At 41.1% G+C, this 72,089-nt stretch overlaps 2 protein-coding genes across 7 annotated transcripts; one reads left to right on the forward strand and one right to left on the reverse strand.

Moving 5' to 3' along the window:
* Positions 1 to 16,172: 16,172 nt before the first annotated feature.
* CYLD (CYLD lysine 63 deubiquitinase) lies at positions 16,173 to 36,892 on the reverse strand. 4 transcript variants are annotated; one of them, XM_087971473.1, is made up of 18 exons: positions 36,723 to 36,861; positions 34,897 to 34,993; positions 31,573 to 32,246; positions 30,787 to 31,089; positions 29,621 to 29,726; positions 27,698 to 27,793; positions 26,369 to 26,485; positions 24,444 to 24,826; positions 23,435 to 23,600; positions 22,940 to 23,081; positions 22,156 to 22,278; positions 21,739 to 21,830; positions 21,269 to 21,335; positions 20,350 to 20,482; positions 19,413 to 19,521; positions 18,534 to 18,652; positions 18,166 to 18,382; positions 16,173 to 16,647 (listed from the first exon to the last, which is right to left on the reverse strand). In XM_087971473.1, exons 3-18 carry the CDS (start codon positions 32,080 to 32,082, stop codon positions 16,463 to 16,465), a joined length of 2,868 nt encoding a protein of 955 aa, XP_087827599.1. In that variant the 5' UTR covers positions 32,083 to 32,246; positions 34,897 to 34,993; positions 36,723 to 36,861; the 3' UTR covers positions 16,173 to 16,462. The 4 variants fall into 4 exon arrangements, with proteins under 4 accessions (XP_087827599.1, XP_026531667.2, XP_026531669.2 ...); XM_026675882.2 differs by lacking the exon at positions 34,897 to 34,993 and having other exon boundaries at positions 36,723 to 36,892; XM_026675884.2 differs by lacking the exon at positions 34,897 to 34,993 and having other exon boundaries at positions 30,922 to 31,089; positions 36,723 to 36,890.
* Positions 36,893 to 44,285: 7,393 nt separating this feature from the next.
* SNX20 (sorting nexin 20) lies at positions 44,286 to 50,588 on the forward strand. 3 transcript variants are annotated; one of them, XM_087971301.1, is made up of 4 exons: positions 44,286 to 44,417; positions 44,828 to 45,043; positions 47,618 to 47,760; positions 48,923 to 50,588. In XM_087971301.1, the coding sequence occupies exons 2-4, from the start codon at positions 44,884 to 44,886 to the stop codon at positions 49,586 to 49,588; spliced, it is 969 nt and encodes a 322-aa protein (XP_087827427.1). In that variant the 5' UTR covers positions 44,286 to 44,417; positions 44,828 to 44,883; the 3' UTR covers positions 49,589 to 50,588. The 3 variants fall into 3 exon arrangements, with proteins under 3 accessions (XP_087827427.1, XP_087827426.1, XP_087827425.1); XM_087971300.1 differs by having other exon boundaries at positions 44,298 to 44,417; positions 44,800 to 45,043; XM_087971299.1 differs by having other exon boundaries at positions 44,300 to 44,417; positions 44,877 to 45,043.
* The last annotated feature ends 21,501 nt before the right edge of the window (positions 50,589 to 72,089 follow it).

Raw genomic sequence — 72,089 nt, forward strand, 5'->3', positions numbered from 1 at the left:
AAACTCAGAGAGCACCAATGACCCCACAGTCCTCTTCCTCTTCCTCCTCCTCCTTTCCTTCCTTCCTTCCCCCTCCTCCTCCTCCTCCTTTGCTTCCTTCCTTCCTTCTTTCCTTCCTCCTCCTCCTATCCTTCCTTTCTTCCTTCCTTCCTCCTCCTCCTCCTCCTCCTCCTCCTCCTCCTCCTCCTCCTCCTCCCTCCTCCTCCTCCTCCTCCTCCTCCCTTCCTTTCCTTCCTTCCTTCCTCCTCCTCCTCCTCCTCCTTTGCTTCCTTCCTTCCTTCTTTCCTTCCTCCTCCTCCGATCCTTCCTTCCTTCCTCCTCCTCCTCCTCCTCCCTCCTCCTCCTCCTCCTCCTCCTCCCTCTCCTCCTCCTCCTCCTCCTCCTCCTCCTCCTCCTCCTCCTTTAACTTCCAAGAGCAGTTTTTTTCTTAATTATAGTCCCTCCACTGCGTTCGATTCTCAAACATATTCTTATTTATTTTAGGCCTCTGGTTTCTCCCTCCACCCCACCCAGGTAATGAAATGTCAGAAGCCTACTTTTTCTGGTTTTGTAGTATGTTGATCAAAGTGACCTTTGAGTGCAAGCAGACACAAATCAATACCGTGCAGAGCGGCGTTTGACAGATAAAGGTGCAACATATAATAAATGACAATCACCGACGAGGAGAGGCCGAAAGCACCTGCCAACTTCGGTTCATACTGGCAATTTTCAGACAATGCTGCGTGTTATGTTCAAAGCGAAAATTCATTTGTCCATCTAATAACAGAGATGGGGGAGATATTAAAGGACTGGTTTGGTTAAAGAAATGTTTCATCCCACAGTAATAATTCAGAGGCCAAACAGGGGCTGAGCCGCTGCTGGTAAAGTTATTAAGTTTTGAAAAGCCGCCAAAAGGAGGCATTCACAGGTAAACTCAGTCCTCGTTCACCTGTCCCCAGCCAAATAAAAGTCCTAATGAAGAGCTAAACAAGGCAGAAGAAGCCAGCCATGGGACGTTAGGGCATTTCAAGAATGAAAAGAATACAGCTAGTCCTTGATTTACAGCAGTGTCTAGTGACCGTTACAACAACTTACGACTGTTTTTCACACTTACAATCGTTGTAGCATTCCCCATTGATCAAAATTCAAATGCTTGGCAACTGGCATGTACTTATGTCGGTTGCAGTGCCCCAGGATCCTTTTTTGTGACCTTCGGACAAGCAAAAGTCAACGAGGGAAGCCGGATTCAACTTAACAACCATGTTACTAACCGAACAACTGCAGGGATTTACTTGACACACAATGGCAAGCGAGGTTGTGTAACGGGGAGAAACTTTGCAACAGCGGTGGCAAGAAAGGTTGTAAAAGCAGGCAAAACTCCCTCAACAACTGTCTCGCTTAGCAACATAAATTATAAGCTCAATTGCAGTCATAAGTTGAGGACTCCCTGTATTCTAGTGGGCTCCTGGATGGGCTTTGGGATTCTCCTCCCGCTGGAGAGGAACCTGAGGCTGGCATCTCAACCTGCCTGCATGGATCTCTTCTTTGATGCGTCGCCCATTGGCTGCACTGCCTTTCATCTCTCAGGGTTGGACTAGAAGACCTCCAAGGTCCCTTCCAGCCCCATTATTCTATGTTCTCTTCCTTCAACACCTTTTCCACATCCCAGGGTTGTGGAAAACACAACCTGGTGTTCTTACAAGTTTGCATGCATTATTTATGTATTCATTCATTCTATTCCAATTTCATTTTAGACTGTATTTTATTCCGATTTCATTTTAAATCATATCTTATTCCAATTTCATTTTAAATTGTATTTTATCCAATTCCATTTTAAATTGCTTTCATCAGATTTTAGTAATAATTTGTTTCTGGAAGTTTGATATGGCCCAAGGACTAATCAATAAAATAAAGTGGGGGGAAATTATTCATTCATTCATTCATTCATTCGCTTTCTATCTTGCCCATCTCACTATCTAGAATGTTTCTTAGGATAATTTCTCTTGCTCACTATTTAGGAAGTATATTATTTTTAACCCAAAACAGAAGTTTGACTTTTAGATTCCCCCTTCCCCCCTCTTTTTTCATTTTAAAAACTTCATATGTTAAAACACCTTAGGACCTTACCCAGCCCATTTGCTTTCTAAATTGTCAAAGTCTTCCGACTGGCAAACAGTGACCGGTAAACAGCAGATTTATAACCTGACATAATTAATTGCCAAGATAGTGACATTTCCCATATTATAGACAATCATGAATTATGAGACCGGCTGGTAGCCATCTCATTCACTGAAATCGGTTGATAAATATGTTTATTTGAGGTCAGCCCAGCCTCATCCATTAGAAATATTGTTTTCTCTAAACATTACATTGATTTAATTTAGCTCTAATCAATTTAAAATGGTTCTGACAATTAACAAAAGCTTCAAATATGACCTTAAAGTAATAGGATTCATTAGCTATGTTTAGGATTAAAGTTATCCTAATAGGCCCATTCTTCTTCCAGAGACTGACCGGTGGTCAGTCAAAATGAAATCAATTATTATAAATTATACAGTTTAAGTTGATTATGTAGTGCTTGCTAATTTGTATAAATAAGAACATCAAACAATGGAAGCCATTTATTAATAATTCTCCATCACAAAAGCTTTGGTGTCATACTTCCTGCTAAAGCTTCAGGGTCATCTGTTAACTATGAAATGCCATATTCTCGGCTGCCAGGCATGTATGTTAATTAAACCTATAATTAATTGTAACAGTTATAGTTAAAGTCAAAATGCTGATAGCCTTCCTTGCCCTATTATTCATGGTAATCAACTGAATCAAAGGGAATCTAATCAACAATTTATATGGCAGACAGGGGATCACAAGACATGAAAGCAAAAGACTACAGCTGGAACTCATAAGTCGTAGGATGTAATAAAATAATGACTGCCAAAAAAAAAAAAAAAAAACCAAAGCTACTCGCATTGCAACATACCGGCGTGAACTCGGTGCTGTCATATTGCAAAACAGCAAGCATTAAGTCATATTGAAGAATTCAAAGCTTTGGCAAAAAAAACACAACCCATTCTTTTTTTAATATGCCAATAATGCAAATACCGGTATATATTTAAAAAAAAAAAGTCAAACCATGCGTGACTGAGATGCAATGTTAAGAAAAACCTGCAGACTTTTTCTTATAAGGAATTTAGAATTTAATTTTAACTGAAAGAGTTGGGCGTATACAGACATTGCTTTATCTTTTTAAGATCACCTTGGAGGTGGGAGCTATATATTGGAGTTAAAACCCTGAAATTGAAGAGAAGAACTGCTATCTAATCTAATTAGATTAATCAACTCCATGGCCTACATTCAGAAGAAAGCTGTAGCATCTTTATATATTGGCCATTCAGTTTTCAACTAATTATATAATGAAGCATGTTGTGATGACCCAAAGGGGCGTGGCACAAAGGCAACACAGTCAAATAAACAATAAAAGTCCCTTTATTATCTCCAACTTTGCCCCCAACATCCAAGTTACCTTTGGCTGGAGAAAAAACTCTCCCAAGAACAGTCTTTAAGTGGAAGAAATTCAGTCCGAAAACAAAGTGCATACAAACTGTAACTAAAAATCCAAACAAACTAAGCTGAAGTAATTAATTTGACAGGGCAAGAGAAAGAATTTCAGACTTGAAAGCACAGCAAAACTCACACAGTTGGGAAGTCGCCGGGAACACAGATAAGCCACGACAATACCAGATAAATTCACAACTTGCTGTGCACAGCTTCCTTCTTTATACACTGTGTTCCCAGCTGCCGTTAATGTAGGGAATCAGGGCCCTTTCTTCCCCCATAAGCCATGCAACCCATGTTGCTCCCTTCTCCGTTCCTCCCTGTGTGCCCTAGGATGAAGAGACAGGCCTTGGTCTTCCTCTGAATTCCCTCTCCCTTGTTCTACCTCTTTCCTGCTCTGCCCAGCCAGACTTTGCCCTTCCCCAGTTTCTTCCACAGCCAATGAAGCCACACTCCCACTCCCTGTCAGCTGTTCGGCTTCCCCCTCCGACTCAGATTCTGACAGGGGCATGACACACATTGCAGGTCCCATCAATTAGGAATGTACCTCTGATGGAACCACAGAAAAAGGAATTTCTTGGTGGTGGCCCTTTCTCTATGGAACATTGTTCCTTCTGAAATACCCACCTCATTGCTTTTCCGAAAACGTGGCTTTGTCAGAGAGCTTGGGGACCACAATTGACTTACCCTTGACGTACAACCACAGTTGAGCTCAAAATTTCCGTTGCTAAGCAAGGCAGCAGTTCAGTGAGTTTTGCCCCATTTTTATAACCTTTCTTCACACCGTTGTTAAGTGAATCACTGCGGTTATTAAGTTAACCACATGGTTGTGTTAAGTGAATCTGTCTTTCCCAGACTTTGCTTGTCAAAGGGTCACAAAAGATGATCACATGACCCTGTGATAAATACATGCCAAGTTGCCAAGTTTCCGAATTTGGATCACGTGACCACGGGAATGCTGCAACTGTCATAAGTCTGAAAAAAAATTCAGGACTGTTGTAACTTTGTATGGTCATGAAAGATTGTAAGTCAAAAACTACCTGTGCTAGCCCTGGGTTACTAGTTAGCACCGATTTTAAATTAAAGTTGGAGTCGTAAGCCAAGGACCCCCTATAATTTCTATTACTCACCAACGTACCTGGCTGGGTGACACTGTCAATTCCAGATTTGGGTGTCAATTCCAGATTTAGGTGTCAATTCCAGATTTAGGTGTCAATTCCAGATTTGGGGTCTAGCATAAATAATAGATAGGGCGGGGGAAAAATTGCCTTCCTTTGACAATTCTCAGAAATAACCCCCAATTTATTTCGCCTCAGCTACACCTTTCCCTTCCTGGTTCTTGGAAGTTAATGACTGACTGGAAACTATGTCAACACAACAGCTGGAGAACAACACTTCCGTGTCACTTTATGTGATAGCATATGCCAGCCACTCGGAACATGTGATAATTCAAAGGGGGGCTGACTGTAGGAAAAGCAGATGGAATGAAGCATTATTATTCTCTCTCCACCTCCCCCAGCCCTTGAGGGAACCCTAAATAAAATCAAGGCAGATGGAGCATGACGGACTCATCTGTGTTCAACAACAAGCAACACCATCACCTCCAAGAGGTGATATACGGCACCTTGGTAGAAAATGACACCGGTGTGGGAAGATGACCTCATGAAAAACGGCCTCCCACTTGGAGAGTTGAAAGAAGGAGGATGGAGGAAATATATTCACAGAGGTCTATTTATCACAAAGCAACTTTTGCCCCCCAGCCAGGGAAGATCACAGCTGCTGGCCTGGGCCTTCCGCTTCTCTCTCTTCCACTTCACCTGATGCATGGTTGGTGCAAATGCCATCACACGCGGAGGCACTCGTGCAACAGAATGAGAAGATTGCAGAGAAGATGGTATGACTGGAGGGGGTGATTTTTTTGGGGGAGAAGCTAGGAGGATTGTAACATGTATTGGTCGCCTTTGACTTTTGTTTTTTATTTATTTATTTATTTTGCCAATCGCTTACAAGATAATAGGTATAAGTATAAACATGAGTAAGAATACAGGAAATAGGTACGAATAAATGAAGACAATAGGATAGGGATGGTAGGCACGATGGTGCACTTAATGCACACCCCTTACAGACCTCTTAGGAATGGGGTGAGGTCAATAGTGGTTAGTTTGAGGTTAAAGGAGTAGGGGTTAGAGTCAGGTAGTGCATTCCAGGCATTGACCATTCTGTTGCTGAAGTCGTACTTTCTGCAATCGAGTTTGGAGCGGTTTACATTGAATTTGTATCTGTTGTGTGCTCTTGTATTGTTGTGGTTGAAGGTGAAGTAGTCATTGACTGATAGAACATTGTAGCAGATAATGTTGTGTGCTACGCTTAAGTCTAACCGTAGGCAGTGTAGTTCAAGTTGTCCAAGCTCAAAATCTGGTGTTATAGGGTATTCTGTTGCGAGCAGAGGAGTGTAGTGCTCTTCTCGTGAAATACTTCTGGACTCGCTCGATTGTATTAATGTCCGATATGCAGTGCGGATTCCAGACTAATGAGCTGTATTCAAGTATTGGTCTGGCAAAAGTTTTGTATGCTCTAGCTAGTAATTCGATATTTCCAGAGGAGAAGCTTCATAAGATTAGATTTACAACTCTTAATGCCTTTTTGGCAATGCTATTACAGTGAGCTCTGGCACTTAGGTCATTTGATATGAGTACCCCAAGATCCTTGACAGAGTGAGGATCATCAACGAGGTCATATCCACCTAGTTTGTATTTGGTGTACTGATTTTTTTTACCAATGTGTAGGACAGAGCATTTGTTGGTCGAGATTTGGAGTTGCCAGATGTTTGACCATTCAGACACATAATCAAGGTCACTTTGAAGGATAGTAGCATTGTCGGTGGTCTTGAATAGTTTTACGTCATCCGCAAAGAGGATGCAGTTGCTTATAAGGTGATTGCAAAGGTCATTTATATAGAGTATAAAGAGTGTGGGTCCTAGAATGCTGCCTTGGGGGACACCGCTGTTAACTGGAGCATGGTTTGATATAGTGCTCCCTATTTTTACTATTTGTTGCCTGTTTGACAGGAACGCAGTAATCCATTTATGAAGGGATCCGGAAATGCCGTAAGAGTTTAGTTTTAACAGAAGTTTGTCATGTACCATTGAATCAAAGGCTTTGCAGAAACCTATGTAAATTGCATCTATAGCTTTACCCTGGTCAAGTAGAGTAGTCCATATGTTTTTGCAGTGTAGGAGTTGAAGACTGCAGGACAATTTTTTCCTGAAACCAAATTGTTTTTTGGAGAGTAGGTTGTTTGACTCTAAGTGGAGGGTGATGAATTGGTTAATGATTGATTCCATGACTTTACACGTGACACAACAAAGTGAGATTGGTCTGTAGTTTTCAACCAGGCTGGGGTCACCTTTTTTGAAGGTAGGGATGACCGTAGCTAAGGACCATAGGTTTGGTAAGGAGCTGGTTCTGAATGATATCTCATATATAATGATTAGGGGTCCTGCTATGGCAGAGGAAAGCACTGTGAAGTCTAAGTGCTATTGCTGTTACATGGGGGGGTTGGGGACCAGTACACAATCCTGATTGTGCAATCCTCATTTACTTCCTGTAACATCTCTCACACAGTTTTTTTATATTTATCCTAAGCCATGTTTGATAAGAGAGGTTGTTGACTGAATCTGGGACTCTGAATCTTGTGATTCAACTGGTCACAAGACCAACTGACCAGCTATACAAACGAATAAGACCTTTCAGCCAAAAACCCTGCTGATGATGTTACCTAGTTTGGTAACAAAACGTCCAAGAGACGAGCAGCAAGCTTGGAGGACAAACCCCTGGCTAAATTTACAAGCCAAGCTACGATTGTTCTCTACCACAGGGGTCCCCAACCTCCGGTCCATGGGCCAGCACTGGTCCACAGCATGCCACCAACTGGCCCATGCAAACAAGCCAAGCCTCCTTCCGTGGGATGCAGGCAGCATGGAAAACCATGCCTTCTCTGGTCCACAGAAAAAACCTTTCTCTGTGGAACTGTTTCCTGGTGCCCAAAACGTTGGAGGCCACTGCTTTGCAATTTCTAACTTCCAAAGCTGCTGAGATGTGGTGGCACTTCCCAGCTGCTGCTTCGCCCACATCTTTTTACAACATTTGGAATTCTCATAAATCCCCTCCATGCCATCCCTGCTGCACAATCAAGCAGAAATCTCAGGAGGGCTAACTTGATCCCCAGGACTTCTCTTTCAGGAGATAATCAGTTACACATTGCTACCTCTTTAGATATTCAGAGAGAAAAGCCATTAGGGAAGAGCCCATATGATTGCAATAATGGGGGCCTAGAGGTAAGGATTTATGAGTCGGATTCCATATGATATTGGGCTTTGCTTACATTTTTAACAGCTGTTCTTCCATTTTCATGATCTTAGATCATTATCTGGTTTGGAAAAAGTAACAGAGGGATGGTGGAAGAAGCAGAGGTTCATCTTTTGGCATTTATTAATAATTATGATTGACCAACTCTTTATACATTTAAATGCTGCATAATGCATTTACCTATTCAATGATTTATTGTAATTGAGCCCTGGAAGTAGGGGTTTTTATGTTGTTATTGTTTGGGTTTTTGCCAATCGCGTCCATGGTCTTGAGATCAAAAAAATGCTCTTTCTATATATAATCTTTATTATTGTTATTATTGTTAATAATAATAATAATAATAATAATAATAATAATAATAATAATAATAATAATAATAATAATAATAATAATAATAATAATAATAATATTTTTAGTACAATGTGCAACAAGAGACAGAAAGAAAAATATTAGCTCAGAAGGCTTCAGTTTTGATGGAATTCTTTGTAGGGCTGAGAAAGATTCACTTTAAACTGAAATAGTTTAAACAGAACTGCAACATAAGACACGTTACTCTTTGGCCAGTGTCTAAATTCACCCATCACTTGAAATCATGATGGATCGTGAGGCTGGGTGATGATGAAGAGGAAGGTGGAATCCACTATTATATCAGGTGGAATCCACCCATTGGGATTTATCAACCATGATTCACATCTTAGCCCACCGAGGGAACCCATCACTGTGTACTAAATCAGAGTTTATGTCTTAATATTATGTGTGCATCCAGCTAACACACTTTCTTCCATCAGTCATGGTAGAACAGCCATGGATAGGCAAAATGTGAACCAAGCTACCCTCATCCCTTTGTTTTGTCCCTATAAAACAAGGGTATCCAAACTTGGCAACTTTAAGACTTGTGGACTTCAACTCCCAGAATTCCTCAGCCAGCTATGGAGACCTCTGCTATAAAAGATAGAAGCTAAGGAACATCTAAGCAAAGAGCCAGGGGGATATACTAGAGTGGCTATAGAGTAGGACTAGGTCAGGATTAGTGTCAACCTTCAGTTACATCATGAGTTTTTAGCCTTAGCTGATTTTTTTTTAAACTCAGCTGACCTCACAGGTCTAGTTTTGTATGGAAATAACCTGTTTGGCATCCCTGGAGGAAAAGCAAGATATACATCTCAACGAAGAAGAAAACGAGAAGTAGTCTCACAAATGACTGACTTGACATCTACTCACTTTTTATATTCTGAGAAAAGAATATCGAAGCAACAGTGGAACACTGCAAATCAGTCACGCCGACTAGGACAGCCACAACAAAAGAACCAACCCAATAAGTCTACGTTGCCATACAAGACATTGTTGCGTAGATGTTTTGTCACGGATAAGCAGAGGTCAGATAAAAATGGTGGCTCAGGGGCTAAAGATGAACCTCAGTCTCTTATCGAGAGTTGAATGAACTCAGCCAGTGGGTGTTTTCCAAGGCTGGTCCTTCAAATGCTTCCCCTCTGGTTAAAATAAATTCTTGTTTCAGGAGGGACTTCGGCCAACTGGCTTTGCTCCTTTACTTCTGCCTGGCAGGCATTTGGATGGCAAGTAAATGGCTTTATTAAAAGTCCATTTTTCCCCTCCTTCAATCCAGAGCCAAATTCCCTCAAGGTGATCTGTTTGGATGGGACCTGATGACCAGAGCATTTAATGAAAAGGATTAGGGGGTGACATGATAGCAGTGTTCCAATATCTAAGGGGCTGTCACAAAGAAGAGAGGGGTTAACCAATTCCCCAAAGCACCTGAGGGCAGAACAAGCAGCAATGGATGGAAACTAATCAAGGAAAGAAGTGAACTAGAACTAAGGAGAAAATTCCTGATTAATCAGTGGAACAAATTGTCTCCAGAAGTTGTGGGTGCTCCAACACTGGAGGTTTTTAAGAAGAGGTTGGAGAATCATTTCTCTGAAGTGGTATATAGGGTTTCCTGCTTGAGAAGGGGGTTGGACTAGAAGACCTCCAAGGTCCCAATTTTACTATTCTGTAGTCAGAGGTGAACCAAGAGACAGTGAAGCCACAACCCCAAACAAAGGATTTCCAGTTTACTTCCTGAAACTTTCTCTTCTCAAATATGCTTATTCTTGGTCGCTCATGGAGGGCTTGTGATATTATCTTGCAAAATGTAGAAAAAAATTGAGTTGCTGTGATCTTGAAATCTTAGTGACCGACTAAGGTGCAAAGTCAAAATTTCCTTAGAATAAATTCAATTAAAAAGAAAACAAAAATTGCTTTTCCAGAAATGAACTTTTCCAACGCCTCCTGTTGAAGGTCAATACACAGCCTATTCCGTGGGAAAATTTTTGCAAGGAAATTATTTGGTATTGCTTGCCTCCTACTGGTCATGGGGAAAGATTAACTGAGGTTAACAGGAGTTATCAGGCTGGACTCAAATAGTGCTAGAGCATACTGAGAGTGCAGTTGTTACTTTCAAGCATAAAGTATTCTATATAGCCTTCATAGCAGTAATTTGGTCACCATACTATAAAAAAAGAGGTTGCGACTCTAGAAAGAGTGCAGAGAAGAGCAACCAGGTTGATGAGGGGACTAAAACATATGAAGAACCGTAACAGGAACTGGGCCTGGCTAGTCTAGTGAAGAGAAGGACTAGGGGAGACAAGAGAACAGCCTTCCAATATTTGAGGGGCTGCCACAGAGAGGAGGAGGGGGTCAAGCTATTTTCCAAAGCACCTGAAGGCCAGACAAGGAATAATGGATAGAAACCGAACAAAGAAAGGTTCAACCTGGAAATAAGGAGAAATTTTCTGACAGGGAGAACAATCAACCCATGAAACAGCTTGCCCTCGGAACTTGTGAGACCGTCATCACTTGAGACCTTCAAGAAGAGACTGGACTGCCATTTGTCAGAAATGGTGTAGGGTCCCCTGCTTGGGCAGGGGGCTGGACTAGATGACCTACAAGGCCCCTTCCAACTCTGATTATCTGTTACTCTCTGTTTCTCTTCCCCTATTCCATTTTATAATGAAGAACAAGGGTTGATTTAATGACCACAATTGAACCCAATTTTTTGTTGCTAAGTGAGACAGTTAAGTCAGTTAAGTAAGCCCGATTTTACGACCTTTCTTGCCACAATTGTTAAGGGAAGAACTGCAATTAAGGTAGAAAAAAATGATTGCGACTTCCCTATTGGCTTTGCTTGTCAGGTCACAAAATGTGATCATATGATCCCAAGACACCATCACTGTCATAAATATGAGTTACTTGCAAAGTCTCTAAATTTAAATCACATGATCAAGGGGGTGCTGCGAAGTTTGTAAGTGTGACACATGGTCCCTTCTTTTTCAGTGCCATTGCAACTTTGAACGGTTATTAAAGCAACTGTTGTTAACTCGAGGACTATCATTACATGCATAATTTATGGTTGCCTACATAGAAAAGATCTAATATCTTCGATGAACTGATCCATAGTGAAGTATGAATTTCAAGTCAAGTCACAATCACAAAAAAAATGTGTATTTTTCTGTTTGGTATGAATTCATAAAGCTGGCCTAAACAAAATCTCAAGTTTCTCCCAGCATCCAAGTAGAGCTGCATTTTAGGGACAACAGTTCTAATCTCCCCAGATATTTCATTTGTACAATGCTGTACAGAAATTTTAAGCAGGTAGAATATTTATTTCATCATAAAGACACTAGAGCTCATTATTTCACAAGCACAGCCAGGATGTGAAATATTTTAATCAGTTAATGGTATTTCCTTCGGCTAACCTTACTGAAAAAGCATGAAGTACAAATGCAATTGTCTCATGCACTAAAACATTTGGATACATTTAAAAAAAAACCAGATATTATACTACTGCCTCAATATGTACAACATCTGGGTATACACGAACAAATTAATTGGCACTTAGAAAAATTAATGTGGTGCAGTTGCATTCCAAATGCTACTACAAAGCATTCCAATGTTCACTTCCTCCCTTTTTTTAAAAAAAGAGGGGGTGTTATTATTACAGCAGTTGTGTATTAATTCCACAAGGTGGCATCTGGAGCATATATGTATATATATATAAATATATACATTTAACCTAATGTAGCTGCAAACAAAACTGGATACAAGGTTGTCTTTCAAACATCAAGATAATAAAGGAATCAAAAAGTAGGTTTGTTTCAAATGCACCTATGCTTAGAAACCCACAGTTGAAATTGGTGTTGAGAATGTGTAATGAGGGCACTAAATTTTTTCAGGCAATGAAAAGGCATGCAGTGTTATGTGTCTATGGCAGCTTTGATAGCCAGAGGCCTATAACAGGCCTAAGATCGTAGAGAAATGTTTTGGCTGTCGGATTTTGGGCTATCTAGACCAGGAATATCAAACTCTCGGCCCACGGGCCGGATGCGTCATGCACTGGCCATGCCCATGCCCGGTTTAGCAAAGGGGGGAAATCACGATATATCACATGACAATGCCGTGACGACACGAGTTTGGCACCCCTGATCTAGACCATCCACCGGTCCATCTTACACAAGAGCACTAGAAGCAAAGTTTGCCCATCTTCTGTTCTCCACCGTATGGGACGATGACGCTCATTTATGAAAGGCCCCGAAGCTGCAAACAGCAACTATAAATGCAATAGTGCACAAGGCCGTTCTGTTCTAAGGAAGAGCTTTTCAACATCTAGAACAAAAAATCCATTTTCTTACATTCTCTGTAAAAATTCCTCATTTTGAAGGACGCCTTCTGGGAACATATCAAGGGTTTATTTATTCCAGTCATTTTCTTTGCACATTGGAGTCTTTCAAAATGCCAGACCCAATGCTCATGTACGCCACGGGAAAACCTATGACAGGATTCAGCATAAATAAGTTTTTAGGCTGTAATTCTTAGGTCTGCATGCTTAAATCTAAAGCTTCTTCAATTCTATAACCCCTCTTTTCTCTTACACCATATATAAAAGTTCTTCTCTTCTACCCCCAAAAGCAGTTAGTAAAGTACAAAATTTTTAATGTGGTCATCATTTCCCCTCAAAACCATGGATGCCTTTCCAGCACTCTAAATAAATTACACAGCCACAAAAATGATGAGTTTAATAAATATTAGTACAGAAATAATATAGGGTATCATTTATTTTCTCGTCTGAAGAAATTAAGGCTTCACACACACACAATCTGAAAAAATTTCCTAAACTCTCAGTTGAGACGCTCTATGAGACAACTGCACTCAAACCACAAAATCTTTTATTTTTGTTTTCCTAAAAATTGTGCAAGCCAATGCAGAACGTTAAGTTTGTTACAATGGCAGAAGAAATAAATCCTGGACCTTGAAAGAGGCAATTCAGGTCAAGATGAAAATCCAATTCAGCTCTCATGTTGATTCAGACGCTATTCTGTGTGACAATCTCAGCTCCAGGGGAAAGCAAAAGACGACACTTTTAATGTCTTGCTTACAACACCAAAGTCTGTGCAGACACATAGAAAACACGGTCTCAAAACGAAATGATTTCACTTCTGTTGAGCTCCTTCTGCAGGGCAATGGCTTAAAGTTCGCTTTTCACAGTACTGCTGGAGACCTTTTAGAGTGTGGTTATCAAAATGCCAAAATCACGATGAATGAAACAGAGAAAACAGAAAGAGCAAGGAAAGGGACGGACAGCGATTGCCATGTATGTTTTATTGCACTGCACATTCGAAAGGGAGAATCTGTCAGCAGCAATGACTTTCCCTCCAACTGCAATATTAGGAAACAAGCTGGAAAGGTTCATTATATATCAAAACCACCAAACTAAATCTCATACACCACCTCTGATGTGATTATTTCAAAACGGAGACAGTTCCCAAGATTCAGCTGGCCACCCAGCTTTCTAAACCCTGTTGTTTTATTCAGATCTCACCTCCACACAAACATTTGTTCTAGGATTAGAGCCACATCCTCAGGTGACCCGAGAACGACTCTGGATGATGTATGGATGTGTTCTTGTCCTTATTCTCCACACCCCTGCAACCTGATAAAAAGATGGAGCTTGTTTTCTGATCGGTATCTCTTTCCACAAATTCTTTCAATTACTGCTCATTTCCTGCCCACATTCCTCCATCCTACTGCTCCATCAAGATCGCCATTTTCATCTCAGTCCAAGCCAACTGGAGCCCTACGTGTTCTCAAACCACAATTTCCCAACTATGTTCTGAGGCTTGGAGTTCCCACAAATATTCAAAGGAAAAGCAGGATCAGTAGGAACAAGAAGGACATCCAATCACGAGTTACACCAATGAGAATTAATGCCATGAGTCGGTAGCCCTGCTGGGCAATTAGAAACCACTGAAAAAAGCTTTAGATGCCTAATTACTCTCTCCATCAGTTTCCCTACAACAAGCTGATCTTAAGAGACATTCAGCATCCACCATCCATCCTGAAGTTTTTTTTAATAATATATATATATATATATAAAGATCTACTTCATAACATACAATCCGTTTCTACGTCATTCATGGTTTTCTTTTTTTCTCACCTCAGCTGCTGTCTTCAAAATGTACCTAAGGCAACAATAGCAGGGTTTCCTCCATACTGCAGAAAAGCTATTACATCTACAGTTCATAAAAATGCTCAATACAACATTGATACTTCAAACAAGCTAGTAATGTCTTGAACAGCAAGTCAAATGATTTAACTACATGCTGGCTCAATATAACCCTTTGAGATGATAAATGAGGGAGTACAGTTTCTAAAGCACAAAACTGAAAAAAGTACAGTGTTCGCCTTCCATGTAACAGACAACAGATTTCATTTCCGTGGCATTCCCTGAGACAAAAAAAAAAAAAAAAAGTGCACAATAACAACTAGCAACTGAGGTCTTAAACATGCTACTATTACATATGGTTGTTTATGGGGTACATTTACCCCAAATGTATATGCCGACTGAAATGGGACAACTCGATGCAGCAAACTCGCCATGGCCAACTCACCATGGAATAATTCAACAATTAAAATAATTTGAAACTAATTGTAATTGTTGTCCATATTTTCATTTTGTCCCTCCTTTGGCCTCCTTCCTTTAATGATTCTATTCCACTATTTCTTCGATATTAGTGTAACTCATCCTATGGCGAGTTGTTCCGCAGCAAGTTGGCCGTGGCAGGTTGTCCTAGACCTGAAGACGCTCTCAAATCCACCCAATCAACATACAGTACCTAAGAGTCCCATTGGGAGAATCAGCTATAACCATAAAAGGCAGCCTATGCTGCTCGCGAAACAGCAAAGAATATTTTGATGGGATTAAACTTGACTCATATTCCCTTGGTCAGAACTGTGGAACAAACATATTAGAAGACTGGATTGCTTGCATAATCCAAATTTGCCCTCTAGATGCGAAAGCATGCGAACACATAAACTATTACCTAACAGAACACAGAAAGATAATGGAGTGGTTTTTTTTTTGAATGATCTCTACGACAGCTCTTGAACCGATATCAATTGATCTCACCCCTGAATTGCAAGCTGACAGAGGGTCTTTCCCCCGTCACTGGAGGAAAGGAGAATAGCCTCAGACCTTCCAAATAATTGGATACTTTCTGGGGGGGAAAAATTGACCAAGCAGCATGCAGAAGACATGCTGAAAAGTTTCCAAAACTCATTTAGGAAAAAAAAAAAAAACAGGTTTTCGGGATTCTTTCATTATGGAAATCAAGCTTGAAGACAGCAATGGAATGCCTTTCAGGATTAACTTTGAAGATGGGCGTATCCATTGAAAGACATCATACTGGTTCATCCCACACATTCCCAGAAATGACTTTACAAATGGCATCAAACGCGTGGAACAGGACTTAGGAAGTTGTGCAAGGGAGGACAATCTTGACAAGGGAGGCCACTTCTGGAGCTCATTCCGAGTACCGCTGCAAGGTTGCAGGATCATTACTCTTCCTTTTCCTGGAAGGGACCCATTTGCTACAAAGAAAACAATGTGCATTCTTGGTCCAGGGTGACAAGGAACTGATCTCAGATATATCTGCATTGATACACTCAACTCAGTGCGCTAGAGATGTTTTGGGATTCGTGATTGAGCTTATTCCAGGTCAAAAGAAGAAGCAAAAACCCTTGATGTCAAAGTCATAAGGCTTGTCTTACAGACACAATGGAGACAACGCTGGGAAACATACAACACCCAAAATATAGTCCTCATTCTTTAGGCTGTGCAGGATCAGAAGAATCAGCAGAAGGCTCCAGAGGGGATGTAATCTTCGGTCTATGTAAACAGTTTTTTTTCTGAAACACAACCTAAACATTACAATCGCTTCATTTAGACTTTTTTTATTTAAAAAAAAAAAAACCACACGCACACACACGCGCACATGTCCAAGAGCAAAAACACTTGAGTGTTTTAGCAACACAACACTGCACTGTAGAATGGTTCCATTTTCCCCCTTTCTGTTAAAATAGCTGCTCCTTCTTTCTAGTTCTTTGATTTCCATACCCTTCGAAGCATCCATTGCCAGCAACGGATGCGCAAGCTGAGAAGCCGACAGCTCCGTTGAGCTTTCTTGGGCCACGGTCCACTATCCTTTCTCACGAGAATCCTCCATGTCTACTTGTACAAACTCATCGTAGGGCTCTGGTACATGCACATGTAAGCATCGCAAAGGAGCCTTCGCGCACAGCCTTGGATTCTCCTTGAGTCCAGAGAGTGCAATTCATCGAGGGACATTTTCAGATACTCGCCAACTTCTGGGCAGGGAGTCACTTGAGGGATGTTAAAACCATTTTGACCTCCTTGGGAGAGAAAAGGAGACATGGGATTACTCCAGCAGGACAATAAGACAGTCCAAACTATATGGTTTTGAGATGAAGACATGTCTTATGGAGATTCTCAGTTCATCCAGGTCATGGCTGTCCCAAAGGTGCTTTTTTCTTTGAAGACATTTCGCTTCTCATCCAAGAATTTTTCAGCTTCTTGGATGAGAAGCAAAACATCTTCAAAGAAAAACCAGAAAGTCCGGTTGCTTCTTGAAAAAAAGCCACCTTTGGGAGATGATGTAATCCCAGCTGAGAAGCATTCTACTTCATGCCAACTGAAATCTCCAACCTGTGTCCAAAATTATCCATTTCAGAATCAATCACATGAGTTCCACAAAAAGAAAGAGTGCAGAGAAGAGCAACGAAGATTATTAGGGGACTGGAGGCTAAAATGTGAGGAACGGTTGCAGGAACCAGGTTTGTCTATTTTAATTGGGGGGGGGAGGGATGGATTGGGGGTGATATGTTAGCAGTGTTCCAATATTTGAGGGGCTGCCACAAAGGAGGTCAACCTGTTCTCCAAAGCACCTGGAAGGCAGAACAAGAAGAAATGGATTGGAACTAATCATGGGGAGAAGCAACCTAGAACTAAGGAGAAACTTCCTGACAGTGAGAACAATTAACCAGTGGAACTACTTGCCTCCAGAAATTGTGGGTGCTCCAATACTGCAGGTTTTTAAGAAGAGACTGGACAACCATTTGTCTGAGATGGTTTAGGGTTTCCTGCTTGAGGAGGGGGTTGGACTAGAAGACCTCCAAAGTTCTTTCCAATTCTGTTATTCTATTATATTGTCTCTTTCAACTTTCCTTATCCTGCCACCATCCAAATTCATTTTGGATGTGCTGGTAATTTTTGGAATTATCAAACATAAGCAGAGATTTAATTTTTTTTAAATCTCCCTGGCCTTAGCCTACAGTGGGAGTCAGCAGCCCACGGCTCTGGAGCCACATGAGGCTCTTTGGGCCCTCTGCTGTGGCTCCCTGTTGGGTGATCCCACCACTGGCTGGCCCCTCCCCTTGCCCTCAACTCCCAGTCAATCCTCGCTTGGCCTGAGAAGGTAAAACACAAAAGACAGAAATGGGAGGGAAGGAAGGAGAGACCCATTTGGCACAGAAAACACCGAGAGCCACAAAATCTGGGTAGGCGTGGTGGTGGTGGGGTCATGTGACTGGGTGGGAATGATGTTGAGTTGGCCACCCCCACCGAAGTCTTGGGGCTCCCGGTGTTTTGTTTTTCTGTGAGAAATGAGTCCAAATGGCTCTTCGAGTGTTTAAGGTTGCAGACCCCTGGCCTACAGCAACAACCTAGCTTTTCTCAACAAGGTGCCCTACAATCTGGGGAACGTTGACAAAAGTGTATGCCATGGTTGAAAGATTGAGGAATGTTGCTTGAACCATGACACGAGGAGTCTCGTGACAGATGTTAAATACTAAAAAGTTTGTTAATTTAAGGCCAAGGCTAACAGTCGAGAGTTCACAAAAGAGAAAACATACCATCCCGATCAGCCATGCTATCAAAAAAGAGCCAAGACGAATCTTCCTTGCCATATTTAACAAAAGCCACATAGTGGCTTGTCTCTATACAAAGAACGGCAAAGAGCTCCATCTTCTGACAAGGTATGCAGCTGTGCCTCCAATCCCAGTCCGGTAAATCTTTCGGAAGCGACACTGGGTTGAATTTATGACTCTGCCTTTTGGGGTGAAGATGAACCTATTGTGGGATGGAGGGAAGAAACGTTTAGCAAAGGGAATTACATTCTTGCCTCTTTCTGAAAGAACCCAGTACTCACACAAGACAGCAATATCAAAAACGAATTCTTAGGTCATTTCGGAAAGAAAGAAAGAAAAAAACAACAACTTACCTGCGTATTGCAAGTTTTGCAAAACTGCTTGATTTTACCAGAGGAAATGTCTGAATCTTCGTAACATTCCCGACATTCGTACACTGCAAGTCCTCCGCAGATACGACACTGTCTCGGAGCTGCATTTTACAAGAGGAAAAACACCCATTGTGCTGCATGCTACCATTCTGAATAAACAGAATCCACACCTACAATTTCTTTTTAAAATAGAAAATCAAACGTTTGAGTAAAAGAAAATTAGCCCACTCTATTCATGCACAGATACTACTAATTTAAAGAATGCGCCCTGTCATATTTGGAAGTTTTGTGTTCTTCTAGATTTTTCTATTGAGAATTGAACAGGTGTGGCAGATAGGAAGGAACAGGTGAAAACAAGAGGGGAAATGGGAGGAAAAAACCCTCACAATTTCTCCAGGAATTGTTGGAAAAATTCTTGTTCATTCTGCGTTGATACAGTGGGCGTGCAACTTAAACACATTACATCAAAATCCTAACAGAATAAAATAGCCAGCAGACAGGCTAGTAAAAGATTATTTCCTAAAGGGCTAGGATATCTGTATTCTTTATTTCCTAATGGCAGTTAGAACTTATTTATTTTAGGAACCTGAGAAAAGTTATTATGAACAAAACTGGAGCAGTTTGGAAATCAACTATTGTTATGGCTCTGCTAAAGTCTGCAATGAAGATTTCAGATCCTGATTCTATTTGTGTATCTCCATTGAAAAAAAGATTTTTATGGTGCACAGCAATTCCATTCTGCATTATTTTGAAGGTGATTCATTTTATTGTTGAAGGTATCCAGGTTCATCAAATGTTGTGGAGTTCATTTCAACTGAAATTCAGTCTTATTGCACTATCATGAGGCATAATTAAACTCACTGTCTTCCAGCAGGTCTGTGATATTCAATTCCAGAGAAGGGAAAATTTTGTTGAACATTTTGAAGTCCTTGCCAAATCGAGGCATCTGAATTATCAGACATGATGGGGCCTAGTAAAATGAGCAGAAAAAGGATTTATATTTTATCCAAGAGACTTCATTCTCTGTTTGTTTACTACATCCTGATGCCCCTAATGTAAAGTTTAAAAATAGCTTTCTCAAAAGCAAGGAACCATAAAAACCTTAAGGCAGAGCTCTTCAAACTTGACAGCTTTAAGACTTGTGGACTTCAACTCCCAGAATTCCTCCTCCAGTCATGTTAGCTCAGGAATTCCGGGAGTTGAAGTCCACAAGTCTTAAACTTGCCAAGTTTGAAGACCCTTGTCTTAAGGTTTGGTATACATATAATCAGTCATACAGATTAGTCCTATCTTTGACTTAAGGGTGCCCAACTTGGCCACTTTTAAGACTTGTGGTCTTCAACTCCCAGAATTCCACAGCCTCGGGATGTTGAAGTCCAGTGGTCTTAAAGTTGCCAAGGTTTGACACCCTGATCTAAAGCAAGAAGGAAACTAATGGGCCTCAAGGTGATGCTGAACTAGAACTCCCAGAATCCTTTTTCCACTGGCCATTCACACACGGCAGCGGTGAATTTAAACTGAGGAACATCTGGATACGTTGAGTTCCCCACCTATGCTTTAATTAATAAATCATTTGCACAAATAGCTCAAGCAAAGTGTCAAGAAGTTCTTCTGATATCTACTGAAGAAGCAAATCCCCCATTCATCACAATGAAGAGTCACTTCCTAATCAATTAAGAATTTATTGAACTACTGTGGAGACACTTGCATGCTTCAGCTTCTCGCAATCTGATCAACACCAGCCAGCAAAATGTGCACCGATTGGTAAAACTATAAAAAGAGGAATCTTTCTGCAAACCTCTGCAAATTTCAAATTGCTGTTGATGAAAGACCATTCCAGTAACTGCTGTATGGTAGGCACTCCAACTTTCTCATTCTTGTCCATAAAAATCTGATAGAAATAGCAGTCTTGAACTTTTTGCCCTGCCGATCTAAGAAGAGAGATACAAGTGTATTTGACAATGGGGACACTTAATATTGATTTTAAAAAGTACAATCTACTACTATTGCAACCAGATTTGTCTTCAGGGTTACAGCAGAATCCTGTAGTAATAGATTCCTGCATCTGGAAAGAAACCAGATGACTTAGGATTTTAAGATCCTTTCCAAACCTTTAGTTATAAATATAAGAATACATTATTATTTGTTCATATATTTATAACAAATTACACACACTGCTGGAGAAAAATTCCAACATGAGTCTAAGAGGTCGGAAGACTAGACTTTTGGTCCCAGTGACCGACCCCAATTTGATCCTGAAATAAATTATTCCCTAAATTGATTAAGAGATTATTTCAAAAGTGATATGTACCAGTCTGTGAACTATTAAATTTATATTTATATATATAGACTGAGTCTATAGATAAGTGCTGCAAGTTGTAATTTAGCAATACTGAGCTGACCACAAGTTCTCCACACCTGATGCTATTATAGCAGATACAATGTTGAGACATAACTGTCATTTATTTATCAGTGAAGTTAAGTAAGCGAGACGAGGCAGCAATAAGAGCTTTTGAAATATGCCCAAGTTCTCAAGATAAAGGCATAGCTAAATGTTCAGTTTACAAAACTAAACACAAATAAAAGTAATGGAGATGCTTGAAGGGTGTTCCCAGCCATAACTTTTTGTTGGAAATTATCCTCAAGACTGTAAATTATAGATAATAACTCTTGTCACTTTAAAAAAATTTCTTCTGTGAGCCAAAGACTGTGTTTACCTTATTTTTAAGAGTGGTTCTACTCTTAAAATATGATGAAACAAAATATTCAAAAATTCTTCTGGATCTGGAAAAAAAAAAGAGTGTTTCATCAGGGTATCAAAGGACAGGCAACTAAAAAATAATAGCAAAAATACAAAGTTACAAAACCTGCCAGAAACCAAGCCTCAAAACTTGGTTTTAATAGCAATTAAAAATGTGAACTCTTAACCATGCGTAACTGGGAAACCAATATTTTCTAGATTTGGGGATGATCTGACACTTGTCTTTAATCATTTTAAGAATCCACAGATGTAGAATTTCATTAATTTGTTATTTTAAGCACAGTCTTTTAAAAAAAAGGACAGGCTACCAAATGAACATAAAGGAGTTTATTATGGTGGTGGTAAGATCTTATCTAGACTTCTGTTTAATAACATGAAACATCCTTTCAGTTCTTCCTCATTAACAATATTACAGAATGAACTTACCTTTTTCTTCAGATGTGAATCCTGATGCTGCTTCAACTTTTTCCAGGATCTTTCTCAGCTTCATTACTTTTGTGGCACACACATATCCATATCTAGAAAGTAAAAGATGAAAAGTCTGAAAAGGCATACCGAGCCCCCAAGAGGCAGAATCTAAAGAGGCAACATGGTCTACAATATTGTCTACAACCATTTGAACTGCTGCCCACAAACCAAAAGGAGGAAACAAGCAAAAAAGAGGTAAAAACCATCTAAAAATTGTAGAGGGGCCTGAAGTGGTCAACTCAAGCAGGGGTTTTCAAGCTTCTTGTTCCACCTTCCAGAAACCATTTCAAACATCTTCTTCCTGTTTGTAGAAGAAGCTTTTGACATTCCCCACCGAAGATGGCATGTTTTTACAGGAAGCTCATAGGTACTTACATTCGAAGAGGATTTACGATCTCTGTCCGTAGCAATTCTTGAGTTTCGCTATAATATTCTACATCATTCTTCTCTTTGGGCCGAAGCAAAACTGTATCCAGGACAGAACTGAATGCAAACAGGCTGAAAGAGTAGGGGGAAAAAATAAGTTTCAAACTGGAAAGGAGAGAGGGGTAAAAACATCACCTTCCAGTCAGGAAGTGTCCTAAAATCTATCACAGAGAGAGATGCTTTTAACGGATTCTGTGAGATTCTGACAAATACCTGTTTCCAGAAACAGCATTTACATAATCTGAACCTTACCAGCAACTAATCTCACCATATAATACAAATTGAAACAATTCTGCCTTAGAAAAGAGAATGTGAGCCATATCAAATACCAAAGGCTCAATCAGCAGAGAAAGAAACACTTAAATGGAAAAAAATCCAGGACAAGAAGTAGTTATTAATTTTGATTCTGTGTCTTAAACATACTGCCTTTCCCAGACTGTAAACTAAGCTCTGAGCAACTTACAAGGTTAAAAGAAATCCCTAATATATACAGTATTCCTCACTTAATGACTACCCTGTTTAATGACGATTCAAAGTTACGAAGGCACTCAAAAACTTTGTAGTCCTCACATGCATGACTATCACAGTATCCCCACAGTCAAGAGATAACATCAGGTCACAAAAATATCATGTGCATGCTATTAGATTCATGTAACTTCGTTGAATTTTTAAAAATGCATATCATGTGTTTTCTTCATCTCAGGCTTGAAATGCAGTTTTTTTATTTATTTACCAGAATAAGGTGGAATCTAAGTAGCAGGAGTTATAATGACCCTGGATCCCCTTTTTCTTTCCGATCATTGTTTCTAATCCTTCTTTTTCCATTTTTGGAGGAGTGTTTTCTTCGACCACTTCACTGAGATAGCCTCCAAAAGCTGAAAAACAAGTCGGGAAATTAAAGCTACATCTGTTCTCTTTCATAATCCCACATTAGCAACAAGCACAGTGGAAATATCAAAAGCCCATTACGTAGTCCAGCAAAGTCACAGAGGCCACCCACTTCTCCATTCTCGTGACCAACATTGTTTTGACGGAAACATGTACAGGCACTTATTTCTCACAAATGTGCACACACACACACATATATATATGCTTACAGGTAGAAGCGCGCGCGCACACACACACAGAGACACCTTCCTTGATCATTAGAAATGTGGTTTCCCGCCCCCCCCCCCAATTCAGAATTAAAGCAAAGCTGTAGAGAGAGAGACAGAAAGGTGGACGATACCTAAGGAATTGCAACGTTCAATCTGATTGGACACCGGCTGCAATGAGGCAAATCTGGAGTCAGGACGGCAGCTTTTCAGCTTGACAAAAAGAGCTTTCTTTGGTGCGCAGGTAAAGTAACGGGTTCCTTTAAAAGTCCCATCGGTGCAACCTGCACATTCATCTTCCTGAATAAAAACAAATAAGAAACCTGCACTTCTCTGTCAGTGCTATATACACCTATAGAAACTTGTAGCGATACGAGAAACCTCTCCGTAAAAACCTGGCTAAATGGCGGTCACAACGCTTACGCTTCCCAACCCAACCCTCGAACAGCACAGTCACACCATCCACACAAATTCTGACAAAACTACAAAGATTAAATGTGGCTCCTGAAGAGATCACGGTCTCCTTTGATGTAGTGTCTCTTTTTACATCTGTCCCTCTCCACTTAGCACAATGGGTCATAGAAACACTGGTTCTTGACTTACAACCAGTCATTCAGTGACTGTGCAGAATTACAACGCACCCAGATGGGACTTATGACTCGGTTTTGAAGTTCCAAAGTCCAGACACACACACACACAGTCAAATGACATTTTGGGCCCTTGGCAACTGGCCTGCATTTATGGCTGTTTGCCTGCGGTCACATGACCCACAATTTCAGACACTTTTGCCGGAAACCAGTGTTTGCTTCCGGTTTCCAGCAAAAATTGCCCCACAGGAAACGATGGGTTTACTTAACAATGGCTGCAAAAAAAGATCATTAAAATCGGGTCTGATGGAGACCTATGTTATGACCATCATGACTTACAACCGTAATTGCAGATTAAATTACGGTCGTAACTCAAAGACTACCCGTACATCAAAATTGTGAGCTGGCTTCAGCCTGGCGGTAAGTTTTCCTCTGGCCTGACGTCAGAATCAAGCTGTAGCCAGGAAATTTAAGAGAAAGGCGATAACGAAAAGATCCTTCAGGGTAAGAGGTGGGCAGGAATTGCCCGCCGGTTCTCAAATCTGACAGTAATTACCAGCTCAAGCCCGGCTAACACTTCGTTGACCCCTGGCGGCTGCCCGATCCAACGGATTACTCCGTAGAAGGGAGGGTTCTCTTTCACTTCTGCTAAAGAGCCAGCTTCGAGGCCATGCATGTTGATGGGGGCTATGGGGGCTGGTGGACTCTCCTGGATTGGCCCAGAGGTCCCTTCCCCAATAACCGATTGAACAGATAAGGAGAGCGGGCTGTGTGATATAGAACTGTTGGTGGTGCTTGACATCTTGTTGAGGCTGAAAGGCAGGGAATGGAATCTGTTTTCAGAAGATAAACTGTTCGACGGGGCAGGCTGCAGCGGTGGGGAAGAATTTCCAAACCCAGAAGAAGAGTCGTTGAGTGATTTTGCAGAATCTTCAGCCACTGTTAGAATTGGAGGCAAGCAAAGAAGTCGGCACAGATTACAAATTACAACTTATATTAAGGCACTCAAACAGATGTGATGCGCTTTTCATAAAAATGAGTAAAACGTGCTGGAATCTCTCTCTCTCTGACTAGATTCTATCATGGAAGAATAAATTGCTTAAAAACAGTTTACTGGCACTTGCTAAGCACAATGAGATAACAAGGTAGATTTTACTAATACTATAATCAAGGACTATAACCAAGAATATGAGCTTCTGCTATACCAATCAGCAAACTGAATAAAATTTTGTAAATAATTATTACAAAGTTTCTTAGTGATACATTACAGCAGGTGACAGATAGTTCACAGCAATTCCAAACTTGGGTGGAAGAAACTGGGATCCTGGACTCATTCCAAATTCATACAGAATATCATGTGAGTTTGGTATATGCTCCAAATAAATTGGGCATTGTCTCTCAAGTTTTCTCAGACTCCTACAGTCTATGGCAGCTGGCACAGCAGAAAAGCTGATGTAACAACAACAAAAACTTGAACACAGAAACCTTTGAAGCAACAATTCCATCTTGTTCAACACTTAAGGACTCTTGAATTTAATATTCAAGAGTAATTGTGTATTTTGTGTCAGCTATTTAATCATATGAGGCTTATTGGTCAACTTTAAGCTATTTTCTGAAAACTGCTATTTTAGATTGTGCAGGCGAAGGAATTCTGGGAGTTGAAATCTAGGTACCACATTGTTGCTGAGAAACAGTGCTCTAGATCTTAGTAATCTGGAAGCCATGATTTACTGGGAAGCAAAAATGAAATCTACACCTCTTGTGAATTCGTATCAGTATCAGTAGCAGTGAGGCCCTAATCAGTAGCAGAGTATCACAATCAGTAGCGGAGAGGCCCTAAAGGACACATTCACCAACTTGTCTCCTGAAGACACATAAATAAATCATGAGTCAAAGCACAGTGCATGAGGTCAGAAGCTGGTATAATAGCACATTACTATTTATAAGCCTCTTGCACACTCTGCCTAAAACCCAACTGGTTTAATAAAGAGTGTAAGATGTAATGTTGCTGTCATGTAATGTTGGGTTATTTTCTACCATGACTAAGAAATTACCATAAAACCTGGGCCAAAGAAAAAGTCTTCAGTTATCTGACAAACTACAGCCATGAACTAAGGAATGGGAGTTAACCAAAAGAGATTTAGGTTTTCCCCACCCTCTTAAAGCCATGCGACTGCTACTACAAGGAATTGCTAAAAAAAAAAAAAAAGTCAAGGGCAACTTTCAAAAGCTGTTTGTGATAAGTTGCTGGATCAAATGAGTGTGTAAAATAATTCCTCTGGGGTTGTGGAACAAGTAGTGGATGATGGACTATGCTCATCTTGACTCAAAGCAGCAATACAGGGAAAGCTGCAGTTTGGGGAGAAAAAAGATGCATCAAAGTGCTTCCAAAAATATAACTCAATACAGTTGTCAGAATTCTCTGCATCATTACAGTTCATATTTTGTTACTACATCTGTGATCAAAATCCAGTTTGTTACCTTCATCAATATACCATGTATTTTTTGATTTTGGCTGTGCTTGAGAATCAACTGAGGAGCCATTTAAAGCGTAGAAAAATTCTGTTCTGTTTCTGTTTCCAGGATCAGACAGTGCACCTGAAAAACAGGCCATGTCAGAAGGGAAGAATATATACAAGTAAGCTTTGATGTTCTTTGGAAAGTCTGTAAAACTGCTTCAGAACTGTATGACTTTAATGGAAGAAACACAACTGCAGGTTATCTGGTCCAATCACTACAATACTGCATGATTTCATACTCCCAACCCTTTAAAGAACAGCTCTGTTCTCAGCTTACATCTCAAGCTATACACACAGTACCTTTTAGAAGGCAAAGCTACATCAGGTAACAATTCTGTTTCAGCTTAATGAAACTGTTTTCTTAATAATATCTGTAAGATTAATACCATATACGGATCACGGATTTCAGACTTAATATTTTAGAAGGAATGAACATCGGTGATTTAAAATTGCATGCCACCAAATCCCAAAAACTCTTGACTCATACACCATAATCAACACTTTAAATGACTGAGATATGGACTGTTTAACTGTAGTCATTGTAATATTAATATGCAAGGCAGAAACTGCCTATGTCCAGTCTTGTTCACAGACTGGAAAGATCAGTGGGTTAAGAATGGTACAACCAAACTTTCTTCACAAGTGGCTTTACATAAGTGTGTTGCAGGACCTTGGGATAATCCTAGAAATATGCACCTATGCAAAAGTTCTCATGATTCCTGCTGAAATTTGGACATCCTTTTGCAATACATCTAACCCTTTGACGTAAACCCCTTTTCTTGCTATTTTACAGATGACATTTGCAAGTAAGGAGCAATTTCGCTCCTTGTGTTTCATCCGAAGGATCAAGCACAGAAAATTCAAGCAGTGAATCCAGAGGGTTCAAGGGAAAATGAATATATCCATTTCCATTTCCATTTCCATTCCTATCTATCTATCCTTTCTCTCTTACCTCTCTCTCTTACCTATCTGTCTGTCTATATCTATCTCACTTATCTTTCATCCAACCATCCTAGGAAGTCCTTTAAGTATCACTCCAAGGGCTCCAATCGTAATTGGTGTAATGACACATTTATTTTTCCATTTATATGGATACCAATTAAAAATGCTGATATGTTCAAACCTTTATAAGGAATACAGTAAAGTACACATTAAATATCTTCACTGATATTGATGGAGAGACTGTTTTAGTAGTCAAACTTGCCTTTAAATAGCAACATGAGGAGATTGCACGTGGCAATCCTCATTTAAGAAACAACACTAAGTTTCACTAAAATGCTGAGTGATGTACCTGTAGACTTTGGCTTGCTATGACCAAAAGCTTTGTCACCACCACCTCTGGAAGTATAAGCAAGTTTGGGAGGTCTCCTGTCCTGACACACAGCCTCTAAAACAGAGCAGAGTTTAGATATTTCACAAAGTATAAGAGCACACTATACAACAAATGTAATGTATTAGTTTCAAAACGTTAATCAAAAACAGGAGACGCATTATTAGACCTTCCTCAGGAGGCCTGAAAGTCCTGATGTATAAGATTTTACACAGAAAGATAAGCCAAACTGTAACATGATACCTCAATTATAATACCTGTCATAATGGAACTATAACATAAATTACCATTCTTTAGGAATGATTTGGAAGTTTGTTTTAAAAAAACTTAATGATTAAATAAGGACTTACTCAGATGGCTATTGTTGGAACAGTCTGTCAGACTAATAAACCTTTATACTAATCCAGCTGAGCAATTCTAATGTTTTCTTACTCCTATCTGCATCTCATCTCTCTCAAATTCAACCAGTGAAACCTTAGGTTCCCTTTACACCTACAAAGCTTCTGTCTTTGTGCTGAGCAAGCCAAAGATAAGTCTCCTAATCCAGCTGTCCTTTCCCTAGAAAAATATGATCTGCGGTTCCAAAGATTGCTCACATGTTTTAATTTCCTTGGCAAAGCAGCCAAGTAAATAGTTTCATCACTAATGTCAAGTTTGAAAAACCATGAAAGGGCCGTCTAGTAACTTAGATTCTATGGTTTCTTTCTAAGCAAATCAGCTAATCTCAGTAGATCCTATTCAAGTCACTATATTCCTCCAGTGCAAAGCAGTTGACTCATGCATGCAGCATAGGGCTTACAGTATTATTAAAGCTTTGTGAATAGAAAAACTGGCACTCTAATAATACGGAGAAAAGAACAGATTGCCTGTGGTTCCGAGCTCTTCTCACAAACACCAGTTCTTTTATCAGAGCATATGTGGGCATCTTTTGAACATATTCCTTTTAAATAAAGTGTAACAATACCATAATCCAGTACACAAATGCTGTACAAAAATTAGAATCACCTGGTGAGACCTTATGCATCATTTCTTTCAGGTTTTTAAGTGTTCTTAACTAGCCTTTAAATCATTATGCATAATTATTCACGAATGTGAACTGCAGCCGCATCATTTCCATTCAACACTGTTCCAGTTCCCTAACCCACACAATAACCTACTAAACAAAGACAATTTCTCAAGTAGAAAATTCACTGCCAGATAATGGGACTTTCAGTCCTCAAGCTTTATCATCTGGAAATAGTCGAGAAGGCCAGCATTCCATTAAGACAAATACATTTGCCTTACAACAATTCCTTTAATGACTCTTCAAAGTTACAACGGCACTGGGAAAAATTGACGGTTTTTCACTAATCGTTGCAGCATCCCTATGGTTACAGGATCAAAATTCAGATGCTTGGCAACTGACTCATATTTATAATGGCTGCAGTGTCCCAGGGTCTCGTGATCCACCTTTTGTGCCATACTGACAAGCAAAGTCAATGGATTCACTTAACAACCATGATACTAACTTAGCATCTGCAGTGATCACTTAATAACTGTGGCAAGAAAAGTTGTAAGAAGGGGCAAAACTCACTTAACATCGGTCTCACTTTAGGAACATAAATCTTGGGTTCAATTGTTATCGTAAGTCACAGACTACCTGTAGTGCACTGTAGCAGCATCTCTTAATGAGTTTAGGGGGAAAAATACACGACATTTTAAAAATTCTGAAAACATTTCCAGAATTAAAAAATTACCAAGAAAAAACAGTGCCCAGTAATATAGTAGATACAGAAATATCTACTTTAAGAATGAACCGCAAAGGCCAAATATAAAGCTACAACCAGACATTAATCAACCTGCTAAAATCTAGAGACTCTTCTCAAAATCAAAATAAAATATTACCTGGGATAACATCATTGATATGCAAAAGAAGTGTGCTTTCAACACTTGCAAAACTACAGAGCTGCTGTCCATTGTATCTTCCATCCCAATTTCCAATTGGATTGTCCTAAAAAGCATTTTATAATATGTTTATTCCTTATAGCTCAAAAGAACAGCTGAATGCATTCAAGAAAACCAGGATGTTACTAAAACTTTGCAAAAGCTATGCAAAGCTAAGGTTGAAAGCACAAGCCATCATGAAAAAAGATATTCTTGTAATGCTGGCAACCCACCTCTCAGACAGAAACACAAAGGATTCGTCTACTAATAATCATATGTCACAATTAAGAAAAAAAAAACTCCCAATTACTGAAGTACAAAGCCCAATTTGTAAGCAATTTGTGAAGTTACACAAATGCAGCCATTCTCAATGGTTACCGAGAAAATAGAAAGGCTGACGAGAAAGGTAACTGTTTTGATCTTTCATAGTTCTAAATGGAACCAAGTGAGGCTATGCAAGTATAACCCATTATATTCAATGTGCAAACAGCGTTTTACTACATCAAATACTTAAGGATATTTTCTGAAGTAGAACATTTGATTTCAGTATTTTTACTTGAAAGCTATTGTACATTTTCCAATTATAGAAACAAACTTCAGGAAAAAAAGTGAGGAACAGCAAGTATTATTGATGTGCTCTTGAGCATTACAAATTAAGAGGTGGAATTCAAATTCATACCAAAGAGTCTTTTTATATTCCTTCAAGAGGCTAAAACCGACACTTGTCACCATTTTTCTCAGAAAAGAACGGAGTTCAATAAAACATGCTTATCATTAGAATCAAGGACAAGATTTTCTTTTTTAACTTGGCAAGTCATTTTTGAACATAAAGTAAAGCCTGTAATCTTGTTCATTGTTTGTTGTCCAACAAAGTAATAATGTACTGTAAGATTCAAATGCCCTAGAGGAGATTCTCTGTTGCTATACTGTAATCCAAGAAGCATGATTTATCCCCCCACCAAAGCAAGTTAACATACATTTTATCTGATAACTAAAAAATATACTAGAGTGATTTACACATGGCAACAACTGCCATAAGTCGCTTTCAAGGATTCCACCCACCAGCAATATTGCATGTACTATTTTAAACACACATGCAAAAAATCATAAAAATCTTAATTTCTTACCATGTCCACTCCAACAACGTATCCTAAACTCTCGTTTCCTGGTATGACATCACAGAATATAACTGTCCCATACTCTATATTCTTCCCTATCTTCACAGAAACCCTGGAGTTGAGCTCCAAAGGAGGAAGTTCTACCTGCATTGAGTCAACTGGAGCTGCATAGTCATTCTCCAGTTCATTGTCATCATCGTCCATCAGTTCTAGTTTGTCTAGTGCAACAAACACTCCACAGTCCTCATCACATCTGAACAGCTGTTTGCCTTGGTACTGTCCATCAGTAAAGCCCTGACCACGACCTTCTTCCTGTATTTATAAAAGGAAAAGGAAAATGAATTGTGAAGTTCAGCCCAATGTTGAGCTGAGGAAGGCCCCAAGTTTTATAACCTTCATAGAAATTACAACTCACGGGAAGACCTTGGATTAGGGAGGCCTGTTCCATGCAATATGCTGAACCACTATAGCATCTGCTTATTTTTTAGCTTAACAAACTGCAGGAAAATCCAGCAAATGAGAAATTGAAATTTATGCAGAGATATTTATCATAAAAGCAACTCATGTCTGGCACGCAGACATTCTCTCAACGCAACCTCCTTCAGCTACGTTGCAAGGATAAAATGGCATGGAGAACCATCCCACACAATCCTTCCATCCTAAAAGGAAGACAGGGATACAAATGTAATAAACGAATTAAACCTAACACTTTACGGGTTTTTAGAATGCACGCTCAATGATACCAGAAAGTATGTTTCACCAATCTACATTAAAAAAAAGAAAGACAATCCTTACCAGAAGCTCCACTCCGAAAAATATACCCGACAGGGATCTCTCTTGTATTAAGGGTCCTCTAAAGCGAACAATTCCAGGGTATTTCTCTTCTCCTGACCTCAGCTGCACTTTCACCGGGGAACCAACATCGATGTGGAGGCCCTTACGTAGCCTGCTTCTGCTTTTAAATATACTGTATCTTTCCTCACAATTGGTGATTGCCAACAGCAGCTCGGCTCTTTTTTCCTCTATATCAACGATCTCTTTCTCGTCGACGTACAGGACCGCATGGGGCTGTTCCAAAATCTTGATTCCTATTTGTAGCTTCTTGCTTTTGGATGAAGGGTTGTTCCTGATGTGCCCACCGGAAGACCTGTCTTGAATAAACTGACCGATACTACCTTTGGGTATTTTTAATAGCTTTTGAGTCTGCTTGTCTATAATGCTACATTCCTGGAGAAGCAAATAAAATATACGCTCTTCCCAATATGGAGAGCTTGCTTTCTCTTGACTCCACAAACCCGAAGTCATTGTGCTTCAAGCTTTGTAAAAAGATGAAAAAGAAGAATCTTCCAAAGAAACCTAGATAGGCAGCATAACTGTGAATGAGAGGGTTTTTTTTTAAAGTTACAGCTCCAATACTGACTTAATTTTCTTCATCCATGTCCTACTGAGCTAAATCCAGTATAGATGACCTGAAGCATAAAAATAAAGGAAAACATTATTAGAGGCTAAAGGATACCATAGTAAAAGGACAGGAAACAAGACACTTTTGAAAGCAAGCATCATATCTAATTTTTATAGACCTATGACAACATCCAGCTGGCAAGAATGAGAACATGTTTAGACAGCTATAAAGGTCATGCTGAAGAATTTCTCTGCACAATAAAATTGACTGACTAATAGAGTCATCATCACACCATTGCCACCACAAAACTGACCATTTAGCTTTCAACTTTGCAATCCTTATTAATATCTTGAACTGAGTGGACAGCTGTTCTCACAAATAAGAGCTTTTTTTTCCTTTTAGTAATCGAAACATTTTTTAACTTTCTTGAAAAGATAAAGGTAAAACAAGAGTTTTGTTAATCTCACAATCTGATTATAGAGAAAAATCACCAAAATACATATTTAGGTAGTACTTAGAATAACACATTTTTGGCAAATATGGTATCATGGATATTTATGGAAATATCTGAGTGGCAGCATGTCAGAATAATCTCTTGAAGATATGCTTCCAAATAAAAATCAAGCTAAATAAGATTAGACAAAGAAATTTGTAAAGCTATTAAGCAATTGGAAAGTCATCAGTGTACTTCATAGTTTATTTATCAATAGAAGTCAAGACGCAAAAGAAGAATCACATCTGCAATCATTTGGAGTTGAGACGCTTGATCATTACCTAAAATAAACTCTACAAGTCACTTTGATTTATCTTTCAGTTTAAGTAGAACTACCAATAATACATTATTATACACCAGCATTTCACAAAAGCAATGGTTCTTTTCTTAAGTATGCAAACAAATAAAAGCATCTCCTCAATCTTGGGAACAGGAATAAAAAGAAAGAAAAGGCATAATTGAGAATGGAAGACTTTTCAAGGAAAGGCTAGTGTTACTTTTTGAAAGCCTAGGAGGTACGTAGACTTAAAACATCAATAATGAATAGCTGCAACAAACAGCCCGCTTCCAAATTTCATTAAAAGAAATAACCTTAGGGTGTAATGTTTGAACCAAAGATCAATATAGGAATTGAAACAAGGGTTCAATTATGAGCCTGGGAGGCAAAAGAATGGTTTAAAAAAGTTGGTTTTTTCCCTCCATGTCAAGCACAACTATCTAAATGATCCAATCACATAAGAGGAATGTAGAAGTCATTCTGAGAGCAAGGTTTGTTTTGTTTTGAGTGGTTATTTTACTTTCATAAAATTTTACAGGTTTTATACAATTGCAAGCCACCCAGAATCTGCACGAAGTTGACAGCATAGAAATGCTATGAACAAATAAGTGTCAACAAGTAACAACTGAGATATAGTGCACCTTTCAAGACTGGTCTATGGTGAAAAATAATCATTACTATACACAGAAAACAATGATTTATAAAAATACAATATAACAGATATAAAACTCTAGTTTCTTCCCAAAGAACTATTAACCAAAGTTTTGCCCTTAGTGTGGAAAACTACAGCTCACTGCTAACTTTGTGGTTCAGTTTGACTTATGCAAAGAGACTCCATGTGATCATAAGACTTGCATATACGTATTTAAGTTCACTAAATTAAGACATGAACCACTTCAGTCTGAAGTTTCAGCCTGAGCAAACCAGTGACCCCATCCTGGCTTATGTTGCAAAAACAGATTCTAGTCCACAAAGGCTTCTGCCACAACACAGCTGTCCTTTTGTGCAGGCTAACTCACAATGAAGCACGACTGAACTTAATAGGCTTTATTCCAGAATAGGCATGATCGTGATTCTCCTATAAATCTCTTTCTGTTAAGTGATATTGTGGTCTCAGTATTTGTTTTCTGATTGCAAAAGACAAACCCAAGAACTCTGATGATATAATACAAGTACTATAAGAAGTATTTTTATGATATAGACATGCACATACACAAAATCCACTGTTCTATAGAATAAACATTTTAAAAGGACGAAACTACAGAACCTTTGTCTATTTTTAAGTATAAGAAATCCATAGAAAAGTTAACAACTTTCAGAGTGAAAAAATCTTAAGATCCTGCCTAGAAGTAAACAAGACTCTTTTTTTGTTTCATCGCCTTTAAGAAAACAAATGAAAAATGATGTGTTTATCTGGCATAAATACATACATACACACAGAAACACACATGCACATATATATTATACATATATGATACACATATGAACAGATACAGGCACACAGGTACATATACACATATATTCTCATACACACATATACAAACTTTGGGCAGTTTTGTCAACCTGCCCAGGACAAAAGGCGGCTCCCTAAATGAGAAAGTGAAACCCGAAAGGGAAGACAAGGGGAGGAGGGAGAAAACTTTCTCTGAAATTGTACACAAAGCATATCCTAAACATTTTGTGGAGCTCCTTCTATGTCTCAAGCAGGTAAGTGTGTGTGTGTGTGTGTGCGTGTGTGTGAATATAATGAAGAAGCCACTTAAAGGAAAAGAGTCAATGAGGAGGGGGAGCAGCTGCCAGCACCATCGTAACAATGTGAAGAATAACTTTGCCAACTAATTGCAAAAAAGCGAAAATTCAACATGAAACAAACAGTTGCCTTTGTACCGAAAAGGATAAAACAATTAACTGTTTGATCAGAGGCTCAGCAAAATTTCACAAACTAACCTCAAGCAACCACATGACCAAGTTGCAGAATTATTCATTGGAAATTTTGCCAAAAGTTTTAATTTGAATGTAGCTAAGAAGACAACTTCCTGGGACCCTGAAGTTGAGAAGGTTTTGGAGAAAAAACAGGTTAAGATCTTATGGGACTTTCAAGATCCGAATAATACTAATAACACATCTTTGTTCATCACATGCCTGATAGAACAGTTAATGACAAGAAAGCCTGGTTCGTTGACGTTGCTATTCTGGGTCATGCTAGGACTGAGGAAAAACAATTGGGGAAAAACTTATGGGAAAAGAAATTTGTTGTTATATCTATTATGATTGGAGCCCTTGGAATGATACTTAAAGGACTTCCTAGCATGGTTGGATGATAGATAAGTGAGATAGATATAGACAGATAAGTAAGATAGAGAGGTAAGATAGACAGAGAGGGGGGCAGGCAAAGATAGATAGATAGATAGATAGATAGATAGATAGATAGATAGATAGATAGATAGATAGATAGATAGATGATAGTGACATAAATAGAGAGAGACACACACATAGACAGATGATAGAGATAGATAATAGACAGACAGATGACGGATAGATGGATGGATAGTTAGAGACACAGACCAAGATAGATAGATAGATAGATAGATAGATAGATAGATAGATAGATAGATAGATAGATAGATAGATATATAGATATAGATATAGATATAGATAGATAGATAGATAGATAGATAGACATAAACAGATGATATGAGATAGATGATGGATAGATGACAGATACAGACTAACATAGAAAGACACATAGACAGATGATAGAGATAGATGATAGACAGATAGACTGACTGACAGAGACACAGACCAACATAGAGAGTAGGTAGGTAGGCAGACAGACAGACACAGACAGAGATAGATGGATGAACAGACACAAACTGATAGAGACGAATAGCTAGATAGAGGCATATAAATACATAGATGATAAGATAAATCTAAGAGAGAGAGAGAGAAGGAGGAGGAGGAGGAGGAGGAGGAAGAGGAGGAGGAGGACTGGGCCCCAAGTTGCCCATGAATCATGACATAAACACCCTAATTTTAACACACACACAAAAAAAAACCCAAACCCCCGCTTGGAACTGCCCCTTTCCTCACACTTAACCGTCCTTAGTTCCTTGCTTAGAACTTGAATGGCTAAATTTCCCACCAGTCTCCAGACTGTAACCGCAGACAACAACAACAACAACAACAACATTTTATTCATTAAACATGAAACTCAGTCAACTGAACATTCAAAAATGCATCACAAATACCATTGGCTTCTTAGTTTATAATAATATATTATCACTATTATAATAATAATAATCATTATCAGTATTATTATTATTCAGAGCCAGTCAATATTTGTGATACATTTTTAAATGTTGACTGAGTTTCATGGTTAATAAGTTAACAAGAATAATCAAATAATACTAATAAATACTAATAAATACTAACAAAATACTAATAAAATAATAAAAAATACTAATAAGATAAAATACTACTACTACTAATAATAATAAAGCAGCGTCCCTCAAAGCCTCCCCCCCCCCAAGCGGTCGAATCTGGGCCGGCCGCTTTTCCTGTCAGGCCGGCCTACCTCGCAGGGCTGTTGTGCAGCGACCTCTAAGGGGCGCTTCGGCGGCCGCCGCGGTCTTTTTTTGGGGTGGGGGGGGGACGTGACCCATGGAGGACCCCGAAGGAAGGAGGGTGAAGGGACCGAGCCCGTCGCGACGCGTTTCCCCCCCTCAGCGCCATGGGCCGGCGCATCCCGCTCCCGACCGGCTTCCCGCCATTACCGTTCTCTCGTCCCTTCGCAGGCGGCCGCAGCGGGGCTTCTTAGCCTCCCGGCGCCCCGAGGGCAAGGAGGGGAGCGACGGCGACCGCCACCATCCCCATCCCCTCAGGAGCTTCGCGGAGCGGCTTCGCCGAGTGCACCCTAACCCCGCTGCTGGGTTGCCAGCGCCCCGCTCCGTCCCGCCCCGTCCCCGCGCTTAGCCAATTGGAACACGCGGGAGCAGGCGTCGCTCCTTGCGACTGGTTCCCTCTCCCTTTCGCTCTCGCTTTCTGTCAGACGGAGGGAATTTCCATCTTTTTTTCCCTCACCAGTCTGGTAGGTTGAGCGGTAGCGACGAATCGTTTGGATTGGCTGGCCGGGTTCGTTCCTGTTCGATGAGTGGCTAAAAAGGGAAGAAAGCCCACCCACCCCCCCACATGCCTTCCCCCCCCGAACGCGCCGAGATCAGTTGATTTGATTGGGCACGTTTTCCCAAGGACTCGCCTACCTCGCTTCCTATTGGACCAAAAACCGAAAGAGCGGAGGGAAAAGAGAGCGGGGGCTCTCTAAAAAGTAAAACGTTACCATTCCTCCTCCTCCTGCTGCCCCCGCCCCCAGATTGATGACGTCATTCGGAGGAGGGCGGGGCCATGTGTCTGTCCTGCTATTGCAAATTAATAATTACAGTTGGCGCTTATCTACTGTAGATCTTTATTGGGGGATTCTTTCATTTCTATTGTTTCTACCCCAAAATAATTATTAATAATAAAAATAACAAGGTACAGTTGAAAAGCAAAGAATAAAAATGGAGGAACACCTGTTGAGACTGTGTGCAAATGCATATGAATGCATAAGGGGAGAGAAATTCGTTTAAAACAAGTGATTTTTTAAATCTATGCAGATCTTTGAATTGTTTTCGTATAGATGCTTTAAAATGTATTAAAAACTCTGCATAGAATATGTGCACTATTTTTAAACATTGACAGACAATAAAGGAACAAACTACCTACCTATCTACCTACCTTCCATCCATCCATCCATGTACCTTCCACCATCCATCCCTCTTTCTATCTACCTACCTACCTACCTTCCATCCATCCATCTATCTATCTTATCTATCTACCTTCCATCCATCCATCATCCATCTATCCATCCATCCATCTATCTATCAGCATCCATATAATAACGGGTATAAAATTGTGTGAATGGATGGATGGATGGATGGAGAGAGAGAATGAAAATAGATGTAATTTATGTCTTACACTAAGTCTTAGATGTAGAATAACTATTGTCACTTTGAATGTACGCTAATTGGCAAACATTAAAATGAAATTTTGTTGCATACAGCTCTCAATGGGTCTCCAGCTCCAATATACACCACATTTCTGTTTTTAATGGGATTTTTTTAAAGCAATGATTTATTTATTTGTTTATTTGATAGATATTGATGGCTACCTATCTCATACAAATGGCACTGAAAAAACCCACTGTACGAAACCAAAAAGGTTGGAGACCCCTGATCTAGAGTTTGCACAAGTCACTCTCTCTGCTTGTCCTTCCTTCAAAGAAATTGACCTATGGCAAAACTGCCAGTCAATCATCGTTCGCTTCCTCCAGCTTCAAGCTGATTGCCGAGGGTCTCCATATAAGCGAGATAAGGTATTTTTTTTTTTCCCGTGCTCCGTTCATTTGTGCATCTGCAATTGGGTCCTGAGTCTGTTGGTTCTTCTCCCCTGTTGTGGTTCACCAGCAGCCTGTGCAGACGGCAGCGGAAGCAGACAGTGGGGAATAATGTGGACCAGTCCGGGAATCTGGAGAGGATTTGGACGAGGGTCCTGCATCCGATGCAGAGATGGGGCCAAGACCATCTGAGTGTGTGGTGCTGCCTTCGGAGCCTCTGGAGTCTGGCAGCAGCAAGGCAGAGGACCCAGGGGAGCCTGTTCCCAGTGTGTGTGTGTGCACAGAGCTGCTAGAAGGCAAGAGCAGCTGAGACAAAAGGGGCAACTCGGGAGTAAGGCTTGGAGGTGATTGCCCCTCCCATAAGGTATAAAGGACAGGCAAAGGTGACGAAACCTTTGCAGGAAGCAAAGTGGTTTGTTCGGTTCAGATTCATTCTTGAAGCTCTTTGTACTTCAGTTTTGTTTTTTCTAGTTCATTGGACACTTTTGTTATTGGCAGCACTTCACAGGAAGGAAAGGTGGGTGCTTATCTCGAGGGACTGTTTGACAATTCATTACCGGCTGGGAATGAAAATAATTCCCAGTGTTGCAATAAAACAAGAAGAGAAGGTCTGGGAAGGAGAGTTGAGTGTTAGAAAAAAGCAAAAGCAAAACCAAGAAATAAGCAAAAAGTCCATAGAGATTCTCAGTCCTCCAGGTCATGGTTGTCCCAAAGGTGCTTTTTCAAGAGGCAACTGGACTTTCTTGGTTTTTCTTTTTTTCTTTTCAAGAAATAAGCAATGACACTGAAAGGTTGCTAAGTTGCCGTGGCATCAGCCCTCTATTGTACTCGGAATCTCTGCATAGCCCAACAGCTATCGTAGTTATCACGCATCTTGCCCAAAGAGTAATGGCGGTGCCAACAACTAGCTATGCTGAGAAAATGGAGAACAGGAAAATGACGGAAACTTCACAATCAGGAACAAGAAGCCAGATCTTGGGAAAACACATCATGGCTGCATCTGCAGGAGGCCAGAATATGGAAAAAGAGAAAAAGATCTCAAGAAAACAAGCAAATGAAAACTGGTTCTGGGATGGCATTCATTCGACCATGTTGGTCATCATCCCCAGAAGAAAAATGTTTCCAGCACAAAGATTTGACTCAATGGCAAGCCTCTTCTTACAAAATTGAGTAATTATCATGCAGTTAAGGGAAAGTGGTGGGGTGGAAACTAGAGGTGGAGCTCTCGCCTCACAATCATGAGGCGGTAAGTTTGATCCTAGGTAGAGGCAGGTATTTTCTCTCTCTGGGCACGATGAGGATATATCTGCTGAACAAAACTCTGCATTGGTGACAGGAAGGGTATCTGGCCATTAAATGATCTGCTAGTTCCATTCAGTTGTCAGACGCCGCCCCGCATGGGATTATGGGCTCATTTAAATGATGATCATCATCATCATGGGGTTAAGGGGTTTCCATCATCTCAGAGCTCCTTCCTTGGTGAAGCTTCACCTTTTCAACCCTAGCTTTAGAAAGATGCTACTATGCTGGCACTTCTGCACCAATGTGATGCCAATATGCAAATTATTTGGAACAATGCACACAGAAAGCATGAGCGGAAAGGTGTCACAAAGGCAACCCCAGGTAGCCCAGGGTCATAGAGGTGGGGAATTCATTCAGGTATCTCCATCCAAGTCAAGAGGGACCTTTTGGTGTCTAGTGTTAGGACTTAGTAGATTTGACCACAAGGTGCAGCAGTCTTGTTCTCAGGTGCCTTTTCCAAGAGGTCTTGGCGCTACCTCAAAAGCTCAAACAAATGAGGACAGCGAAGTGCTGGAGATGCTTCCATGGAACTATTTTATGTTGCCTTTGCTGTTTTAGGACGAGGAGAAGGTACCCATTCTTCTTTCTGTTCTTTGGCTTGCTAAAACAGTGTTGACATGTAGGAACCATTTGGAGAAGCTTGTATCTAATATCGGTTTTGGATTCTAGATGAAAGAATCAGAGCATCTAATAAAAAAAAGTGTTCTAGACCAACCTGTAGGACATTGTTCAAGTTGTTATTAATGGATTTCCAAACAGTCCATCAAGCAATGATACTTGGAAAGGGCATCAGTAAAAGAAATAATATTGTAAAATGCTGTCAGATGAAAGGTTTGTTTGATTCCCAGAGTAAATGTGAGGATTTCCTTAAGTGTCATGGGAAAAAAAATATCAAAATATACAATTCCAAAGATGTTTCCACAGTTTTCAAAATACTGAGAAGCATTGCCCCCTTTTATTGAAATAATAATATGCAAATATTTCATTTTGTTTAGGAAAGCAATCAAGGATGCTATTCCCCGTAGCCTATAAAACAATTCAGAATATTCTACATAAGAATATTTTCAAGGGTTTATCCCATTCCGTGAGGGCCGTTGGCCAATCTATGTGGGACAGTCTGAAGATCAGCTCTCCATCTGATGAAATTATTTGCTTTTCCTGCAGTTCATTGGAAAAAATCCTGGAGTTTTCTGGAGCCAAGTGGTACACGCCAGGTCTCGAACCAGTGATAGTCCACGACATCTTATCAGACAGCATTCCGGACAAGGACAACGATTGCATGGAAATTACTGCGATGATGCATGAAGCGAAAGAAAATGGCGATCTATTGAATAGCACTTCAGACCTGAATCTAGAAGATGACTCAGATCTGAGCAACATGCCCGTCGATCTCCAAGACTACCTGGATGAATGGAAAGGATATAGTACATTTCCAGGCCGTGACCTCCAAGCTGATGAGACAACAGCGAACCTAATGGATCAGATTATGCAAGGAGAACCTGAAGAAAAAGGAGAAGAAACTAGAAGTCATTCTGGACCACCTGGAGAAGACTAAGAAATGTAGAATGAAGGACAAATCTACATGAAGTATCGGGCCTGGAAGAATAACAAGAAGATTCTTATGCAAGCTATTTCCTTTGATTCTAAGAAGAAGGGATCTTGGCTTATAAACAAGCGTTACTTCAGATTTCGAAAGCCTGGTTGGTTAAGATCCAGAAAGTCTTCAGCTCTTCAACCTAGAGCGAATCCCAACAAACTATTTATTTGATTATATCAGCAAGGCATTTTTCATATCTGTTTTTTTTAAACACTGAAGCTAGAGCAGGGATAGGTGACTTTTTCTGCAGAAGGTCCTGTGTGGGTAGATCTTAATCAGTGGGTGAAATTAACTATGGTCTCTTTGCACTTCCTTATCCTTCTGACATTCGTTTTTTCCCCTTTTCTTCAGAGCAAACTAGTACGGATCACTCTCTTCAGAAGTCTAAACTTTGACTTGTAGGCAGCTTTGGAAAGAGGTACCTCTCAGGAGGCAGGTTATGTCCCCTTAAAATATAGGTATTCTTTGCAGATTCTGGATTTCTTCACAAAACCTTGTTGACTGATGATTGTGTCGTACTACATTTCTACCCTGTTTATTTCCTTTTTTTAAATAAACATTTTTAAAAACACTTGAATCTGTCTATTTCTTTAAAATGCAAGGAAGGTAAGTCAACGCTGAAGAATTCCACAGGAAAAGAAAGGGAAGAAATAGAATACCCCTTGTCCTCGTATAAAATATTGATAAGGGCAGTAGGCTTCTATTCTATCAGAAAATTTGAAACTGTATTCTTTAAACCTGAATGGATGCTCACCTCATCTCACATGGTATATTAAAAAAAAAAAATCAAGCATCTTTTAAAATGCGAATCTGTTTTCCAACTGAGGTTTGGTGGTGGGAGGGGTGTTTTATTAGACATTATTTACAAAAAAAATAAATTGCTCTATGTCTGTAAACAGAGTGACATAAAATAGAAGAATGCATCCTGGTTCATACACAATGATAGTTCATCATTTCCGAAAGCCCAGTTTGTGGGATAAGGGGAGTGTGCATATGAGATCTAAACCAGTGGTGGGGTTCAAATTGTTTTACTACCATTTCTGTGGGCATGGCTTGGTGGGTGTGGTGTGGTAGGTGTGGCTTGGTGGGCGTGGTTTGGTGGGCGTGGCAGGGGAAGGATATACTGCAAAATCTCCATTCCCTCCCCACCCCACTAACCTGCTTTCCAGCTCCCTTCTCCTGGGCAGGGCAACCAAAGAAGACCCAGCTGATCAGCTGGGACTCAATGGGAGGCAGAGAAGAGATGGGGTTGGCAGGGTCAGTCAGAGGTGGGATTTGCCGGTTCTCCGAACTACTCAAAATTTCCACTACCGGTTCTCCAGAACTGGTTAGAATCGGCTGAATGCCACCTCTGATCTAAACCATATTCTTCAGCTGACAAATTGTAGTATTTGAAGTCACATAAACTAACCCCCCCCCCAAAAAAAAAATAATAATCTGTGACCCAAGCTCTGTTTTTGGTGGGCTTTTATTTAAAAGTTTGAGGAACCAACTTCAGATTCCTTTTCTTTGAAAAGTTTCTCGCTGTGACTTGAAAAAATGATCTGCTCACTCAATTTTTAAGGGTGTCAATCATTCTGAATTCTGCAAAATGAAGAAAGTCTCCCACAATCATATTTTTTTTTGGGGGGGGGAGGAAATCTTTTAGGCCCCCAAATCTCATCTTTTGAAAATTAATACCTCACCCCAACATCAAACAACCTATTTCAAGGTCCTGTAGGCCATCACAGCTGAAAAAGAATCATGTTGGACTGGAAATTACCAGCCAGAATTCTCAGAAATTTAAACGACAGTGCAACACTTCTGGTAGCACAATTCTATTATTAGATGGTAGCAGCTATTTTAAACCATTTTATCTTTTGCTGAGAGATTGGATTAGAGATTGGTAAATCAGAAGGTCCTGCGCTACTGGTTTTTTTTTGTTAGTTTTGACAGGAAGCAGTTTGAATGTTATATTTATAGTCAAAAAGCTGTCTGCTCACATACCAGTAGAGCTTATTTCAACCACGGTCTGCTTAACTGGCAATAACTGATAAATATTAATCCTTTAAAAATGCAGAGACTGAATGGAGACTGTTTCCTTCATTTCCATTTACTTTAACAAACTCAAGGGGACCTGAGGCATCTGGGAAATTGTAGCCTAGAAATATCTCTCATTGGTGACAACCCCATTCTGAATTTTGATTTTCTGGCTTGGTGAGAAATCTGACTTGGTGAGCCCTTGGCAAGAGGTAGATGGTCAAAGAACGAATGGCAATCCAGAAATCAGAATGCAGAATAACAAAGTTGGAAGCGACCTTGGAGGCAGAAGACCTTATTCCATTCAGATAATGGTTGTCCAATCTCTTCTTAAAAACCTCCAGTGATGAAACACCCATATAAAACCCTGAAATATGCTCCAAATTCTATCATCATCATCAATTAACTATGATGAATGTAAAGTATTTCCATTCTGCCCTATTGTTGAGTTTTGGAGCTGCTTATACAATATTTTTGTTTTCAAAGACCAGTAGACACAATCTCTAAGAACAAAGAAGCCAAAACATCTCATGTGAGATAAAGTGATATCAATCCACTGATCTTTAAAAATGTTTTCAAAAATCCATGTGCCCTTCCTCAGTTTGTAGAGTCCTGGTTCCTAGCTCAATCAATCCAGACATTTCTGGCGGAAATTTTTCATGGAAAAGTAGGAAAATAAGTATCCGGGGCAATCAATACATATCCCAGCTTCACTATTACACACAGATATTTGAAGATTGCTATTCTCAACACTGACCAGATTATTGGGAGTGTGCCAGGATCTTGTCCTCATATGAAAGGAACCATATCATATTTCAAAAGGTATCATATTTCAAAAAATTCAGAGTCCTCGTGCCTTTTTGTAGCAACCACCTTCTTAAAACAGCACAATGAGATTAAAAATGAGGAAGCTCAGCTAAACTTCCTTCGTTAGAATAAAATAGAGAAGTTGACAAAGATATCTAAAGTGAAAGTCAATGTTTATTTGTCTCTGGAGAACTCAAAAGGAAGCCAGAAGGGTTGCTATCGCCGCGTTTTAGAGGCAAGAGCCTCACAACGTATGAAATCATTTCCAGAATTCTACCAGGTCAGGATTTGGTCTGTCTTAATTAAGAGTAGGTAAGTTTCAAAATGGTGGGATATGCTTGCTTGTGATTTTTGCTTAGGACTATATCTATTCCTAACTGTATTGTTTGTCCTGTTAGAGAGGACAGTAGGCTACATGGTTGTAAGAGAGTTCTAATGCACCTTATGCAACCAAATAGGGTGAAAACATGTTTGAAAAGCTTCCTGTGGTATGCTGTCAGATTTCTCAGGTAGAGCAAACAAGAAACATGTCCAGTTGAGATATTTCTACTTTATTGTAAGGCTACGTTAACTAAACCTTGCAAGTCTGATAGGAGAAATCTCCCGCCATCTCTTTGATAAGTTGGGGAGGCTTTTTTCTTATCCCTGTTATGCATCTGTGGGCCATGTCCCCTCTTATCTGTTCATTCCCTAGATAGCTTCTCTTCCCTCCACCTTTCAAGGTCATTCCCGCCTACCATTATACGTACCAATTACATTTTTCCCTGGAAGCTGTGCGATGGATGAAAACCAGTCCTACTCAGGAGCAAAAGAAGGGCAGGAAGACTCCACAGAGACATCCAAGCCTCACAGAGTCCATTCTGGTGACAAGGACGATTATGAAGACATGAATTCATGTCAAGCAACCCAGGAAGCAAAAGAGACCACCAACCAACCAGGTAAGCCATTTTATAGGATAGGCAGCTTGCTGTCCTCCAGATCAGGGCTCTCCAACCTTGGCAACTTTAAGACTTGTGGACTTTAACTCCCAAAGTTCCTCAGCCAGCAAAGCTCTGGGAACTCTGGGAGCTGAAGTCCACAAGTCTTAAAGTTGCCAAGGTTGGAGACCCCTGCTCCAGATCGTTTGCATCCCAAATCCCATCAGCCCCACCATTGGAGAGGCACTGCTAAGAATTGTGATCCAACACAACCACCTACCTGTGGTTCTGAATTCAGTTGCCCTTATTGGTTCATTCTGATTCTGAATTTGAATAAACCGGCCTTTTTACAGGGATGTCCATGTATACACTCCAGAAAGTTCAGATTAGAGTGAATGGGGATTTGACAGAACTGAATAAATCCAGAAAGGAAAAAGATGGGGGGAAGGGTCTTTTATCCCCTTTATTATTTATTTTGATGTTGGAACTACTAAACAGGGACATTTGATAAGATAAAAGAGTAAAACAATTACAAATTAAAACACATCAAGTATATGCTTTGTGCTTTGGTTGATGACTTGGTTTTGGTTTTGCAACAGCCGCTAGAGAATATTGAATATGCTAAGAGGAAGATTAAAACATTTGGAGAAATGGCGGGTTTGAAAATATATAAGAGATGACGATTCTGCTCAATGTACTGCATTGCATCCAGCAATCATGGATTGTTAACTGTGGCTTAACTCAATGTAGTCTATACAATTTTCCCCTAGCATTCCAAGTTAAAATTATTTCAGTGCTCTAAAGATAATAATATGAAATATCTTTATTACAGCCTTTGAATGGCCCTTACAATAAGAATACAGTAAAAAGGAGAAATAGTTTAATACGGCAATTAGTTATCAGGGAAGAGGCAAAATAGTCATAGGACAATAGAACAGCCTAGCTAATGAAAACTTTTCCACCATTGTGTAACTGGGGGAAAATATTTGGCCCCCTGATATGCGAGTATAAGGTTAGCATCCCTTCAAAAAATAATAAGCAGAATTGAGAATAACTTTATTTTCATTTTGAATGTACACTAAACAGCATACATTAAAATGAAATTTCATTGCATACAGCTCTCAAAGGGCCACTACCTCCAATATAGTCCACATAATTGGTGGGTGGGAGATGGAGGGTGATTTTATTATATTAATTTATTGGATTCTTCTTACTAGTTTTACTGTTTTAAATGTGGTTTTATACCTTGTAAGCTGCCTTCAGTCACCATGGGCGAATAGGCGGCAATATAAATCCAATAAATAAAAATAAATAAACATTACAAAAAGATAATGCATATACTGTACCCACATACCCACATATATTACATGACACAGAGAAACAACACAGTCTAGTTCGGATGTATCATGGAGAGAAAAACCAACCTTGCGAGTTTACCAGATGGATGGCATAGGGCGGGGTGTTAAACTCAAGGCCCACGGGCTGGCCTGGAAATAGCAAAGGACCAACCCGCAGTGCTTCAGCCAGTGAAAATGGATCATGCCCCCCACCCACTCCGTTTTCACTGGCAGAGGGCCATCGAAACAAACTAACAACAAAACAAAAGGAGAAATGTTTCCCCTTTTGCGTTTGACCATGCAGAAAGGATCAGGAAAGGAGAAAGGGAAAAGAGGAAAGACCAAAAAAAAAAAAGAAAGAAGGGAAGATGGGAAGAGAGCAAGGAAGGAAAAATAAGGAAAAAGAGAAAGGAAGAATAAAGGAGAAGGAAGAAGGAAGGAAGATGAAGACGACAAAGACGAAGACGAAGACGGAGGAGGAGGAGGAGGAGGAGGAGGAGGAGGAGGAGGAGGAGGAGGAGGAGGAGGAGGGGAGGGAGGGAGGGAGGGAGGGAGGGAGGGAGGGAGGGAGGAAGGAAGGAAGGAAGGAAGGAAGGAAGGAAGGAAGGAAGGAAGGAAGGAAGGAAGGAAGGAAGTAGATTATAATGAGAGTGAGAGTGAGGTCTCAGGGAAGTCCTGCCTTAGGACTTGGCCACCACAGGTGCCCCCGACACGAGTGATGTTGAGCTGGCCATGCCTATGATGGCCATTCCCACCTCCAGTCACACCCACCCACCCCAGCTCTCCGAGGTCAAACAAAGCCCTGATGCAGCCTTCAATGAAATCAAGCTTGACACCCCTGGTATAGGGGAACAAAGCTATTACAGAATCTGGTAGTCCTGCTAAAAATACTTCAAAACCTCCACCCAGAGAGGAGCATAAAAGCATACAATTGATCTTCATAATCCTTGTATTTGGAAATGATTAAGGTGACCAGAGCAGGTCTTGGGGCATCATAGAAAAAACACCCTATGGGAACATAAGCTAGGGCTTCTACTTCCTGGGCAAAGCCTCTGTGAATAAGGGATCTTATGAAATCTTTCCTCCTGTAAGAGTTGATGATAAGGGATCAAATCGAAATCTAGAAAAGGCCCATCTCTATTTGCTTGGCCTTGACCTGTATGAGTCCCCCATGCGATCTAAAGATGACATGAAGCTTACAATCCAGGCCATTATTCTAAATCAGCACACTGTCTATAATCCATGGCTCTAATTTTAGATGAGAAAAACCCCAACTCTTCCATGACAACTAAAGAACTTCAGGAATACTGGCGGAAGGAGAAACGAAACTGCCGAGAAGTCAAGGTGCTTTTTGAAATCCCATCAGCCAAAATTGTAGAGAAGGCTTTCTCTAAATATGTGGTAAGTTAATAAGCTAACGAAAGAGTGATCATGGTGGAGGTGGTGGTGGTGGAGGAGGAGGAGGAGGAGGAGGAAGGAGGAGGAGGGAGAAGGAGAAGGGGAAGGAAGAGGAGGGGAGAAGGCAGAGGGGAGGGGAGGAGTAGGGGTAGGGGTAGGAGGAAGGAAGAGGAAGAGAAGAGGAAGAGGAAGAGGAAGAGGAAGAGGAGGAGGAGGAGGAGAGGGGAGGAGGAGGAGGAGGAGGGAGGAGGAGAAGGGAGGAAGGAGAAGAAGGAGAAGAAGAAGAAGAAGTAGAAGAAGAAGAAGAAGAAGAAGAAGAAGAGAAGAAGAGGGAAGGAGAAGGAGAAGGGAGGAGAGGAGGAGAAGGGAAGGAGGAGAAAAGAAGAGAAGAGAAGAAGAAGAAGAAGAAGAAGAAGAAGAAGAAGAAGAAGAAGAAGAAAGAAGAAGAAGAGAAGAAGAAGAAAGAAGAAGGAGAGGGAAGAAGAGGAGAAGAAAGAAGAAGGAGAAGGAGGAGAAGAAGAAGAAGAAGAAGAAGAAGAAGAAGAAGAAAGAAGAAGAAGAAGAAGAAGAAGAAGAAGAAGAAGAAGAAGAAGAAGAAGAAGAAGAAGAATCCTAGGGCTTGAAGCAACCTGTGTTGACCTAAGATGGCTCAGTTTTCTAGCTGAATAAATTCCCTTTCATCAGTTGAGTCAATCACTACTCTAATAACTTCATTTGGGCTGGATAGTTTCATTTGTTGTACTAAATCATGGTTAAGAATGTAGTGGTTAGGTTAACACCACATTATAAGCCACAAATATAGTGATTATAGCAATTACTGGATTAAGCTACATTGCACCTTAGCACAAGCATCGTGGTTTTGAATAGGGTGGTACCCCAGTTGTAAACCATAGGTTGTGGCATAGCATTATGTGTGACCCAGTAATTCACACAAAGTACTAAGCCATAAGTACAGTACTTGGATCATGGATTGTTGAATAAACCATGGGATATAAAAACATATAAGATTAAACCATCCATCATGGCAAGAAGCAGGCACACTCGGCTAAACTAAAACTGCAAATATTAAAAGTAACACAACCCATGTTCAGAGTATCTTCCAGATGACTGGGACTCCCTTTCCATCCGACGTTCCTAAAATATTTTGCTTGTGTATCCCTTCTAGAAGTACCAAATCATCATCATCCAGACTGGCAGCTTTGACAGCAACGTATCAACGATTGAACGCCGGTATTCTGATTTTGAAAAGCTGCACACAAGCCTATTTAAAGAGTTTTACGATGAAATGGAAGACCTTGTCTTTCCCAAAAAGATTCTGACTGGCAATTTCATGGATGAAGTCATCCTGGAGAGAAAACTAGCTTTCCAGGATTATTTGCGAATTCTATACTCCATGGAGTTCATCAGGACATCGCGAATGTTCATTGACTTCTTAACAAGGCCTGAGCTGGAAGAGGCCTACAGCTGCCTTCGAGGAGGACAATACACCAAAGCTTTGGAAGGTCTTCTGGAGGCCGTAGCTTTGCAAGAGAAGCTCACAAAACACAGGCCCATTCAGTTGGTTCCCACCCTATGCGCCATCCTTGTATGTCACAAAGATCTGGAGAACTTCAAAAGTGCCTTCGAGTTTGGAGAAAAGGCCCTACAGCGTTTAGAAAAACACCCCGGTCACCGGTACTACCTACCATTGCTAGAAACAATGATCTCTTTAGTATATGAGCTTGGGAGAGATTTCTTGTTCTTCCAAAAGAAGATGGAAGAGAGGAAGGCCAAGAAACTTCCACAGAAAATGTTGACGCTGAAGGAACTGACAGTACAGGAATATGTGTAATGAGGGGAAGAAAGGGAGAGAAATATAATGCAGCTTTTGACGAGACAGGAACATTTTCCCAATAGAAAGATTTGAAAGATATTGGGAACTTAGAGGGGAAAAAAATATATGAGAACACCAGTGGTGGGATTCATTTCTTTTTACTACCGGTTCTTGGTAGGTGTGGTGTGGCTTGGTGGGCTTGGCAGGGGAAGGATATTGTAAAATCTCCATTCCCTCCCCACTCCTGGGGGAAGGTTACTGCAAAATCCCCATTCCCTCCCCACCCCACTAACCTGCTTTCCAGCTCCGTTCTCCTGTGCAGGGCAACCAAAGAAGACCCAGCCGATCAGCTGGGACTGAATGGGAGGCAGAGAATAGATGGGGGTGGAGCCAGTCAGAGGTTGTATTTTCCAGTTGTCTGAACTACTCAAAATTTCTACTCCTGGTTCTCCGGAACTGGTCAGAACCTGCTGAATACCACTTCTGGAGCGGACAGCTTAATACATGATTTGTTTGTTGGAGAAAGCAAAATTTATCACTCATTCTTCTTATGATAAAATTCAGACATCACCCAGTGGAAACATTGCAAAGAGACCCAGAACTGTTTTTTAAAAGTGTTTCCTTGGACATCATCTAATAACTGTGCAGAACTTGATGCTGACAGTTTCCAGAGTTGGAATTTCCTTTCTTCCAGGACAAGTTGTGTTTGGACAGTAGAGTGGAAATGAGAGACATCTCCAACTCTTTGGAGCTGAGAGCTACTGTCTCTATGTGTCTGTACCCTTATTGCAGAGATACCCTGCCTAAAAATCCAGGAATGTAAGTGGCCACTGGAAACTTGGGGTACAACCCCCAGAGTCCTTACAAAAATTGCCCTCAGATTGTATATTTTTAATCCAACTGGAGGAGGAATAATGAAAGACACTAAGGGCAATCTTGTGAACTAGACTGAATTGAGCTCATGTGATTCTAATCCCATTTAAGTGTTAAATCAAATTAAATGAGGTTTAGGTTTGGATCTTGGCTTGGAAGATACTGTTTAAAGACCAAGGACAGAACTGTGTAAAGAAATTATGGTGGGCTCAGACATCAGGATGGTGCACCTCCATTATAGGTGCCTCCATTGTAGGATGGTGTACCTCCATTGTAGCCAATCACAGGTACAGACCTAAAAACTCTATGATAACCTTGCTTAGGATCCAATCTGAATTGGTCACCGGGACCAGTCTTCGGAGATTTTGGACTCATGCTGGAGCCCACCTTCAGGGAGTCCAAAGGCTCAGAAGACAAAAACCTCTGGTCCCAGTGACCAACCCAGATTGGATCCTGCAAAATTATCCTGGGATAATGTTTAACATTCTATTGGGTGGGTAAGAGAGATTTTTTTGGCTTCATGTGTTCTACAGCAGTCCATGTGGTTAATTTATGATTCACCAAAACCCAGAAAATGTCCCCTATCAGCAAAGGAGTTAATTGTGTTGTGTGAATGCATAGACACCCTTGGTTGTATCAGGGTAAGCAATAAAGGACCACCAGTGGTGCAGTGGTTAGAGTGCAGTACTGCAGGCTACTTCTGCTGACTGCCAACTGCTGGCTGCCTGCAATTTGGTAGTTCAAATCTCATCAGGCTCAAGGTCGACTCAGCCTTCCATCCTTCCAAGGTGGGTCAAATGAGGACCCAGATTGTTGGGGGCAAGAGGCTGACTCTGTAAACCGCTTAGAGAGGGCTGTAAAAGCACTGTAAAGCGGTATATAAGTCTAAGGGCTATTGCTATTGCTAAGTATACTAATATAGAGATAAACGGTTCTCTTTTGATTAGATTGTTAGTTTGTGTGTTGGCACTTCAGAAGCTTCCATGAGCCCTTGTAAAGAAACCAATCACGGGTGACAGACCAAATGCAAATCCTATGCTATTTCATTTCAAAAGAGACAGGAGATGGCTAACATCTGCCTGATGCTTTATAGAAACCTCCAATGACACATTCGTGAGCATGTAACATCTGGGTGGAACAGTTTGAACATCCTCTGGGATCCGTGTTACAAGTTATTAATGTTTGAGCCCATTTTCACATCTGTTAAAATTACTGGGAATAGAGAAGTTTACCTTTGATGGTAAAGATGTTGAGAACATAGAATGAATACTGTTAGATAAGAGGCACATACCAGAAATCCAAGAAGTCGAGAGTAACCCAAGACTCTAGGACAGTATTTTTTTCACCTTGGCAACTTTAACTCCCAGAATTCCCCAGCCAGCATAAATATATTTTCTAAATATAATTAGAAATGATGCTCATCCTTCTCAAGGTGATTATCTGCTCTAAATGTCAGGGTGGCATATAGCAATAGCCCTTAGACTTATATACTGCTTCACAGTGCTTTACAGCCCTCTCTAAGTGGTTTACAGAGTCAGCCTATGGCCCCCAACAATTTAGGTCTTCATTTTACTGACTTCGGAAGGACGGAAGGCTTAGTCAACCTGGAGCTGATCAGGATTCAGCTCTGACTGGATGGTGGAGAATGGGAGGATTTATATTCCTTGCAGACAGCTGGTCATTTGTGTTCTTTTTAAAGAGTCCTTGAAATCACTTGGAGGTTTGTTTGTGTCCTCGGGGTCACCTGAGTGGTGTAAATGGGTGTGGAGCCTTTTTGCAAATGACCAGCTGTCTTCAAGGAGTAAAAATCCTTCCGTTCCTCACCATCCAGTCAGAGCTGAAGAAGCTTCTTGGATGAGAAGTGAAATGTCCTCAAAGACAAACCAGAAAGTCCAGTTGCCTCTTGAAAAAACACCTTTGGGACAACCATGACCTGGGTTGACGGAGAATCTCCACAGACAAATCTGGGTCCTTCTATTACCAACCTCAGAAGGACGGAAGGTTGAGTCAACCTTGAGCCGATTATGAATTTATGGTGCCGCTAGATGGTGCTGCCACATTAAATGCCATCTGTAGTTCTAGGAGCCTGTCATAAAACCAGCCTCTTCCTTCTTTTAGGAAAAAAAAAGCTAAACTTTTTATTTTTCCCAAAAAAGAAAGAAAGAAAACAATTGGAATTGAGACCCGCGATTCAAAAAAAAAAACAGGCCATTTACCTTATTAAGGATTTAAATTTGAAAAAAACTACACATCCAACACAGTTCCACTGCAAGCTTTGAATTGAGGAATTTACCTTTCTAGTAATCCTTGAGGACAATTTAATATCTCCCTTTATCACGAGGCTGTATGAGCCAGGCTGGAGAGAGAGCTGAAAAGAAAAAAAAAAAAAATATTGCAGACTTTTAAACCTGGTGAGTTCAAAGCTGAAGGCACAGCTGTGCTTCCTTCCTTGCACTACCATTTCCTCCTGATCAAAAGGAGGCAAAGTAAAACTTGAAACTCTTTAAAGAACTATCGGATAATGAGGGGAGGGGGAGAACAAAAATGAACCCTCTTTCACTTTGCATGATTCAGAGGACAGTTGAAATTCAGTGTATTTCCTAGCTGATTTTTATTTTTTATTTTTTTTTGCTGCGATGAGAAGTTGCCTCAGATTGTTTAACCTCACTGAATGTTGAGAACCGAGAAAGTCAAGAAGAAAGAGAAAGAGAAGGAAAGAGTGAGAGAAGGGAGAGAAAGAGAGAAGAGAGAGAAAGAGAAGAGAGAGAGAGGAGAAAAGAGAGAAGAGAGAGGGAGAAAGAGAGAGAGAGAGAGAGAGAGAGAAGGACAGAGAGAGAAGGAGAGAGTGAGAGAAGGAGAGAGAAAAGAGAAGGAGAGAGAAAGAGAAGAGAGAGAGAGAGAAAAGAGAAGAAGAGAGAAGAGAAGGAGAGAGAGAGGAGAAAAAGAGAAGAAGAGAGAGGGAGAAGGAGAGAGAGAGAGAAGAAAGAAAGAGAGAGAGAAGGAGAGAGAAAGAGAAGAAGAAGAGAGAGAAGGACAGACAGAAAGAGAAGGAGAGAGGAGAGAAAGAGAAAGTGAGAGAGTGAGAGAAGGAGAGAGAGAGAAGAAAGAAAGAGACAGAGAGAGAGCTGGCCCGAACCAGTAGAATCCCACCCCTGGTCTAGATCCAAAAAGTGTCCAACCTTGGCAACTTTTAAGACTTGTGGACTTCAACTCCCAAAATTCCCCAGCATGAGAGGCTGGGGGATTCTGGGAGTTGAAGTCCACAAGTCTTAAAAGTTGCCACGGTTGGGTATGCCTGATCCAGATAAAAGCAGCACCAATCATTCACAGCAAGCAGATTCTATCTGCACTTGACTGACCTTTCTTGACGAAACAAGGCCAGGCCTGGTTAATATGTGGAGGGAAAAACTGCAGAAACTAACAGGGTCATATTGGGAAATCCAGATAAATCCCAGCAGGCATTGACAAACCACTTCTAAAATGAGATGAAGTCAACTTCAGGGATGTGGCTATATACAGTCACCAGAAACCAAGATTGATTAGAAGGGAAAAGGGTATTTTTTTTTATTATTATTATTATTATCATGCACTGAGGCCAGGTTCATAAGTCACTCTTACGCCATGAGTATGATGCAATTGGCTGACTTTACATGAAATGCTAATGGCGCACTAAACCACAGTGGCTGAACCCACAAAACAAGCCACATTATTGGGGTGGTACAATGTGGAAACTTATCTTGGCGTTTTCTTTGATCCAGCATGTTATTGCTTATTGTTTTATGTCCCAACAACGTTTCCATGGGAGAACCTCTTACTGGAATCTGACAGGCTTCCACACCCAAACCATTCCTGGTTCCAAGCTGAAGAAGATGCAGAAGCTACTATGGAATGTATGGGTTTGGGGTTGGTTCCCCTAGCTTTTAGCTGGGTCCACCTTCCCTTTACACGGCCTTCTGGGAGACATCAGCTTCATTGTCCAAGGTTGCTTGGAATCCAGTCTTAGGAAAAAATAAAATAGGGAGACCCCCAACCCTGCAGCATCTTTGATATCCAAGGATGTTAAATGAAGACCTAGGATCTCTACAGATGGTTTCAGCTGCTATGCTCGCATGAAATGACAACCCACAAATAAGCTTCTTATTTCTTCCACCCATTACATCGGCAGTCCTTGGTAGATGACACCCAGAGTTGGCCTCTCCTGATACAGATGAAGAGTAGGAAGGGGCCTTGGAGGTCATCTAGTCTGACTCCCCTGCCTGAGCAGACCCTGCACCATTTCTGACATATGGCAGTCCAGTCTCTTTTTGAAAGCTTCCAGTGATGAAATTCCCACAACTTCCGAATGCAACTTCTGTTCCATGGGTTGATTGTTCTCACTGTCAGAAAATATCTCTTTATTTCTTCTCTCCTTGATCAGTTTCCATCCATAATTCCTTGTCTGGCCTTCAAGTGCTTTGGAAAATAGCTTGATCCCCTCCTCTCTGTGGCAGCCCCTAAAATATTGGAACATGGTTATCATGTCTCCCCTAGTCCTTCTCTTCACTAGACTAGCCAGGCCCAGTTCCTGCAACCGTTCTTCATATGTTTTAGCCTCCAGTCCCCTCATCATCCTGGTTGCTCTTTTCTGCACATTTTCTAGAGTCTCAACATCTTTTTTATAGTGTGGTGTCCAAAACTGGATGCAGTGCTCTAGGTGGGGTCTTACTAAGGCTTTTTAGAGTGGTATTAGTACCTCCCTTGGTCTTGATTGTATCCTGATTGATGGACCCCGTGGTGGGATTCAATTTTTTTTACTACTGGTTCCGTGGGTGTGGCTTGGTGGGCATGGCAGGGGAAGGATACTGCAAAATCTCCATTCCCTCCCCACCCCACTAACCTGCTTTCCAGCTCTGTTCTCCTGTGCAGGGCAACCAAAGAAGACCCAGCCAATCAGCTGGGACTCAGGAGGCAGAGAATAGAAGGGGGCGGAGCCAGTCAGTGGTGGTATTTGCTGGTTCTCCAAACTACTCAACATTTCTGCTACTGGTTCTCCAGAACTGGTCAGAACCTGCTGAATACCACCTCTGGATGGACCTGAAGAAATGGATAATGATGGGTAGATGTAGGAAGAAAAGTAGAGAAGATCCCTCAAATCACCTGGTTTTATACCATGATTAATTTTGCAAAAGAAAAAGAAAGAAACTCAACTTTTCCTCAAAGGAAGAACACTATGGAGCTTAAGTCTCCCAGGAGCCCAATCTCACGTGCCAATCTTGTCTCCTTCTTTTGTTTTTCAGCCATCTCCCCACTTACATCTTCCAATTCCCTCGAAACCCACCTCCCAAGTTTTCTTTTCTCCCCCTTCTGGCTCTCGTTGATCACCTGCCCTTCCCGTTGATGTATTCCTGTTTGCCCGTTTCAAAAAATAATTTTTTAAAAAAAACAAAACCCAAAGGAGAAAGCAGGAGGGGGAAGGAGAACCAAGCCAAGCTGGAGCAGTTGGATATGTTGCCGCATCTACAGTCCTTTAATATGTTACAAGCAAATCTGGCAACTTTCAATCCTGTTTCTTCCTTTGAAACACGCCTCAGTCTGTCTTTCCCGGTTTCTACTTAGCAGATCTTCATAGGGTTTTTAATACTCTTTCTCCTTTTGCCGTGATCAAAGGAATCAGCTCTCCGTTTGCTTGTTCCTCTGATAAGTGATAAAAGGTGGCACTGAGACTAATGAGAACTGTCTCCAGCCTTCTTAATAAAACCCCTGTAGAAAAAAGTAAGAAGAAGGAGAAGGAGAGGGGAGCGAGAAAGCACAATGCACCATCAAATCTTTTAAGGGAAGAAGGTTGGGTGGGAGGGAGAGAGAGAGAAAGAAAACACTAGGTCACAAAAGCTGTGTAGGCCATCAAGTATTGGAGGGCGTTGGTTTTGCCAGGAGAAATGAAAGCAGCAGGACAACAGCAGAAGGGTCTCCAGTCTAAAAGTCCCATCAGAGATTCCCCAAACTCTGCAGCTCCTTCAGGCGCCTTCATGAAGCTTCAGATTGCTCAAGATCCTCCGATGCTGTGAAAATAAAAATGGCTTTAATAGCCCTCCAAATAACAATAATATTGGATAGTCTCATCAACTTTTGAGGGGGTCGATATTGAGCAGCTGAGGAACCCCGATCTAGAAGGTGAACCAACCAACCAACAGGGTAGATGTAGCCTTGGCCAAATTATTCTTGAGGATGTCATAGTTGTGTATGGTTTTTATTTTACAGAACGTTCCACAGGCGACTTTTATTAGGAAAGCGACCAGGGTTAATAGCAGAAAAGAGATGTTACTCCAGTCCAGAAGTCCTATCAGGAGTCCCCAAACTTTTCTACTCCTTCAGACCTCCACACTACTCTCTTCTAGCATTGATGATGTTACCTAGTTTGGGTAATGAAATGTCTGCAAGAAAACAACCAAGCTCAGAGAGCAGTAAGGACCTCACACTCTCTGTGATGACCCAGGATGGGATACAAAATAAACACAGTCACAAAAACAGGTGAAGCCCCTTTTATTCCTTCACTTTGCTTCAAAGCTCCAAATATCCTTGACTGGAGACAGAAAACTCCCACACAAGCAGTTACGAAAAGGAGGAAATGCCATTTAAACTAAAAATGCCTATAAATTATAAAGAGTAAAAACAACACCAACCACACTGAAGTAATTAAGGAAACCAGGCAAGATAAGGGCTTGAAGACTTCCACAGATATCAGAATGCACACTGGGAAGGATGCCAAACTCAGAGAGGAATGACAGATTAGAGAAATTTCCACACTTGGTTTCCAGCACTGGCCCATACGCATATCCGTCCTTTTAACCAATTCTCACAGCTGCAGCCCATGAAGAGGATCAAGGCCCTTTCTTCCCCAGTAGACCATGCCATTCACGTATCTCCCTTATCCTCTCCTCATGTTCCATGCTTTGTTTCCAGCGTTCGCCCGTACACAAGTCTGTCCTCTTATTCAGTTGTCACAGCTGCAGCCCATGAAGAGGATCCACCTTCTCCTCCCGAGTAGACCACATCTCTCCCTTATCCTCTCCTCCTGTGCCCTAGGATGGATAGGGGATGGGCCTGGGTCTTCCTCTGACTGCCCAGCAGACCTCTGCCCTTCCCCAGCCTCCTCCACAACCTCCGGTGCCACACTTCCACTCCCTGTCGGCTATTCCTTCCCTCCCTCGGAGTCAGTCTCCAACAGGGGCATGGCACGCTTTTGTCCTGGACTATAATATTCTGAGTTCCCACTAGATGGCAGAAAAGAGACTCCAGACACACCAATACTCTGCTGCCACCTGTAGCCACCTGTAGCCACAGCACAAATCTAGCAGCTTCATTCCCTGCCCCCCATGCCATAAAGAACTCCTTCAGTGGATTTCCTCCATTCTAATTGCCAAAAAAAGGAGAAAAAAGCCTTTTCACAAAATAGACTTTCAAAGGATATATTACGCAGAAATCCCTCCCTCCCAAACTTAATATGGTGCAGAGAAGGACTTGAAGCAATTTGGAGCAAGAAGCACCATTAGATATTTTAAGCTCATTATAACAAGCACAGCTTTTGTATTAAATGTGGGGGATTTTTATAAGGAAACCTATTAGAGTAGCAGAAGAGAGCAAATGACTAAGGATTGGGAACAGATGTAAGGGGGAAAGAAACCTCAGACCATAGCTAGATTTAATGCTTTCATTTTCCCAACCAGCTTGGAAATAAGAGCAGAGCATTCAGTCCAAATTTCAACATAAAGCACTTAATTTTGTAAACTTCAAATACAGGGCTGGAAAAATATATATATGCGCAGTCCTTATCTAAAGATCCTATACATTCCTTCTGTAGCTCTGTTATTGTTCTCTACATTCATTCCCGTGTCCCCCTTAACCAAAGCTGTGATTCTCTCACTTGGCTGCATAAGCATCCCTCCCCCAAATAATGCTTGTCTTAAGTGAATCACGACGGTGATTTAATAACATAGTTGTTAAATGAATCTGGCTTCCCCATTGAGTTGGCTTGTCAGAAGGTCAACAAAAGGGACGCTGCCACCGTCATAAATACGAATCGTTTGCCAAGCATCTGGGTTTTGATCACGTGCAACGGTTGTAAGCATGAAAAATAGCCATAGGTCATTTTTTCAGTGCCGTTGTAACTTTGAACAGTCACTAAATCAGAGGTGGGATTCAGCCGGTTCTGACCAGTTCTGGAGAACCGGGAGCAGAAATTTTGAGTAGTTTGGAGAACTGGCAAATCCCACCTCTGACTGGCCCCGCCCCCATCTATCCTCTGCCTCACATTGAGTCCCAGCTGATCGGCTGGGTCTTCTTTGGTTGCCCTGCATAGGAGAACGGAGCTGGAAAGCAGGTTAGTGGGGTGGGGAGGGAAGGGGGATTTTGCAGTATCCTTCCCCTGCCACGCCCACCAAGCCACACCAATAGAACTGGTAGTAAAAAAAATTGAATCCCACCACTGGACTCCAAAGGGTCTCCAAGTTCTGATATCAACCAGGAGAAAAGTAGAATTTGGGGGGTGGAATTGCATAGGGATGTAGGATGAATTTCAGCGAACTAGTTAAACTTAGTCACAGACATTAATTAAGAGCATACCCAAGAACGTGCCTGGGAAACCAAGTTCTGGAAAAGTACTTCTGGAGGTAAAGTTACACATTGATCCCTGAGTGATAATGGGATAACGCTCCATGTTTGCTGGTAGTTGCTGGTAAGTGATAAGATGGCTTTTGAACCTGAAAAAAACTAACATGCCAGAAGCAAAACAAGACAGCTAATCGGTTCCAGACAAAGGTTGTTTTCTTTTTTCTTTTTTTTCCCCTAGGCCAGGTGAGGAACATTTAATCGCAAAGCAAAGAGCAATTTGAGCCATTCCAGGGGAGCATGCTGCTGTCCCAGACTAAGCACTGCAGCCTCCTTCAAAGAACCAACAAAAAAAGCTCAGAATCGCCAGCCTCATGGTGGCCCTCAAACTTTCTACGCCATAAAGAGGGGCCGTTTAGTCTCATGGTTAAGGCAACAGGCTAGAAAGCAGCAAACCAGGAGTTCAAATCCCACCTAAGCCATGGAAGCTGGCTGGGTGACCTTGGTCCAATCACCAGGAGACGGTGAGTTCTAGTTCTGCCTTAAGCATAAAAGCCAGCTTTGGGCCAATCACCAGGACACCATGTGTTCAAGTCCCGTTGGGTGACTTGGGGCTTGGGGACAGCAGGTGATATGCTTTTCACCAGTCACCAAGAATTGTCACCAGAGGGACAGGAGTTTATTGGGGTTTTATTTTTGTGTGCTGCCTGGAGTCACTCTGAATGAATTGGGTGGCTGTATAAATTTCCTTAATAAATAAATCACCCAACCCAAACCAACCCAACCCCAATGTCTGGGTTCCTAGGAAAACACCAGGCTGAAAGGTGACTATTCTTGTGGCACACAAAGTAATGTCTTGTGCACCATCAGGCAGTGTGGTTGGCCTTATGGTGGCATGCTCTCAACCATGGTTAAGCCAAAGAGCCATAATTACGCTCACTTCACTTCCGGTTAAGTGTTTCAGAAATACACAGAAAATTGTGACAATGTTCACAACTGTTTATTCCTTATTTCGTTCGCCGTATCCCTATCAAGTATGGGCACGTAAAAATACACCCATTCTCACATGATTAGAACACAGAAACCAAGCCAGGATGCATCTTATAATGCAACTGATCAAATTGAAAGAACAGGTTCATAATGTCTACGATAGCCTTGAAATGGATTGTTGGAAGAAATGTCCATCTGGGCTTAGTTCCAAGTGAGGAGACACTGGAAGAAAAGGGGAGAGATGCTGAGAGTCTCTGGGTTTTATAGCCTCTCCGGCTTTGAAGTTCCTGGGGCACAGGAAGAGTATTCTGATGCATTGCTGTCAGAGGTCATAGCTAGCTTTGTAGGTTGTCTGTGTGCTAAGTTTTGTTGCAACTTGGTGGGTGGTGCGATGAAGGACAATTGAATGGCTCTGCTTGAAGGATGTAGATCTTTGTTATGTAGAATAGGCTGCCCCAGGCCTTTATGGCCCATTAACAAAAGTGTGGGGGGGCTGAGTTTCCACCTCTCTGAGCTTCTACTTCTCTTTTAGCGGAAATATTCTACCTTTTAGTATATTTAAAACGTACTTCATTTTTCTAGGAGAGGGGTCGGTTTTAACCTCAAACAGGAATTACCCATGGGATCCTACTTCTCCATTTACTTAACAAACCTGGTGTCTTGCAACAGTAGCTATGTTAACATCCTGGCACATAGTATGGTCAGCATCTAATCACTGAACAATGTAGATTACAGCTAAGTGAACTGTGTGAACTCAGGCAAGGATTGTGTATTGAATATACCATGATTCCACACCTTGGTTGTGAACTCAGCTTAAATCACTCAATGGCTGGATTCCTACACCCTATTAAGTCAAAACAAGCCACATTATGTGCAGTCTGGAGGCATGTCCTTTGTGTGATACCTTTCCGATTTCTGGGTAAACCCTGACTCCAATTTAATGCTATTTAAATGCTCTTGGAAAGCCTTATTTCAACTGTCATGCAAGAAACCTTGCTGGATTTTTTTTTTTAAAGCCAGAAGAAAACTGTCAAAATAATCATATTAATAAAACCACTCCTGCCCCAGTGACAGCTTGAAAACACAAGCAGAACCTCATGCCATGTCTAAGCTATCAAGAACTTGGTAAAGCCTGGAGAACTGGCAGATGCCAGTTTTAGTTTGTTTGGAAACAACGAACAGGCTTGGTTGAAAGACAAGAGTTGAATTTAGTGCCTTGTCAGGGAGAAACTCAGCAGCACTGGAAGGAAAACCAAGAGGTAGTTCCCAGAGACCTGTCAGGGGGAAAGGGTGAGAGCAGTGACGGGGATAATCATGACAAGAACAGAACACAACTGTCTACTTTTTACCTAGATCTGGGATCTCCAACGGATGGTTGCAAACGGCTCTATAAACTCCAGTGCCTTGGAGAGCTAAGTTATGGTCAGATGCTGGCATCCATCAAATAGACCTGACTGAGAGAGAAAGAGTCGGTTTAAGTCAGGGTTGTCAAACTCAGTTTCATTGAGGGCCACATCAGGGTTGTGTTTGATCTTGGGGGGGGTAACATGGCCAGGGTGGGCATGGCCAACTCGATGTCACTCATTGAAGCTCTGTTTTCGACTGTGACGGCCTCCTGCAGCCTCTGCCAGTGAAAACGCACTCAGCCTTCCCAAGCTCGGTTTCACTGGCAGAGAGCTACAGGAGGCCATCGTGGCTGAAAACAGAGACCGGGAGATGTATGCATGGCCCTCCCAAGCTCCATTTTCACTGGCAGAGGGCTGCAGGAGGCCATCGTGGCTGAAAACAGAGCCCGGGAGATGTACGCATGGCCTTCCCAAGCTCCGCTTTCACTGGCAGAGGGCTGCAGGAGGCCATCGTGGCTGAAAACAGAGCCCGGGAGATGTACGCATGGCCTTCCCAAGCTCCGTTTTCACTGGCAGAGGGCTGCAGGAGGCCATGTGGCTGAAAACAGAGCCCGGGAGATGCACGCATGGCCTTCCCAAGCTCCGTTTTCACTGGCAGAGGGCTGCAGGAGGCCATCGTGGCTGAAAACAGAGCCCGGGAGATGTATGCATGGCCTTCCCAAGCTCCGTTTTCACTGGCAGAGGGCTGCAGGAGGCCATCGTGGCTGAAAACAGAGCCCGGGAGATGTACGCATGGCCTTCCCAAGCTCCGTTTTCACTGGCAGAGGGCTGCAGGAGGCCATCGTGGCTGAAAATGGACATGACCACAGAGATGTCTTTGGACAGCGCTGGCTCTTCGGCTTTGTAACGGAGATGAGCACTGCCCCCTAGAGCTGGAAACAACTAGCATGTATATGCAAGGGGAACCTTTCCCTTTTACTAGCCCTACCCACAATGCCCCTAATTTAAACAGGAAAGGGGGGGGAAAGAGCTGCGGATGTCGGATGCGAGAATTGGGGCACAGTCCACATCTGGTTTTTCTGCTGCAAAAGCCAAGTGGGAGGTTGATCATCGTAACACGTTGAGGTTTATCGATGGCTTGGCACCCAGGGGCACCGATAAGTGCTGTCCGGAGGTGCCCTAAGCCCAAAAGAAACCACATTATAATTAGTGCAATGTGTGAACTCAATCAGGGAGGGACTAGTCCAAAGTCTCCTGGGTGGGCTTTATGGTTAGCTGGATATTTAATCTCCAAGGCCTAGCCATGAACCCTAACCACAATGAAACGCTGGCACCAGCCAGTTCTCCTCTTTAAACCACACTTGTTCTTTCTACAAGAGATCTGGGTTGAAAGAAGCAGCGAGTTTAATGAGTGGGCCATCACTCCATTGCAAATGAACATTTTATTTCCACTCTGGTGTCTTTCCACAGCAATTCTGTCTGTTTAATCTTCTGAAGCACCACCAATAAATACTGGATGGGCTTTCGCTTCATCATTAAAAAAAAGCATCTCAACTGAATGTTTTTTTGCCCTTGTCACTCCTTTCACAAGAAATCTGGGCTAGTGTTCCAGCGTTCTTTTAAAAAGGAAAAAAAAAAGGAAGGCTTTTTTTTAGAAAGATCTGTTTTCATCCCTGAGCCTGCCAGTTCTGAGCAACTATTTCCCCAAACTGCATTTTTTCCAAAACAAATTTCCATCTGTTGTTAGAACAACACTGTTCAACTACACAAGATTCCTTTCCAGGTGACAAAAAAGCAACAACAACCCATACCTACAGCACAGTGTGTAGTCTTGCTCTGCACAAATGGAAGGAAGGAAGGAAGGAAGGAAGGAAGGAAGGAAGGAAGGAAGGAAGGAAGGAAGGAAGGAAGGAAGGAAGGAAGGAAGGAAGGAAGGAAGGATAATTTAAAAGGATTATTTTCAACAATTTATCTCCCCTCAAGGTTTTGGAAAATCCAAGAATTCTTTCTGCGAAGGCTATTATTTTCCTATTACAGCTCTGGGATGTATTCTTTCTCTCTTCAACTGCAGGCTACAATCTCTTTCCAGATGTTATTGAAGTTGATAAGGCAATAACAACAACAACAACAAAAAGAAGTATATGTTTTTTTCTGGGCTGGTGGGACAAGGGCTTGGGGATCTAGCAATATATATATATTTTGTAGAACTCCAGAGCTTCTTCACTTGATGTTGGATAGGAAGAAAATATCACAATTGTTGACAGCAAGCATGAATCAGACCCAACATCAGACATTGCCTGGGGCATGCATAAAATACATATTTATGATATATATATATACATATACATATATATATATATATATATATATATATATATATATATATATATATATATATATATATATGTTTCTTAAGTTTTCTGGTACTTACATGTATGGTGTTGCTTGGTTGATATTTCACGTCATTGTAGTTCTTTTAGTTAGCGTTCAGCAGACTCATCTGCCATCATCAAGCCTGATGATGGCAGATGAGATTCTGCTGAACGCTGCTACAACTAAAAGAACCAATGCGTAGGATACCAACAATAACATATATATATATATATATATATATATATATATATATATATATATATATATATATATATATATATATATATATATATACATACATACATACACATACACACACACATATACATATACATACATATCTATATATATATCTATATATCTATATCTATATCTATACACACACACACACACACACACACACATATATATATACACACACACATATACACATACATACATACATACATACATACATACATACATACATACATATATCTACTATAAAGAGAGCAGAGAAGAGCAATAAAGAGGATAAAGAGTCTGGAAACTAAACCATATGAAGAATGATTGAGAGAACTACGTAGGTATGTCTACTTTAACAAAGAGAAGGAGTAGGGGTGCCATGATAGCTGTCTTCTAGTTATCAGGATTCTGGCAGTTACCCCCAATTAAATCATGAGTCTTGAGCCAAACTTCCAAACCTTCAAAAGGATTTATTGGGAGTTAACATGTCCAGCACTGCCTGGGTGTATCCGACTCTAGGACACATAATTCATTGTCACCCTTGACCCTGGTTTTTCCCCCACCCCCTGGGTGTATCATAATTCATATTCTCCAATGGGACATGTCCATAGCCAAGAGTCATCAATCATGCTCTCCAATTAGAATTTTGCGCGGCAGAAACTTCGGTCACCTGGTTATTATCTTTGGAAACATTTATGGAATGCATTTATGGTTTGCAAGCTGCCGCACTGCTCCTCCCTCCCTTTCTGTTGGTAACTCTAAAAAGACCATAGAAATGTTTTATGAGTTGACATTAGTACTTGAGGGGATGTCACAGAGAAGAAGGGGTCTACCTGTTCTTCAAAGCAGCGGAGGGCAAGACAAGAAGCATCAGAAGGAAGGATATTAAACAGAGATCCAACCTAGAACTAAGGAGAAATTTCTTGACATTGAGAACATTTTATCAGTGGAATGGCTTACCTCCAAAAGTTGTGGGTGCTGCATCACTGGAGTTTTTCAAGAAAATATTGGATGGCCATTTGTCTGGAATGGTGTCGGGACTCCTGCTTCTAACCATATCATTCTATATTCTTTACTCTAGGTTCTATATTTACTTATAGATCAGAATCCAGGTTTCAATGGAAAGATACCATTGCTGTTTAAAGTAGATCTCCATGAAACTGTATCTGGAATGCACGAAACTAGGTAAAATTCTGCACCACGTTGTTGAGTTGTCGTAATTAAAAGTCATAACCATATCTAATTTAACTGAGCCTTAGACATTTAATAACTTTGGGTGGGGGTTTAAATTAAAATATAAATTCTCTGATGACTTCTTCTCTAGAACCTCTGGCATTCTGTGACTGCCCCAGAGATTTTAAAACAAATTTGTAGCCTGGGAATTCTTACTTCCATCCAATGTGATCTGAACCATACTTTGAAAACATTGTTTAAAACAAACGATCCTGCCAAATATGTTCTCCAGAGAAACCCACACAGTGTAAATTATGATATTCCTATCTGGAAGGTTATAAGGCAATGGCTGTCAAAGAGCTCTTTTCTATAAGATAGACTACAGCTGGTGCAACAGATGGGAGTTTGGTAGCATGTTTAGTTCCCTAATTTAATTTGTATCCTGCCTTTCTTTTCAATTTAATACGCAAGGTAATTCATAAATAATCCTACCCTTGCTTTTATCCTGAAGCAGTACAGAAGAGAGTGGATCAGCCAGCAAGAAGCTTCTAACTAAAAGCCCCGCAGTAGGTTATGCACATCTAAGCAAATTGGCTAGATTGTTTAAACTCTAAAAAAAAAAAAAATGTTTTTCAAACTTGGCGATTTGAAAATGTGTGGACTTCAACTCCCAGATTTCCCCCCCACCCAACATGTTGAAGTCCACACACCTTCGAGTTGCCAGGTTTGAAAAAGACTGGCCCAAAATAATGAATGGAAATTAAGTCTGATCAATAGAAGAGAATATTTGTAACTGTCGGGTTCTTGACGTTCTCTGAGCTGGGTGGTTTGCTTGAAGACATTGCATTACCCAACTAGGGGACAACATCAGTGTTCATGGATGATGTTATCTGGTTGGTTAATGAACTGTCTCCAAGAAAACAGCCAAGCTCAGAGAACACCAAGGACCTCACAGTCCTCCTCCTCCTCCTCCTCCTCCTCTTCCTCCTCCTCCTCCTCCTCTTCCCTACAAATCCCATTATCTTCTAGCGCTGATGATGTTCCCTAGTTTGGGTCATGAAACATCTGTAAGAAAACAACCAAGCTCAGAGACCACCAAGGACCCCACTGTTCAACCCTCAGCTACAGATATTCACTTCTATCGTTACAGAAGCGTATCCTGTCCAAGGACCCCACAATTAGGTCTGAATTATAAAGCAGAAGGAGAAGACAACAAACACCAGGGTGACTGAGATTGTCACCTCATAAAAGCAAGCGTATGGATGCCTAATGTGTTCACACGAAAGCAACCACAGCAGCTTTGCTTTTGTGTTAAAAGGTCACTGCTTTGCTTAGTAACAGGACTTCATCCCGCCACCATTCTTCACCCCTCCAAAACATAGTTCGGTTAACTTGAGACCTCCGCAGGCTTTTTATTACTATTCTTATTATTATTATTACACTTCCTGGGAAAGAAGGCCATCCAAAACAGGTTAACTGATACTTTAATGCTTTTCACTTAGGAAAGAATCAAACGGTGAAGCCTCAGAAAGAAATCCCAAACCGTTCATCGGTTTTATCTGCAGATTTTACCTCTGATGTTCGCCACAAAAAAGGGGGGAGGGAGGGAGCAGAGAGGAAGGCAAAGAAAAGAAAAAGAAGAAGAAGAAGAAGAAAGAGAGAAATGTGTTGCATTTTGTTTGGGCAGCTGTCAGGAAATACCTTGAGGATACTGTCGCCTGCTACCCCCTTTTCTGCTGCTGATCTGAAAGGGGTGTGTGATTTTACACATTTGCTTGCTATAAAAAAAAGAAAAGAAAAGCAAGCAAAATAGAACAATGAGAGAGAAAGGCTGAGAGACCCTGGCAGAGCCAAAGTCTTCGTTATTCCTTGCAAGAGGGGGAAGATAGCAGCATTTCAGATGTTTTAGTTTTCTCTTCCTGGTAGGCGTGACCAATGGCAAGAAACCATAAGTATTAATAGAAGAAAATATTTGTAGCTCAGGGTTGAACGGTGGCATCCTTGATGCTTTCTGAGCTTAGTTGTTTCCTTGCGGATCTTTCATCACCCAACTAGGTAACGCAGAACATAGAATAACAGAGTTGGAAGGGACCCTGGAGGTCTTCTAGTCCAATCCTCTACTCAGGCAGGAAACCCTATACATTTCAGACAAACAGCAGTCTAATCCCCTCTTGAAAACCTTCAGTGTTGAGCACCCACAATTTCTGGATGCAAGTTTGTTCCACTGTGAGGGAATTTCTCCCTAGTTCTAGGTTGGCTCTCTCCTTGATTAATTTCCATCCACAGCACTGAATCCAGTTTATTTGTATTTATACACAGACACTTTACAACGGGAGTATCCATCCTTGTGGACAGATACAGATAATCAGAGTTGGAAGGGACATTGTAGGTCATCTAGTCCAACCCCCCACCCAAGCGGGAGACCCTACACCATTTCTGACAAATGGCAATCCAATCTCTTCTTGAAAGTCTCAAGTGATGGTGCTCCCACAACTTCCAAGAGCAAAGCTGTTCCATTGGTTGATTGTTCTCACTGTCAGAAAGTTTCTCCTTATTTCCAGGTTAAATCTCTCCTTGTTCAGTTTCCATCCATTATTCCTTGTCTGGCCTTCAAGTGCTTTGGAAAATAGCTCTATCCCTTCCTCCTTTCTGTGGCAGCCCCTCAAATATTGGAACACTGCCACCATGTCTCCCCTGGTCTTTCTCTTCACTAGACTAACCATGCCCAGTTCCTACAACTGTTCTTCATTTTAGCAGTGTTGGAATTCTGGGAGTTGAAGTCCACAAGTAAAACAGAAACAGTATAATAGAGCTGGAAGGGACTTTGGAGGTCTTCTAGTCCAACCCCTTGCTCAGGAAGGAAACCCTATGCTATTCCAGATACATGACCGTCCAATCTCTTTTTAAAACCTTCCAGTGTTGGGGCGCCCACAATATCTAGAGTCAAGTTGTTCCACTGGTTAATTGTTCCCTGGTTAATTGTCCTGTTAGGAAATGCCTCCTTAATTCTAGGTTGCTTCTCTCCTTGATTAGTTCCTGTTGTGAACTAATGAAATACCATTTTAATAACTTATTAACAATATGTTAAGCAGGCTTGAAATCCTGCACTTTGGATTGGCCCTTGGATAGCGAACTGGGATTGGTCCTCATGGAGCAACCTGATTGGCTATTAGTTTAACATCTTTCATTGGCCAAAAATTAAGCATGTGGACACAGGTCATTGGTTAACAGGTCAGTAGCTAGCTCTATAAAAGGGCTACTGCTGCCCAAGGGTTTCGCTCTCTGTTTTTCTGATTCTTAATAAAGAGTTGAAGTTCACTAAGTCACTGGCTCGTCTCAATTACTTGCACCCATGCCCAGAATATAACAGTTCCCATCCATTGCTTCTTGTCCTGCCTTCAGGAGCTTTGAAAAATAGCTTGACACCCTCTTCTTTGTAGCAGCCCTGAGATATTGGAAGGCTGCTATCATGTCACCCCTAGTCCTTCTTTTCAACTAGACCTACCCAATTCCAACAACCATTCTTTATATGTTTTAGCCTCCAGCCCCCTAATCATCTTTGTTGCTCTTCTCTGCACTCTTTCTAGAGTCATTTTCGTGGAAGCTCCTCAAATATTGGAACACTGCTATCATGTCTCCCCGAGTCCTTCTTTTCACCAACATCAATGTTACTAACATTGTTCACTACCACTAATGTTAGCTAGTCTAGGGTTTGCTCCCAATTTGTATACAGTAGATTGCTCCATCAATGTGGGTGGGAATGTGAGGTTTTCTTTCTAACAGTTCTTTGATTAGGGTATAGTTTTCTCCTTGATTGTTTGTCTGGTGTTAATCCCCGCTTATCTGGGTCTTGGCTGCAGGAGAGGATTGTGATTTGATCATTCAAGCAAGGAACTACCAGGGAGAAAACATCATCGATACAGATAGTCCTCAACTTACCACCACAATGGAGCCCAAAATTCCCATGGCTAAGCGAGACATTTGTTCCATGAGTGTTGCCCCATTTTACAACTTTTCTTTCCACCATCGTTAAGTGACTCATCGCAGTTGTGAAAGTTAATAAACCTGGTTAAGTGAACCTTGCTTCTCTGTTGACTTTGCTTCTCCACATATTCTGGGGACACTGCAACCCGTCATAAATAGGAACCTATCGCCAAGCATCCAAATTTGGGTCACGTGTCCGTGAGGATGCTGCAATGGTCGTAAGGGTGAAAAATGACCATAAGCCACTCTTCAGTGATGTTGTAACTTCGAAGCATCACGAAATGAACTGTTGTACGTTGAGGATGACCTGTATTGGCAGGGACAATGACTCTCTATATAGAGGGACAAACTCCACGTTCTTTCCACTCACCTCTCCAATTCTTGATGGGTGCAAAGCACACCCTTATGAAGTCATCTGATTTTCAAGATTCATCCTAGCTCAGTGATGGCTAACCTATGACACGCGTGTCACTCGTGACACGCCGAGGCACTTTGACTGACACGCCTGTTGGTGTGGGGAAAACCTGCACATTTAGAGGCTGCACTGTGCTCTGCTCCAATCCCTGCTCCCTGCTTGTTGCGTGGAGGCGTGGTGTCACCGCTGCTGCAAGATCTTTGCAGCAGAGAACCAGTTTTAACCGCCATAAACTGAGGTTTGTCAGTTTCATTACCTCAGGAACGCTACAGGAGGAAAGGAGATCCATGAGGTTCACAGCCCTGTAAGGTGGCCTTCCGATCCCCACATCCTGCACCTGCAGCCCTGAGACCAGGGAGACGAGTTTCACAGCCCTGTGTGATCACCCCAGCCCAGTCCGTCATAAACCAAATTATTGATATTTCTTGAAGTGACACACGACCCGAGGAAGGCTACACTTTTTCCTGATTTTCGACACACCAAGCTGAAAAGGTTAGCCATCACTGTCCTAGCTTAACCAGATGGGCTTCCACAACCAGCTAGTTTGAAATGGGCTTGGCTATCTGGTTGGCCCAGTATGTCCTGGGTCCATATTTGAAATCCATGATATATAAAGAAAGGGTGTGGGGAAACGGGGCCTTTGTATGAACGGAAAGTTTGAAGCAAACGTGTTTTTTTTTTCCCCAACTCTACTGAAGTTGTCCATAAAACCCACAAACCAGCAAGAGATATTTCTACAGCTCTTCCATAAGGAGAAGCTCAAAGCCTCTCTCAAGCCAGAAGCTCTGATCCAGAGACTTTAGATGTTGCTTTAAAAGCTTCTATTATCAGCAGGGCAACAGCAGCCTCCATTAGAAACATGATACTAAGATGCTGATTAAATATCAGGAGGGGGTTTTAATCAGCCAAAGCCATATGCTATTTAACTTAAGATGAAAGCATAAATGATAATCATTATTTCAGAAAGGATGTGTTTAAAAGAAGAGCAGAACAGCAAGTAGCATCTTTTTATCATCTGAGTTCTTGATACATGCTCCATCTCTCTCTCTCTCTTTTTTTTTTTTATTAAAAAAGTGCTTTATAAGCTTTTATTAACATCTGGATCATTTCTTCATTATACAAGCTTCCAATGGCATCACTTTTGATGTTTTTTCCTCTGTTATTATTAGTATTAGCATAGCTCTGCTAAGTTTCTAAATAAACAATTAATTCCTATTAATTATAGTTTTCAAACTGGCAAAATTATCCTTCATTAACTTAATCACTTGCATTTTATCTGCAAATTATATTCACTCTTTCATAATCCCTTACATCCAAAGGCCTTCCCCCCTCCCACTCTCGCTGGGCCAGACTTTTTTTCTGATGTAGACATGCTGTTTGTAGCAAAGACTTTGATTTTTATTTTATTTTCTAAGCAGCCATTTCTTATTTTCCTCCAGAACTGCAGAATCTAACCACCCTGTACCTCCCACCATTTTTCTTCCTCCCCCCTCCCCTTTCTCAAAGGGGCAAACATAATTCAAACTTGTTTGTTTTTAGCTAAGCTAAACTTCAAAGGAATTGTATCCCTATGCATACCTTATCGGGATCTATATATGGCCAGCATGTTGAATTCTATCCTTTTTAAGAATGTTAGACCACAGGCTTCTTAACAAGGTAGGGAAGCAATTTCTCAGTCTATTTGATCCATGATGTCTTATCCGGACCAGCAACCATTCAGATAGATTTCTTTCAACCCTATCTGGCTATGCTACTCAGTCTTTGATCTGTAGATGGACCTCTCCTCTCTTATCTACACCCAGCATTAAAGAACAGAACAGATCAGAACAGAACAACAGAGTAGGAAGGGACCTTGGAGGTTTGCTAGTCCAACCCGCAGGCAGGAAACCCTAGACCATTTCAGACCAATGGCTGTCCAATCACTTCTTAAAAACCTCCAATGATGAATCAGCCACAATTTCTGGAGACAAATTGTTCCACTGATTGTTCTCTCTGTTAGGAAATTCCCCTCTTAGTTCTAGGTTGCTTCTCTCTTTGATGAGTTTCCATCCGTTGCTTCTTGTCCTGCCCTCTGGTGCTGTTTGGAGAAGAGCTTGGCTGCCTCTTCTTTGTGGCAACCGCTGAGATATTAGAAGACTTGCTATCATGTCACCCCTAGTCAGGGGTGGGATTCAAATTTTTTAACAAGCGGTTCTGTGGGCATGCCTTAGTTGGTGGGTGTGGCTTGGTGGTCATGTGACTGGCTGGATGTGGCCAACTCAATATCACTCACATCAAGACACGCATCTCCTCACCTGGCCTCTTTTGACTGTGGAGATGCTGCAACAGTTGTAAGTGTGAAAAACAGTCATAAGTCACTTTTTTCAATGCCATTGTAACTTTAAATGGTCACTCCACACAAAGTACCACCAAAAGAGGGGGAAAAAACTCCAGAGAAGTTCCTGAGACAGGAAGTCCAGTCCTGCCAATAATGTAATAAGGGTTAACGGAGAGGCAGTTTGTGTAAGCAACACCAGAATGTTTCCTTCCTGCCTTCCTTACAGGATTAGGCCAGTAA

This window comes from Notechis scutatus, chromosome 9, assembly GCF_049901735.1.
Source record: "Notechis scutatus isolate UNSWTSFEM ecotype Mainland chromosome 9, rNotScu1.2, whole genome shotgun sequence".
NCBI classification, from domain to species: domain Eukaryota; kingdom Metazoa; phylum Chordata; class Lepidosauria; order Squamata; family Elapidae; genus Notechis; species Notechis scutatus.

Bases quoted from the DNA above. Each gene is read 5' to 3' on its own strand.
- CYLD (XM_026675882.2), bottom strand. From the start codon at position 32,082: ATGACTTCGGGTTTGTGGAGTCAAGAGAAAGCAAGCTCTCCATATTGG. The intron at 27,794-29,620 runs GTAATATTTTAT...GCTCTGTTTTAG, and splicing joins TATCAATGATGTTATCCCAG to AGGCTGTGTGTCAGGACAGG. The intron at 21,336-21,738 runs GTAAGTTCATTC...TTTTTTTTCCAG, and splicing joins ATTCACATCTGAAGAAAAAG to ATCCAGAAGAATTTTTGAAT.
- SNX20 (XM_087971299.1), top strand. From the start codon at position 44,359: ATGAAATCATTTCCAGAATTCTACCAGGTCAGGATTTGGTCTGTCTTA. The intron at 44,418-44,876 runs GTAAGTTTCAAA...TTTCCCTGGAAG, and splicing joins TCTGTCTTAATTAAGAGTAG to CTGTGCGATGGATGAAAACC. The intron at 47,761-48,922 runs GTAAGTTAATAA...TATCCCTTCTAG, and splicing joins AGGCTTTCTCTAAATATGTG to AAGTACCAAATCATCATCAT.